Source organism: Hydra viridissima, unplaced genomic scaffold, assembly GCF_058129835.1.
Source record: "Hydra viridissima isolate aposymbiotic clone 2 unplaced genomic scaffold, HvirCarnegie_v1 scaffold_12, whole genome shotgun sequence".
In the NCBI taxonomy this organism is placed as follows: Eukaryota; Metazoa; Cnidaria; class Hydrozoa; order Anthoathecata; family Hydridae; genus Hydra; species Hydra viridissima.
Window position 1 is genome coordinate 2,347,152 of NW_028324311.1, and position 72,089 is coordinate 2,419,240.

The window sequence follows — 72,089 nt, forward strand, 5'->3', positions numbered from 1 at the left end:
TTATTGCAAAAAGATATTTACATCAAACTTCGCAAACTAATCAATAATGGTGCAATCCAAGTTTTGAACTAAAAAAATGTTAATAAGTCCAAAGTAAAACTTTATTTTGCTTAATTACAATAGTTCGGGTAATTTTACCCAAAACGAAATACAAAAAGGCATATAAAAATAAAAAATAAAAAAAATAATAATATTTTTATAGTTTAAAACATAGACTTCTATGTAAAGAATGAAACCTGAAAATTTCAATAAATTTGACAAAACAGGTTTTACGTTATTTAGGATCAACGTTAAAAAAAATGGGAATCTGAGAAAAACTAATTAAAAGAATATAAACTAATCTAAATAATTACTATAAAATCCAAATAGTTCTAGAAACATACATTTCACCTTCTGTAGCAATATTTTTATTATCAAAACTCTTTTTTATTGCGCCGAACTTTTTTCTTCGTTTTTTTAACAATATTACTTGATTTTTTTAGGACTTTTTATACGTCCTATATCATATTATGTAAGCCGTATATACAAAATTGACCAGATTGTAAACCAATGCTATTATAAGCACTTAACAAACCATAACCACCTTCATTGAAATATAGCACTGTTGATGCTATCGCTATATCAATTAATAACTTTTCTACAAAAACCTCTTTGGGGGCACCATTTCCATTTTAAACTATGCATTAACGCTTTGTGTTAACTATGCATTAAAGCTTCATTAACGTTTTGTGTTTCACCAGCAAGACAAGCTTCAAGTAGGTATTATAGCCTATATCTTTACAACTAAAAATATTTTTGATTTCATCTGCATGGAATTTGACTTTACTTTTATTTTGATTACCTTTATTTTCAACGTCGTCATATTTTAATTTTTTAGGTGACGCAAATATACTTATTTCGGTTGTTTCTTTTGTTGTAGATTTGGATTAACCAGAATTTAATTGGTTTTGAGTGGGTCTGTTAAAATAAAATTTTATTTTTCTAGCTTTAAAATTGAGTTTTTTGCTGGTTAAGCCCATTATACGTAAAAAAATTTAGTTTTATTCAATAATGAGATCGTAAACTCATTTGCATAATATGCATCCAGTAAATTTATGGAAACACCGTAGTTGTGTTGCATGAAAATATGTCTTTAAGTCAAAACAAAAAGCTCTTTAAGCAATAAAGTTAATTTCCATTCTGAATGAACGCAAATATAGATAAAAAAATCCAGTTATCACCCGGTTGCTAAAACCGTTGCTAAGAAACTAGAAAATTGTAAACATTTAAAATGCTAAATTAGACTAATTTCGATGCTGTTTAATCTAATTTTGATCATATTTTATGAATCAGCAATCTCATTTTACCAGAAAAACTGTTAATTTATATTTTGAAAATTTTGAATTTTTTGAGGTATGTACCACCTTAAAGTAGTATTAGTTATGGTTACTTCTTTTTTAAAAAAGATTTTGAACTATCTAGGTAAAACCATCCCAGCTGGTTTTTTTTTCTAATAATAAATTTGAATTTTATTTTCTCTCAATAACTTCAAAACATTTTTCTTTTTTGGAGTTTTGACTACAAGTGGCATCATCTTTTATCATAAGTTACATACGTGACGAAGCTGTTGCCCGATCAACCAACACTTCTCCTAAAGCGAAGCGTCCGTTAGGGGCTTGTAAATGGCCAATCCATTTACAAGCATTTAATAGCTGATGGTTTTTATCTTTTTTACCCCAATTTCCCCAATGTAAAGAAAGTGATTTCTGCATTAAGTTAAAACAAAAATATTTTGGAAACGAAGACTTTTAAATGTTAAAAATTGTAAAAAAGGAAAATGTTGATATTTAAATTAAACGGATTCCTTTCATCAGGAGTTCCAAGATTTGAATTTTGCTGTATTTTGTACTTAATTCAACTCAAAACGGCAATTAATCACATCAATTGAGAGCATAAAATCAACTACTTTCTACTTCTTTGGAAACGAAGTGACCTTCTAACAATTGTTCTCAAAATTATATTGCGTATAATATTAGCAACTTTTATCTAAAAAAGAAGGGCGAAGTTATATAAAACAACACTATTTTTAAAACAAGAAACTCTTTGAAAATAGTTTTGATTTGTTAAACAGTAAAAGAAGGATTTAATTTTGTTGATACCAAATGCCTTCTGTAAAAAGTGTACTTTTTGCTTAATTTTGAATTTTTATTTCTATTTCATTTATTTTTAAAAATATTTCCGTCATTGCTAGCGTTTCAAACTCAAAATGAAAGAGGAAGTAATAAAACATGGTACTGTTTTCCACCGCCATTTTTTGGTGTGGAACACATTTTAGAATGTTGCTAGAAAATCAAATAAACCTAATTTTCCTTTAAAGTGTTATGGTAGTAGTCAATAAGATTAGTTTAAATATCATGTAACAATGTCAGGATTATACGACAGATTAAAAAAAGGAACTTGCTGTTTTTTTTGCGAGCGTACAAATTTGTGAGTTAATATCCTATTCTCTAGAAACTCTAAGTAATAAAACATATAGACACTTCATGTAAAAAAAAATATTTTGTTGATAAAGTTACCAAAAAATTTGACTGGTTATATTCTTAAAATGTACTTCCTTTGTCTGCTTTTTAGAGTTCAAAGTATCAAAACCTTAAGTCAGATAGAAAAAGCAAAAACTAAAATTAACATTCTACGATGAAAAAACAAATTAACATTATACGATGAAAAAACAAATTAACATTATACGATGAAAAAACAAATTAACATTCTACGATGTTTTTCAAAGTTTCATATAATTAGAAAACTTAGTAAGTTGTCAGGTTTTCTAAGGTACTATTAATGACCACCATTTCTTTACAAATTTCTGTCAATAGATAAAACACTTATTGAGGAAATATTTCAAAAATGACATATTTTGAAAGTTTACAATGCAATATCTTCTGAAGGGGAGTTTGTTTGATTCAACTTCTTATTTCATCTTATTTGCAATCTCTAAACGTAATACTATTGTTGTACTCTTGTAAGAAATATCTGATTTTAAATTAACATTTGATGTAGTTATTCTCCTCATGGGTGCTTGTAACGAGTTTAAAAATACAAATCCGTTGAGCGTTGTTGCAAATTTTTCTGAATATAGTGTTGAAACTAAGAAGATAACCCTTCGTAAAATAAAGATTTAACCCACAACTGTGTGAAAATCTCCCACAAAATCCACGAAATGCTATTTATTTGCCATGAAGTTTTTTATAACTTTTTCAAAACAGGCGCCAATAGTAAAAGAAGTAAAATGTTGCTTTTTTCACATTTTTCCAAGTAAGCTGTACAAAATAAATGTACAAGAGGCGTTTACAAAAAATGAGGACAAAATGAGAATTAAAAACGAATAGTAACAAAAAATATATCAAGTTTTCTGATATTTTCCTTAAAATAGAACTTTTTGTCTATAAATAAGCTGTTATCATTATTGTTTTAAATATATAAATTATCTTATACTAATTTGTGCAAACGACTAATGAAGAAGTTAAAACATTTTTACGCTCATTTTGTAGATAGCCGTGGTGCTGAAATTTTAAAAGGTAATATATGTGATGTTGGTGATCATTTTGACAAAGAATGAAGAAAATCTGAGATGGTGGGTTACATGACTTGAATATTTCTCCCACTTTCTCATGGAATACCCCTTATTAACTAGAAAGAGTAATGCCGTTGCTTAATTTACAAATAGTCATAAAATGGAAGTTAGTCTTTACAAAAGGTATAGTTGGGGAAACATTTTACGTCAACCCTTTGATTTTCTTTAATACTTCGGTTAACGCAAAAATTATTGCCAAAGTTGTTTTTTTAAAAGTAGTTTATTTGTAGAATATTAATTGTTTACAACTTACAAATTTGTTTAGCAGAAACGTATGTTAAAAATTTATTTTCTTTTTGTTAATTTTGCAGTTGCCCTTGCAAATATTTGTTTTTTAAGCAATACAAAGCAAAAAATGGAATTTCCAAAATCATTGAAACAAAAACTCATAAAAATGATTATTGCTAAAAGAGGTGCCATTGAAACAACCAAAATCCGTCTTCAATGAAACAACCAAAATATATCCGTCTTTAATAAAACAACCAAAATCCGTCTTCAATGAAACAACCAAAATCCGTCTTTAATGTAAAAGTTGTCTTGAGAAAACTTTGTTGGTGTTGTTAAAAAAATCAACAAAAACTTTGATTTTCTTTATTGCCAGGGTTTCAATATTTTACTGTCATTAAAACTCCGAAACAAATTTCCAATGAAAACTTTGAGTGATGAAAGTGATCCTTATTTATCCAGGAGGTTAACGATAAATAATACGGCACTGTTGGGGTTAAAATCTGTTATGAAAAGGACATTTATCATGCAAATACTGTTCAGAGTGTCAACATCTATATAATGTAGTTCAAGCTGTACCATAATATAATTCATAATCAGTTTTGAATTTGGTTTCTTTAACGTCGCTTAAGTGATCAAGTCATCGTTTATATGAAGATTTTGATTTTTTAGTTTTGCAGTGTTTTTCTTTTTCATTCTACTTGCTTTCCTCCCGGACACTTAAAAAAACAGATCAGTTGGAAAACCTCATCATAAAACTGTCTTTCTTCAGCAGACACCTAACTTATCAAAAATAAAAGGACTTTTACTTTTGATAAGTTAGGTGTCTACTGACGAAATACAGTTGTATGAGGTGTTAAATTTAAAACTTTATAATTCCAGACATCTCACCCGCCATAAATTACCAGCTTCCTATTTTTTCAGAAGTATCTAGCTCTTTAGAATCATCTGGTGAAACGGCACTTTGCTTTCCACTCTTTCTAAATGGTCTCATCCTAATACGACAATCGGGAACCTAAACTACCTTGGTAACATTTTTTTTGTTATGACCCCTTGTTTCATTTGTAGAAAAAAAAGGTTTTCTTCCTTGCTGTCTCCCTTTTTTTTATTTAGGGACTTATTTGTTGTCTGGTAAGCTGCAATCCTTTCCTAGCAAGTAAAACGGAATGTTTTCAAAGTTTCTTTTTGCTTAAAAATTTCTCGTCAAAGTTTTGACTTAATCTTGAATGAATAGCATTGACCTTTTTAAATTACACAGCCTGATTGATACACATTTTGCTGGATAAAATAATGGATTACTTAAACCAAAAAGATATTTAGTATGCGCTACATTGAATAAAACGTTCAAACAAAAAACATATTTTGCATTTGAAGGGGATTTGAAAGACATAAATAAAGTTTTTTAACAGAAAAGATTGGAAACGACATCTTAATCAGCTGTTTAAAAAAAAACATTTTTTATTTTGAAAATACTTTTCTAAAAATGTTCACAATAAAATAATGTTAAATTAAGAAACAGAATCTATTTTAAATTAAATTCTGAATAAAGATATAAATAAACAAAAAATTTTTTCTCTGGATGTAGATCAGAAAGTTATGAATAATATTTTTTAATTGAAAGGATTGGAAACTTCATCTTAATAGATTGATTTTAAAAAACGCCTGGATCAAATTTTTCTCTAGAGAAGCGTGTTCAATAAATTAGATTAAGAAGCACAATCAAGCTTAAGAAAGTTATTCTGCATCAACTTCAAGGGCCTACAGTTTATATTTTTGGGGATCTTTTTTTGTCTTTAATGATCATGTTTTTGAGATTAGAATAACCAGCCCAAAAATGTTTTTTTATTTAAATCTCAAAAAAGTTTTGTTTAGCCAAAGCATCTCTCGTTCCCCTTTTTGCATATTTTATCAAGTAGGAATAAGACTTAAACAAATTAAAAAGTTTTTTAACTAAACTTAAATTAGTTAATACATCAAATCTAGCTTTAATCCAGGTTCTCATTATTTTAGACAAAATATATTCACAACAACTACCTGAACATCTAGAAAAAAGTTTTCTATGGGACAAGTAATAATATTTGATATTGTTGCAGATCGACATTGTTGGTTATATATTAAATGTTGAACAATATCCAATCCTGTTGGAAGTTGTATATCTAAATAGAAAAATTTAGGCATTTTTTAATAAATATTCTAGCGACTAATGATTCATTATAACTATAGTATTATTAAAATTGTTTCTACCTGATATAGCTGGATTTGCCTCTTATAACTAAAATTTCCTTTTTCATAGATCTAAGTTGTGTTTCACTCATTTTTAATTTATATTGTATAAACTAATCCGAATTTATTAGAAAAATTTAAAGTTATAAACTATGAGATTTGCACGAAAATGTAAGTTTATAATATAAGGCACACCAGAAAATATATTTAAAAAATACCAACTTTCATGATATTCAATACCACCAAAAATAGATTTTTGAGCGATAGGAAAAAAACCATATACTTTTAAACAAAATTATATGCCAATGTATATGTAGCAGAAAAATAAAATTACATTTCTATCTCAAAAAGTTGGTTAAACTGACATATGCCCTTTCTACCAGGGACTAAAGGTATATACATATGTATATATAGATATATATTGCTTTGTCTTCTTCATTATAACTAATCTCCATTTTTTAGTCCTTTTACATTTTGTTATATATTCTTAAATTTTAATTTCTATGAAAAATTTTTTTCCCCAATATAAGTATAAATTGTGATTATCTACTGAATGATTGAATATAGGGGAACATGGGGTAAGTTGACGAATGGGGCAACATGAAATTATATTGTTATCTTCAAAACTCAACTAAATATGAAATCTGACTGTAGCTAAGAGGGAAGTTGACTACATCTACTAGATTTATTTATACTTTTTTTTACAAATATTATATTTGGAATCAAAGAAAATTATTAAAAAGGTTTTTCCTATATTAAGGAAAAAAAAAATTTATCTACTTGTATTGATTTATTTCATCATTACATCACCAGCCAAAGGTAAGCAAGAATTTCTCATTCAGTTTGTTCAATTCGGAAGCCATAAAAGTAGTATTAAGCTATGATAACTTATTTATGTAGAGTTCTGAGTCATTTTAAAGATTAAGTAGCCTAGGGGCAAGATGAACGGGGCAAGATGATTCGTTTGTCCTTTCGCCAAAGTACATGTTTTACCATAAACCTGTAATGTAATAACTTTTGTGTAGCTTAGTCATTATTACATTGCTTTATTATGCATTAAAATGTTTTGTTTGACATTTGCTTTGTATTGTTGTGTTATTTATTGTTGTGAATTTGCTATGAACTGATTAGTAGACTTTTTTTTTTGCATAGCCCTATATAAATATATAGTTTAATTGTTGAAAAAATTACATAACCGTTTGTATTACATATCTTATTAACAAGAATTTATGATATCGTGTTATTTGAGAAGGTAATGGTATAACGGAATTTACTTTTTTTAAAGCCGCCATCTTGCCCCGCATACGGGGCAAGATGATAATTTGAGGTAACTTTGGTTAATGAGTTTTTTCCGGGCTATTTTTAACCTTTATATGGTTTTTTTTATACATATGTGACGCATAATAATTTGTTTTCCACTTTTTGATAAAGTTTTTTTATTGAAACAGTTATTGAATAAGATATAAGTGCTTTTCAAAACGTTCGTCATCTTGCCCCGTGTTCCCCTATTTCAAATTTTTTTCAACTGTAATTTTTCGGAACATTTAATTCGGAAATTTCACCGTTCTTTCATTTTTCTGTGCTGAATTTTCCTGTTCTGACTACTTCCTGTTCTTACTTCTTTAGTCTCCAATATTTTTTACTGTTCTGATATTTCACCAATCCGTCATTTTAATTTTGTGGTATCTTCCCATTTATAATGTGTTATAAAACTTGATGATTTTGTATATAGGTATAATGTTTCGTTCTGAGAGTCAGCAAGCTCTCAAAGTAACCTAAAGTAAAAAGTATTGTAAAATGTTTCGAAATCATTACTCACCACTTGGATGACGAGCAAATAAAAAGATACCTAGCAATAAAATCGATGATACATAGAAAAGAAACCGCGGCGAAATGTAATAGCTCCCATAGCAGATTAAGTAAAACAAAATTTTGACTGAGCAAACACAAGTCAAATGGTTTTTTCTCATCAAATTCAATTTATTGAAGGCGATAAAATGCATATGATAAAACAGTCTGTGATCAAGTGAAGGAAATTTTTGACCAGTATTAATCTACACTATTTGATCAGTAGATTCTGTAAATGTCAGCAATTTTTCAGAAAGCAAACTGGATAGACGTTTAAAACAAGTTACCTTAATAAATTACTCCTTAAATTCCAATCGATTGGCAAAGTAATCATTCAGTTCTACTGCTACCGCCATAACTGATTAATGACAAGTGATTGTTTAATAATCCCATATACGCTTCCCAGTGGGCAAAATGACGTCCGTGGGACGTCCGAAAGAGGTCCATTTTGGTCCTTGGGACGTCTCACGGGACGACTTAGGGACGTCTTCCAGACGTACCAAATCAAACGCTTTTCGTCCGTCCAACGGGGATTCAAAGAGACGTCCGTAGGACGACCTTGAAGGACGTCTATAGCACGTCCTACGGACGATTTCTACAAGTCCTGGATCCCTATTCAGGCAGTTAGAAATACGTCTTCGGCACGTCCTAAAATCATTTTAAACATTTGTTGATTTCGAACATTTAATTTACTCTTAAGAGTAAGACTTGCAACTATAACCATTATAACCTATGTAAGTGCTACTTTTATAAAAACATACATTATCTAGTACTAAATACTATAATTATATATAACCTTAAAAGACAAAATAATAGTATAATAATGCATTTATACAAAACATTTATTCTTATAAAGAAGAAATGTTTTGAATTCTGTTGGTTGTGTATACATGCGCTAGAATAAGAAAAATTAAAAAACGGTTTATGATTTAAAAAAATGTATTTACAAAATGAAAAAATAAAAGTAATCATAAATAATATTGCTTGTCTGATGTGAAACCACAAAGAAAGAACCAGTTTTATACGAGAAGATCATTTATTAATTATGTAACTACAGGATTTCTCATTGCTTTATTTCGAATCGCTCGTTTTAAAATATCACCAATGTGATAATCTAATCGATCTTTATGATAGTCTTCCTTGCTGCTGTTAAGTAGTGCACCTACAACACAAAACATTAAAAATAAAAAGTCACAAGAAAGCCACTAAATCACAAATTTTAATACTAACATTTATTTGTGTTTTACATAAATAAAAATATAATTGACCTTCAAAATGTGCAAAAAAATGATTTTAAATAGATTTTAAATTGATTAAACACGCCTCCTTTTGATATATCGCTGATATTGCGCTATGATGACTATAACATTTTTTTAAATAGAAGCATAATGGAAAAATTGGCCTTAAATCAAAATGCTTGTAACAGAAGTTATACTCAAAAATAATTTAAACCACTTTCACACAATAAATTTATTACATTCATATATCTGTCAAACACAAATAGTGAAGTGTCTTTGAAAAAGACTGCTTGTTCTTTAAACCATACAGACTAAAGCCATTCTGTATTTTCCGTGACATCATTCCATCAAGAGCAAGCCTTACTGCCGTTCTTGCGTCTTTTCCTCCAATTTCTTTTGTATGTTTTTTCTAAAGGAATTAGCCAAGACAGAAATTTAAAAAACTTGATAGAAAACATTAATTAAGTGTAAAAGTAACCAACAAAGAAATTAAATCAAAAATTTTAAAAAACATTTTTTTGTTTTTAAGCTATTCATGCAAAATAAAAAAATTATTTTTTGAAAATAATTCATTTAATTTTAATACTTTGAAACGAAATTCTTAATTTATTATAATCTTAAACTATTAATTGAACAAATATAAAAATTTATAAATCTGCAAGTGTTTAAAATAATTGTAACTGTTGGTAAGAATGGAAAACAACCTTCTTTTGAAAATATGCATTGTCTTTGAGTTTACTCTCTTATGCCTCAAATTCTGCAATGCTTTAGAGCACTTCTAGACTGCATGAATCATTATTTACTGCCATATCATTATCTCGAAGAAATCCAAGTGTTTCAGAAATGTTTTTTTGATTTTCTTCTAATTTTGCTAGCCGCAGAAGCACAGTGTATTGAAATTCTATAAGGAAATAGCCTTGCATTACCAAAATAATTTAATACTTAAGTTATAAGCCATGAGGCATCATGAAAGGGTAGAAAAAATCCAAAGGGCTATTGAATCTATAATGGGTTTGGGGACCAACTGGATGTGGCTGCAAGACATTGAAATATAAAACAATTGAATTTACTTTCTCAGTAATTATTATATTTTTTAATGTCATCTAAACCCCAACCCCAGACAATATCTTATTCTACATCATGTCTAATATCCACCTGAGGGTATATAAATATTACATAGAACAATAGAAAAAAATACTTTAAAGTGCTTACGTTTGGTAGACATCTCCTTAAAAGAGGTTCCACCATCAGTATATGTTTTAAATTTGCCACATGTATTTTTTGTTGATATTATTGGATTTACTGAAAAAGAAACTCTTGTCGGTGATGGACATATTGCAAAAAACATTTTAGAATCAGTTCCTAAAAAAAATGTTAAAACATGTTTTTATATTGGAACAAGTTAAGGAAATAAAACTTTATATCAAAAACAAAATTTTAAAAAGTTCATCAAAAATAAAGTTAATACTAAGTGACTTTCACCTGAACAAAGAAATCTGGTTGGGTTAGAGAAAAAAAAAATCTAACATAACACGTGCCTCTGTTGGTTAACAAAAAAATTAATTTCTCAAATAGTGGGAGATATCTTTACAAGCAGCTAAAGATAGCAAATAATTTGCTTAAAGTAATTAAGACATACATTAAAATAATTTTTCACCTTTTGAGCTACTTGTTGGTGTATGGAAGTTGGAAGTTTCCAGTTGTGGAAATTGAGATAAGGTATCTTCTTCTGATATTAGGGCCATTGACCGCTTGCGTTTTATAACTGGACTTGCAACACATTTATCTATTTAAAAAAATTGAGTGTTTTTTTTATAAAAAAAAACAAACAAAAAACTCAAAAAAAGCATTATAAAAGTGAACTAAATAAATTCAATAATTTTTTGCATTATATTTTATCATTATAACTAAATTAAAAACAAAACGCTCTGGAAACATAATTAAAAACAAAACGCTCTGGAAACAAAATTAATAACACTTGGTCTTATGCAGCGGCCCAGTTCATTGTGGTTTCGGTTTAAGAGTTAAAAGGTTTAGAAAGGGTTGTAACCACAATTATAAAAAGTATAACAAAATGCCTATTTGACTGCAGTGGCCTCCTCAGCCTTAAGGTTGCAAATTTCATAAAAATAAACAAATAATAATAGTTTCTACATGTCCAATAGAATAGGGCAGTAATTATGTTTTTGCCAACATTTCAGAAAAATTATAATGAAATATGGATCATAATTTATCAGCATATTTGGATAACACAAAAATTATTATTATTATTTAATTAATAAAATAAATTAACAAACCAATTTTTTCTTCCATTTCTGAATCACTTTTTTCAGAGTCAACTTCTGTATCATTCTCTGTAGTTGACAAAAAACTTATCATATCTTGCGCTACTGATTTGAACCCAGATTCCAATAAAACTTTCACTATCACCAAATTTGTCCAGTTGCTCTCAGGCGTAGACCATCGAGAAATATAGAAACTTAACAATTTGTGTTTTGGTGGCCAGTACAGAATCATATTTTCTAAATCCACCCAAGGACATGGCGCAAAAGTTTTCACTTCTTGGTTGTTTTCAATAATAACCAGAGCTGACCATAGTTGACTAAAAGATATTTTGGTAAAAGAATAAAACAAAAATATTCATATTTTGCTAAGAACATGTTTATCATTGTTTCATATAATACACAGAGACACACGTAGTAACTTTCTTAAAACCATCAAAAAGTATTTGATATAAGTTATAAATAATTTAGAGGTATATTTATTTGTCTTATATTATAATAAATATTAAAATTATTTGCTTAAAACTCTAACTTGCAAAGCAGTTCCTGCATGCAATTCATAAGTTTGAATAAAACCAATAGAAAAATAGTCTTATAAATACTAATGTTAGATCTAATTTAAAGATCTTCTAGAAAAGGAATTACAATGTAACCACTCTTGTTTGGTAAACTTACACATTTTCTAATCAAATCTGATTTCTGTTTTCTGCAATAAATAAAGTGAGCATTTTTTTTCACAATATAAATGTTTAATTCTTTTGAATCGATAAAACAATGGAAAAAGGAAAGCAGATGTAAATCATTATAAAACCGGCATCTGTAGCTTCCATCATTTCTTTTTTCAGTAATTTATACAACACCATTGTTAACCAAAAAGCAGGAGTCCTTAATTCCTACATTGATCTTTGATGAAAAATCCTCTTTTAAACAAGATAAATCTTTAAGCTCACTAAGCCCATTTGCAATATGGGAAACTGGGTTATGCTTACCACATACAAGACGCTTCAACTTTTGTAAATAATTTTCAAACTGAAATGCAGAAACATCATGTAGGGCTAAAATGCTCTACATCATCAGTGATGTGAATTAATGAATGTACATTATACACAACAAAAGTATTACGATAATGTTGCTTTGCATTATTTACAAAATAATAAATTAATTCTTTAGCTGAAGACAAATCTTCAAGACACTTGACACTCTTTTCACATAGCATTCTAATGGCCAGAGATAAACTTAAAAAATGCTTATAACATTCTTTGCTGAGAATACCTTTTACAACAACTATGCCAGTGTAAAGAAGAAAACTTCTTAACTCAGTCGCTTTCCATCTGTCCAATTCTGAAAGAGACCTTGGTTGATGAACAAAGTTGGTAGGCAATATGCCATTCAAAGCAACTAAACAATTAGACAAAACATTTTGTTGTACAGAGGGTAGACGCCCTTCAAAAACACCTTTAAATGTTCTTTTATAAAAATATAAAATTCGTCGCATGACTCCAAGACAAACAAGGTGCATGTAATCAAGTAAAAAGTCTTTTATAATATTAAATGGCATTTCAACCAAAAATGACTGATTTAACTGATGACACTTACCATTTTTTTCAGACTCACAATATTTGTTATCCCGAAACAACTCATTGGTACGCAAAACAACATCTTCTTGTTCATTAAGCACAATTCGGTGATCTTTACTTAAACTTTTTATGGTACATTTCTCACATGAGAAATACCCAGTGTTGTACAATACTTTTTAACATAGATCTAGCAGGTGCATCGAATGTAAAACAAAATATAGATACCTCATACTCATTGCCATTTATTTGAACTGGTTTAGCAACTAGTTCTTTTAACTCTTTTATGAAATCAAATAGAAGAATTTTAACATTTGGTTTTTTGTTACCACCAAAAATCCCAACAACAAAAGGATTAAAAACCCCAAATTGGACCAAATTTGGCCAAAGTTGATGGGAGCTTGATTTCCATAATGGGATTCCATCAATATTTATTTTAAGATTTATTTTTTTTGAATTATGATTATGAAGGGTTAAAACTCTCTCTAAATTGCTTTTTATGCCAAAATAAATATATTTTCCATCATTATTTTTCAATTGAATGATATTTGATTGTTTTGTGCCTAATAAGGTATGGGAATCTTTTGGCAAGGAACAACCTTTTTCAACAAAAATTTGGATCAAATCGTTTATACATTGTCTTGTTAAAGAGTGTTTTAAAGCTAAAGATTTTATATCTCCCCAAAGTTATTTGTCAAATGGAAATTCATCATCTAACATGGAACTATTTGAGTTATTTTCACAAACTAAATCTGAACACAAACCACTAACATTTTCAAAATCAACATCATTAACATTATTTGTTTGTGAAGAAACGCCTTCAGACTCAGATAAATTATATTGAAGAGGAAATGTATTATATGAACACGAATCAATAACATTTTCTAATTCAGTATTACTAACTTTTTCCAAAGAAAAACTTTTCGAGTCAGATATGTTACTTGCATCACACAAAATATTATTCTGGTTTACAAAAGATTCTATCACACTGTTATCATTTTTTGATCCAACCTCATTTGACAACATAACTACAGAATTCCTTTGATTACGCCAACGTCTGTACCTTTTCCTTAGAAAAAGCAAAACATATAAGATATATATACATATGCAATTTTAAAATTTATTAGACAAATGCCTCTAGGTAATAAGTGAAAATGAGTTCAACATAAATTGTTATAGCACTTGCCTAAGCAAACCAAAAAGAATTAGCCAAAATAAAACAAAAACAAGATGCAAGCTATCCAGGTAGAAAGAATATACGTTGACTAGGTATAGTTAATTTTTAAATAAGAATAAGTATTTGTAGTCTTTATATTCTTTCTACATGGACTGTAAACTGTAAGCTTAATGTAGTCTACTTAGAATTCTAAGTTTATTAATTATTATTAACTTATTAATAATTAATAAACTTAGATTTATATTAATAATGAATATAAATAATTATTTTTTAAGTAGACTACATATAAGTTATTCTTATTAATAAAAGTATTCTTATTCATAAGAATAACTACATATCTCTTAATTGAATAAGAGAAATCTATATTGGCATTATAGTAAATGTAGCCTTAATAGCATTATTATTTCTATATATTGATATATGTAGCAGCTGCAAATAGCCTTACGTAGCAGTTAAAATATAAACTAACTTTATTTAAAAGAAATAATTAATGAAAGTTACCTCGCTTTTTTCTCTAAATCAATTTTTCTTTGACTTTTTGTCGACATGTTAAATTTACGATGTTACAAAGTTATAAGTTAAGTTAATGAAATTTCATAAAAGAAAAAGGACTGCACATTCAAGTAAAATCCGTTGTTTCGTAAATCCTGGGGACGAATACAATAATTTAAAAAGGGACGTCCTGGGGACGCCTGTTTTTATATTATTTAATTAAGAAATGAAAGGACGTCCTTAGGACGTTATATATACATACCGGGACGGATTGACTTATATGTAACGTGCGTAGGACGTCCTGCGGACGACGCATGCCCACTGGGTTAATAACTGCAGAACAATACACCTTTTGGGATTATCGTTTATAGGTTTATAGGTCAGTCTCTTAAAAACCAGATTTTCAATTCTTCAAAAACCATTTTAGTTTTTGTGCAAAAATCAAAGAAAAAAAGTGGCATTTAAACGAAATTGAGCTTATTTGGGTTTTGGTTAAACGCTATATAGTTCAAAATCATTTACTTCAAAATGGATAACCGAAATGTGAAACAGACTTTAACTTCATAAATTTGTGGTAAAAGTATTTATAAAAAATACTATGTTATTTGTATAATACATGCAATGCTATATTTGGTATTAAATAAAGCACCGTTTTTGTATAAAACAAACACCCCTTAACCTGTGTAAAATTAACACGTTTCAATATTCTGAATGTTAACCGTGGCAAATGATTTGTTTAAAAAATATTAAAAATTGAAAACGCGTTTTTTTTTAATTGACTCCCGAATCAAAAAAGAAACTAGTTACAGCTGTAATTCAAGTTGGTTAATAACTTATTAAGTTACAAGCCTCGGAAATTGGTTTTTCCGATATTAACGGATGAACTGGAAACTTTGTTTTAGTCTTTTAAGTTGAATTTTATGAAGTTCAATCAAAAAGAAATCTTTCTTTGTCCAAATACTTATATTAATTTAAATTGATTTAAGTCGAATGACTGTTGTTTATACTTTATTCGATTTTTTCGTTATAAACTGGAAAGAGTAATGCCGTAGCTTAATTTACAAATAGTCATAAAATGGAAGTTAATCTTTATAAAAGGTATAGTTGGCGAAACGTTTTACCTAAACCCTTTGATTTTCTTTTTAATACTTTGATTAACGCAAAAATTACTGACAAAGTTGTTTTTTTAAGAGCAGTATTTTATTTATAGAATACTAAATGTTTACAACTTATAAGTTTGTTTAGCAGAGAAGCATGTAAGAAATTTATTTTGTTTTTGTTAATTTTGTAGTTGCTATTGGAAATATTTATTCTTTAGGCGATACGAGGCAAAAAATAGGATTCTGAAATCATTAAAACAAAGGCTCATAAAAATGATCATTCAATGAAACAACCAAAATCCGTCTTTAATGTAACGGTTGAGTTGAGAAAATTTTGTTGAAGTGGTTTAAAAATCAACAATTGTTTAATTTTTTTATCGCCAGGGTTTCAATCTTTCCCTGCTAGCATCCTCAGTAGTAAATATATCATATTCATAAAACTCCGGAACAAATTTCCATCGTAAACCTCGAGTAATGCGTATTTATCAAGGAGTTTAACGATAAATAAGACAGCTCTGTTGGGGTAAAAATCTGTTATGAAAAGGACATTTATCATGCAAATACTGTTCAGAATGTCAATATCTATATAAATTAGTTCAAGCTGTACCATAATATAATTCATAATCAGTTTTGAGTTCGGTTACTTTAACATCGCTTAAGTGATCAAGTCATCGTTTATATGAAGATTTTGATTTTTTAATTTTGCAGTGTTCTATTTCATTCTACTTGCTTTTCTCTCGGACACTTATAAAAAACCGATCATTTGTAAAAGCTCCTCTAAAAGGACTTTTACTTTTGATAAGTTAGGTGTTTACTAAAGAAAGGCAGTTAAATGAGGTGTTTTAATTTTGAACTTAATAATTCCAGTCATCTCACCCTTCATAAATCAACAGTTTCCTAACTTTTCAGAAGTTTCTTTCTCTTTAAAATCATCTGGTGAAAATTTGCTTTCCACTCTTTAAAAATCCTTCTACGTCAATCTGGAACCTAAATTAGCAAGGGTAACAATGGTTTTGCTACGACCCCTTGTTTCATTTGAAGATAAGAAAGGTTTTCTTCCTTGCTGTCTCCCTTTTTTTTTTACTTAGGCACTTATTTATTGTCTACCAAGGTAAGCTGCATTTCTTTTCCAGCAAATAAAACGGAATGTTTTCAAGGTTTCTTTTTGCTTGAAAATTTTTAGTCAAAATTTTGACTAATTTCTTGAATGTATAGCATTGACCATCTTAAAATACACAGCCTGATTGATAAAATAATGGATTCCTTAAACCAAAAAGATATTTGGTATGCGCTACATTGAATTAAATATTCAAACAAAAAACATATTTTGCATTTGAAGGGGATTTGAAAGACATAAATAAAGTTTGTTAACAGAAAAGATTGGAAACGACATCTTAATCAGCTGTTTTTAAAAAACATTTTTTATTTTGAAAATACTTTTTTAAAAATGTTCAAAATAAAATAATGATAAATTAAGAAACAGAATCTATTTTAAATTAAATTCTGAATAAAAATATAAATAAACAAACAAACTTTTCTTTGGATGTAGATCAGAAAGTTATGAATAATATTTTTTAATTGAAAGGATTGGAAACTTCATCTTAATAGGTTGTTTTTAAAAAATGCCTGGATCAAATTTTTGTACTTCTTGATTGCCTTGTTTTTGAAAGGGGAATAAAGTTTTGGAAAATAAGGCAAAGTGAAGGAAAATGAAAACTTATAAATTCTGTTTTTATTTTGAGTTAGCTGGGAATTCATTAGAAGATTCTACAGATTTTTTGACAAGAGTCTACTGATAGTTCATGTTTACTCGCACTTTGCGTTCTCACAAAAAATATTGGTCTGAAACACAAAAGCGTCGAAAGGTACAATTTGTACCAACCATAATTTACCCCCGCAAGACAGTGGGAAAACAAGAAACAAAAAAAATGGGTAAAAATGATACTTTAATAAAAATATAAAAATTCCATTCATCGTAAAAGCATATCTGATTTTCTGAAAGTTTATTCTCACAATAAATGAATGAATTATTTCAAATAGTATGCTAACTTCTACAAAGATTTTTTTTCCTTTTTCTTTGCCAGTCTTAGTATAGCTTATCTGAAAATCTCTCCAGTTATTGTAGGTCTTTGCAAAAAACAATAAAGAATTTCTTGAATTACAGTCGAAGTCTCCTTTATTTGAAGATTAGTAACTTGCGCATTGTAGAAAATAAGTTTAAAACATGCTGGATTAAGGATGATTTAGCTCTGACAATCTGATCGGAAGAGTTGCCAACATGAAAAACAAAAAAAAAAAACAAAAAATTCTAAACTTCTGCTTTTTTAATATCAGTTCACAAATGCTGGAAAAACGCTTCCCGAAAGTCAATTTTTCACCTCCTTACAAACGGTTCTAAACCAAATAATTTTGGAAAATATAACTGATTAGGTATTATAAAATTATTTTGATTTGGATGCCTTCTCTTGACAGTAGATTTGGTGTTTGAAAGGCAAAAGAAAATTTACAAGCTTTGATTCCTTTTTTCTTACAGTTATATTTAAACGCGCTTAATGGCTTACGGATCAGAACTAATATAGCTGTAGAGCTTCTCAGAGGCAGAAAAAATTTGCAAATCAACAACTTTTTGTTTAATTTGGCTATACAAATAATTGACGCTGACACTCATCCTAAAGTCACTCCTTCAGTCAAAGATTTGAGTAATCTTATAACAAGCATTAAACGCTGTTTATACTTTATTCAAAACACATACCCATGAGATAGACTAACCACAGAGCGTTGGTCTTTTAATGGGCGTGTATTTTTGGATGCATAATCAAAAGCAAAAACGTTTTGTTTAATAAAAATTTTTTTACTTGTTTATTTTTTTCAATGTGTAGCGTGAAAATATTTTAGCATGTCTGAGGCTCCTAACAAAGATTCTGATAAAAACTCCGGGTTACAGTTTGATATGAAACCTAACTTTGGATTTGTTCGTTCTCCTGCTGGAACTTTAATGATTGTGAACATGGTAAGTTCAATAATTATCAAAAATCTGCACATTTTTAAAAATTAGCTTATAGATTGGTGATTGGTTATTATTTGTAATACTTTCTAATACTTAATTAATACTTGATGTGAATATTTAACAATCCTTAAAAGATTTTCTTTTTTAGATCCTACTTTTTATTGCTTGGGTAATAATGGCTGGCTGGATAAATGGATATCAGTGGGGACCAAGTTCTTTCTTTTTATTCACCACAGTTACTCCTTGGTTAATACTCATTATTCTGTTTCTAGTTTTTCTTTTAAAGCTGCAGACTAAATTACCCATCAACTGGCCACTTACGGCACGGACTCCTAACTATTCTACTTACTTTAAAACTTTTACTGAAGACCAAAATTTTTTATCATTGCTTTTTGAAAATTGTCTGAGTTTTCACTTAAAATCTTCGTTTAATAAGAAATCTTTTTTTTCTCTCCATTTTTCAGCTTTTCATGAACTGCTTAGTGTGGGCCATTCTGCTAATTATATCTTCAAGTGTTATCGCAAGCAAAGCAAGTCAATATAATAAATCTGCACTCTCTGCAGCTTCGGTAAAAAATAATGTTAAAAAAAAAACTTTTTTTTCTTGTTATTATATCACAACTTCTTTTTTTAATGGTCAATATAAATTATTAAATTTATAACACATCCTTACTTTACAATTTTTTTTTCCTTGGAGCTAATAGTATTAAAACTTTTTTTTAGTAATTTGAGAACTCTGAATCCGAAATTGACATCTACTTTTATTACCATTAGCTTTAGTTTTCACTCTACAGAATACCTTTATTTTGGTGATAAGTGGCATTACGACTAAAATATTACTATCAACACTGCTGAAAAACTTTTCAAAATTATCTGAAATTGTTTTTTTAATATAATAGCATAAATAGGCATGCAGCCAAGGTGAAAAAAAAAAAGTATAATGTAAAAAACGGTGGCTAAAACCTTTGTTTTTTTGATTTTCTAAAATGTTTGGAAACAGGTAGCAGTTTAAAATTATTTTGACATTCCTCCATCTCTTCTAAAATGTTGGGAAACAATTGCAATATGAAATCATTTTGATTTTCCATGCATTTCCATCATACCTTAAGACAAGTTTAGGATTTGCTGTCAACAGAGAAAAGAAAGAGTTTAGCTTAGTTGAGGCATATTGTGCAGCAAAAAAAAAATAAAGGTAATCAAAGAAATTATATATCATTTTTTGATTCAGCGTCACAAAGTTACCCCGAAGCAGTTTTAACATTTCCAGCACCAAATTACCTTTTGTCCAGTGAAGGAGTTATATTATTATTTTGTAATTCTTCCAACATTTGAAATGTAAAAACTAAGGGTCTGCGTATCGTTATCGGTATACCGGTATGAACCGATAATTTGAAACGATAACTATATGAAACGATAGCGGCATCAAACGATATGAGTTTGGCTATGAAACAATAACTTATTGTTTAAAACGATAACTGACTGGAAATGTAATGGTTGAAATGATAATATCGGCTTTTTTTTATCGGTTTATCGGAATACATAAAAATAACGAAAGATACTGATATTTAACGGTATAATAACGATATTTTTTACAATACTACAATTTTTTTTTTTTTTAATGCCAGATTTTAGTTCAAATAAATCACTTGAAGATAAATATGCAGAACAAGTAGCATCTGGTTTGTTAAAGCATAAAATGGAACGTGAAAGGATTGTAAGTGCAGAGTAGTTCAAGATGTCTACATCTTCCTCTGTAACAGTTGGAGTGAATGAAATTAAGTCGAAAAGAAAGAAAATCATATCTCATTCCAGAACTATCAAATGTTTTACAACTTTCTAAAAATAAAACCGAAATCATGTTCTTCTTTACGCAGGAATCTAACAAGTGCTGTAGAATCGAGCATTAATGTTAAAATGAATAAATTTCTGGAAACTCTGATTATCTTTAGATGGGTGCTCAGAACTTCTTAAAAGTTATTGTCAATGTTTTCGAAAATTATCGGCACCTCTTCAACTTGAAGAAGTTAATTTCAGTATGGGATTTGATCTAATGTGTGCAAGCAGTGTTTTCGGACTTTCAAGTCACTCTCGCAAATATGCCTGTCTGCATTGTGAAGGAGAGTACTCCCTTGAAGCAAGGAAACTAAGAACATTGAGCTCCATAGACTTATGTTATAATCAGTATAAGGTGGAAAAAAAAATTAAAAATGCAGGAATACAAAAATGTAATAAATCCTCGTTCAACTTACTTAAAAGAAGATCAAGAAACTTTTCTTGAACACATTGTTCCTCCACCTGAGCTTCACATTACGATGAGAGTTGGGGATAAACTCTGTATTTTGCTTTAACAAGTTTGGCCAGCTTTTTAAAGCTGGTTGAAAACACATTACACCAATTAAAAAAGCCGATATTATCATTTCAACCAATACATTTCCAGTCAGTTATCGTTTAAAACGATAAGTTATCGTTTTATTGACAAACTGTTATCATTTGATATCGTTATCGTTTCATATTGTTTTCGTTTCAAAATAAAAATGATACGCAGACCCATACTAAAAACACCTACAAAATGTAACAAATAAATAATTAATTAATAATATTTTAAATAAATAATAACTTTTTTTTTTTTTTTTTTTTTTTAGGCTTTTGGATTCTTTTCAGCTTTTGGATTGGCAATCCAAAGTTTTTTTCATTTCAAAGAGTTTAGAAATCCCGTCTAAAATAAAATGGTCTAAAATAAAGCATCATATTTAAAAACTTTGTTTACTATAATTTCCACTGATGGCAATAGCAAGCCTTAATAATTATTGATTTAACACAATTTTTGATGTGACGTAATCTGTTATGTTATATTTTTGGTGAAATAAATAATTGAAGTCTTTTTTTTTTCTGTTCCGTTTCGTTCTTCTGTAGTCGGTTTGGCTCTTGTTTTCGTAGTTCTGGTTCTGAAATATATAGCTAATTTTTAATAATTAAATATTTCAGAACCGTTTTTACGGTGGCGAATAAAGACTTTCGTAAAAAGGTTCTTTTGCATGTTAACTGGCACCCACGTCACACAAATTGAGAAAAGACAATTAAATATATTCTTTGTTGGCACGTTTTAAGTTTTTTTCTACATTATACAAACTGCAAATCTTCCGACCAAGGAACGCGCACTGGTTGTGATCCAACGGAGGAAAGTGCACTTGTTCCGATTCAACAAAGGAAAGTACACTGGTTACGATCCAATGAAAGAACGTGAAGTGAAGAGCTTTCTCATCAATTCGTCAAAAATCGTCAACAATTTTCAAAGAAAGATTGGATAAAAGTTTAGAATATTGTCAAACAGACAGTTTTTTTGTCTGCTTGATAGTTTTCTAACTCATTTCTAATCTTTCTGTGCTTTTATTGAATAATATTCCAAAAATTTGTCTCAAGCTTTTAAGTTAATTATGCTAACTAAAACGTAGTAACTAGGTTTTATACATGATCCAAAGTTAATCATGGAAGCTTAAGTATAGTCAATATGCTTTATACATATCTGATTTAATTATGCAAACTAAAATGGAATCACTATGCTTCACTCATAATCTTGAGTTAATTTTGCAAGCTTTACTGTAATTACTTCTCAAAAATGATTTGCTTAGCTCAGCATTGGATGTAATGGCTTAGAAGACCAACAACGCTCTTTAAGACAACAAGAAGCTCAAAGTTAAGACTTTTAAGAGTTACTTGATGAATATCAACGTCAAGCAACGGTAGAATTTGCTCAAAAGCTTTTAGTTTATCAATGAATTAGAATTTTCTCAAAAGCTTTTAGCTTATCAATGAGCCATAGTTTGTCGTTTGCATGAATTTGAAAAAATTTAATATAATTGAAAAAAAGTGGGTTTAATATGAGTTTAACAAAAGTAATGATTCAACGATTGAACAATTACATTTCTCATTTAGCAAAGTTTAAAAAAAAAGATTTTTTTTATGTAAAAAATAGTTTATAAAAAAAATAGTTACTAAAAATATGGATCTACTTTGATAACTCCAATAATAAAATAAAGTGGTTAAGTCGTGATCAAAAAGCAGTTAAACTCCAAAAGAAGACTCTTCATCAGTAATAAAGAGATATTATGTGTTTGGTGGTATATGAAATGTATATTATACTTTGAATTATTAGAACTTAAGCAAACTATGAATGCTAAATGCTATTCTCATCAATTAGGGTTTCGAATGAAGTAATCTTAGAAAAAATATCCAGAGTAGATCATGGGAAACGAAAGTCATATGGCTACAGGACAACGCACATGCACACGTTGCTATCGTAACACAAAATTCTGCTTATTCAAGACACCATTAGATTACAATTTGTGTTGCTCACTTGAGCATTCTTGCTGTTTATACTTGTTTACAAGCTGGAAAGACGTTTAAAATCTCTGCGTACTTTTTTTTTTAGTACATAACAAAATCATTCTACAGGGATAGTATCCAAAACTTACCATTTCTCTATAGAAAAAGAACAAATATTAGTTTTATTTTTGTTCCATTATTTGTTGAAAGTAAATTACATGAAGAAAATTTGATGAATTTTATATTGGCGCCAAATCTGTATACAAAGCTTTTGGAAACTAAAGAAAACCTAACTATTAAAATGTTTATCAAGCAGCTTGGTAACTACAAACCTTAAAAATATTTTGGTTTATTTGGTTGTCAAAGAAACGCAATTTACCGAGGTAGACACTTCATAGTGATCTTAATGAAAAAGTAGGACAGCCAAGAAAGAAAATTTTTCTTCTCTGCTAATTAATGAACGGATCTTACTAAAACAGTTGTTACCTTCGCTGATTTAGGTTTTTGCGCACAAAGATGAGGATAAAACCTTTTATGAAGATTGGAAAGCAAAAATTAGTTTTACAAGATGCTTTATAAGAGTTTATAAATTATTGTGAGGAGGGAAAAATGAGAATATTATAAATATCATCTTAAAAATAAAATCTTAAAAGTATAAAAAAATCTGCCCAAATTTTTTCGATTGTTTCTTTTCTATCTATCCGCGGATGTCCTTTCGAATTATCTTACAAAAAAAGGATCTCTTTTTCTTCAAGTTTTGTACTTAAGTTTTATTTCCTGAGTCATGGTATTCTAAAACAGGTTTTACTAGTTTTTTTTTTAGTGTTTACGTCAGAATGGCTGCAGAACATTCAAGAATTTTACTAATTAAAATCATATTGTGTTTCTAGTCGTGTTTGCAAAAACAGTTTTAAACATTAATGGTGGGAATTATTCATTTTTCATGTTATTATATATGTGTGGCCACCTGGTATTTTAGTTAACTCACTCTTTTCTTCGTTCGAATGTAGTATGTTTGAGTCAGGTAAAACTTAAAGACGATGTTTACAATATTCTCAAATTTCCCTCATGTTATATTAAAAATATGGCGCAACTTGAACAGCCTTTTATTTTGATAATCTTAACTGGACTTTTAAAATAATTTTCCTTTTTCAACTACCCACTAATTTATATTTTTAATTTTCACTTTTTCTTATATAAGAAAATTTAAAAGTTGAAAAACGAGTGTTTCTGTTGGTCAAAACTAGTTATAATGACAATATTTCATCACAAACGAATAAAATCCGCGTTCTTCAATTAAAGTAGAGGGGCGCTAAAGTAAAAAGGTACCTTTTTCACATAAAATCATTTTGATGAATCTTAGTAATGATGTGTTCAAAAACCTTATTTAAGGACTCTTATTGGTTTAAAAAATATATAGTTAAAAAGATGAATTGAAAGTAATATACTCTCATTTGGAGGATTGAAAAGAAAGTTTTTTTATGTTTCTTTTGGGGTAGAGCGGAAAAGTTGGTTTTATAAATAAGGAACTTCCTTTCATTATTTTACCACCCCAGAATAAGGTTCTGGCAAGGGACGTGAAAGTTCAAAAATTTAGTAAAATAGTTAATTTTTTTTGTATTTATTTTTCAATTGAACAGCACTTTACGGTGGTATGCAAAAGATGCACCTATGCATGGTTAATTACGGAGCAAAACTTGATGCCCATTTCACATGAACTGTTCTGGCAAGAAACTTTTAATAATCCGAATTCGACAAATGTACATTTTTTTTCTTTAAACTTCTAGATATTGGAGAAAGAACGGTTGTTAATATTATCTTTTCAAAATATTTTATTCTAATTTTTAATCATTTGAAACAAAATCTTTTTGACTTATACGCGAGTATATACGGTATTTTAACGTTGAAAAAAAACTTTAAAAAATAATTTTTTAAGACCCGCGTATAAGTAGAAGTGGCTATTTGGAATTGAAAACTCTACGGCTATATATAAAATGAAAACTCTACGGCTATATATAAAATGAAAACTCTACGGCTATATATAAAATGAAAACTCTACGGCTATATATAAAATGAAAACTCTACGGCTATATATAAAATGAAAACTCTACGGCTATATATAAAATGAAAACTCTACGGCTATATATAAAATGAAAACTCTACGGCTATATATAAAATGAAAACTCTACGGCTATATATAAAATGAAAACTCTACGGCTATATATAAAATGAAAACTCTACGGCTATATATAAAATGAAAACTCTACGGCTATATATAAAATAAAAACTCTCACGGTCATTCAAACTTTACCAAAAAGCGACAAGTTATTATACGCAAGCTCAGTAGTAACTTTAAAAAAAGTCAAATTTTAATAATGGCTACGGTCCGTAGCAACGAATTTTTTTTATTTAGTTGACTGATTATTTATACATGTTTTTACATTAATCAAAATTTTAAACTCTTTCTAAAACTGAAATCATAATAAGCATATCTCAGTTGCATAACAAAATGAGTCAAATAAGATTAAGATTATATCAAAAAGTTTAAAGTTGCGCTTTTCTAAGTAAATTAACATTCTTGAATATGCTGATTTGTTTACACTCTTAAAAACACATAATCTAATTTTCTGAGCGTAGAAATTTAATAACTTTTTCGTTTTAAGTTAGATAAATTGTGCCTAGATTTGAAACTGTATTCATATCTGAGAATACAATTTTTTTTTTGTTAAAATATATAGTTCTTCTTACTTATAAATTTTACTATCTATGACAGAGTGTATTTTACTATCTATGACAGAGTGTATTTACTATCTATGACAGAGTGTATTTACTATCTATGACAGAGTGTATTTACTATCTATGACAGAGTGTATTTACTATCTATGACAGAGTGTATTTTACTATCTATGACAGATAGATACCCAGTATCCCAATGACATAGTCTATGTTCAATTCTTAATTTATAATTAAGTAGAGCTATATTAAAAATAATAATAATACAGGGTTCATGGCACTCAGGGAAAACCTGGAAAACCAGGGAAAAGTTTTTAAAATTTAAAAAATCAGGGAATAACTAGAAAAGTCAGGGAATTTTTCTTGAAAGTCTTTAAAATCAGGGAAAACTCAAGGAATATTTTTTATTTTAATATTTAGATTGAAGTAACTTTACAGTATCCAGTTTTTAAATCTTTTTTAATATTGAAAGTTGCTCACTACAGTGGCTTTATAACATTTTTAATAAATAGTAGCTATATTAGATAAATGAATTACTATAGTAACTATATGTTTTGGGAACAAGGATTCAGTTGCAAAAGTAATATATTCTTCGACATAAACAGGGAAAAATATATACTTTCCACCGCACAAACTCAGGGAAAAAATTTTTTAAAATATAGGAAAATCAGGGAATTATTAGGGAAAACTCGGGGAAAATGGATTTTCAAAACTGCCATGAACCCTGTAATAATAATTGTAATATTATTATATTGTGGTTTTGTCTTAGTGAAGTTACTGCAATGTTTGCACTAGCTCCACTATGACAAAACCACACATATTATATGGTAGTAATACTAGTCTAATAATACTACCATATAATATCTTTGTGTTTATATACATATATATATATTCTAATAAATAAGAGAATTTTTTTAATTTTTGTTAAAATCATTTATTTTATAAATACATGTTTCGAATGTGTGTGTGTGTGTGCGTGTGTGTGTGTGTGTGCGTGTGTGTGTGTGTGTAGAGGGTAGAATGGTGAACCTCAGAGGTATTTTTCAAACTTTAACAACAAAATGTTTACGATTAGTTCTGTAACAATATATTTCCTTTGTTTCTGACACATCAGCCTAATTATATCAAATATTATTTTAATTAAATAAATTTGTAACCACATATATCAAAATATATATAGCTTTCAATAACTTAAGTTTAGAGGTATTAAAAACAAACCTCATAAATAAACTTTGTTATGAAAAAAAGAATAATGATCAATGGCTACAGTTTAGTAGCTTTAAAGCCCACCTTTGATTTGCGTCGCTCATACACATTTTTTATTATTCATCTCAAATAAATTTACTTATTACTTTTATTTAAACCTCAAATTTATAAATAAAATTTTAAAATAAAATTGGCTTTGTTAATGTTATTGATTAACAATTACTATTCAACTATATATATATATATATATATATATATATATATATATATATATATATATATATATATATATATATATATATATATATATATATATATAGTAGAAAAGAAAGGAAAGAAAAGAAAAGAAAAGAAAAGAAAAGGAAAGAAAGAAAAGAACGAAAAGAAAGAAAGAAAAGAAAGGAAAGAAAGAAAGAAAGAAAGAAAGAAAGAAAGAAAGAAAAGAAAAGAAAGAAATAATATAGGCCTAGTCATCAGTATCAAATTTCGAAAGAAGAAATTTATTTCTATCCTGCATTTTGAAACCAATTCGTTCTTCTTATTCAATAAGGTACCTTCATTAAACATAATAATCATGTACTTCTCATGCAGGCATAGCATGCAACATTTTGTGGCCGGGTTGTACGATTTGCAATGTTTGATTATCTTCCACTTAACGATAGGTGTGAAATTTTCTTCTTTCATTTTCCATTTCTTTCGATAGTTCTGTGTCGTTCTTATATTTTTGTATGTATGTATCCCAGCAAACCACGACACTCGGGTCCCGCGCCGTATTTGTCTGGGCTGATGTGGGTTGCCCAGCCTGGGTTCAGTGAGGTTTTTATGTGCGTTTCAATGCGGGTCCCGTGTTGATATCCCAAACGATAATGCATTATGACGCAAATAAACAACTTCATTTCATTTTTCTTAAACAATTATTAGCGACTGAAAGCAATTTTAAATGTTGTGAATTTAGTTTGTGTACTCATTTATAGATTTATTTATATAGGAAATTTTTTATAATACTTACTATTTTTGTATAAATTATGTACTCACTATAATAATCATTGTATACGAATTAAATTCTTTTTAGAATCTGTCAGCTAATCTGATAAAAGATGTTTACAATTTGTAATCGAACATTCATGTTTCACCAAATATATCTGATTATAATCTGTTGTATGTGTCATCAGATAACCATAATCATCTAATGAAACATGCAACAGATTATCTGATGCAACACAAATGAATAATGTTTGATCAATTCAGGTATGAAACAGAAATTTATATATCATTTCTCTCTCTCTCTCTCTCTCTCTCTCTCTCTCTCTCTATATATATATATATATATATATATATATATATATATATATATATATATATATATATATATTTATATATATATATTTTTATATATATATATATATATTTATATATATAAATAGTAGTTAAGACATGTCATTAATGTCTCAATTACTGTAATTTGTCAAACATTTGGAATATGTTGACACTATTGTAAGCCATTACATAATAAATTCTTTAGAAGTGTTAGTTTCTGTATTTTTATATTTTTAATGGGACTGTTATTATTTTATAGGTTTTTTTGTTTTTATTGTTTTTCAAAAAAAACTTAATTTTTTTGTCTATAATTAGATATTAATTCCAATTTTTTATTTAATAAACATTCTTGGATTTGATTGTGTCAATATTTTCTTTCAGGCATAGTATACATCTTTTGGAAATATCATTATATGCAGGTGCTGTTTTAAGAATAGACCAGTTCAATATAAAATCATTAATTTCTTAATCTTTCAATTCCTGTATGTATTTTGATAGCATAGTGTGTTTTAAATACTTTTGTTTTTAAAAGAATTGTGGGGTGTTCTTTTGTTTTTTATTTATGCTATATTTTTTTAAACAGCAGTTCTAATCAGAAAATATTAGGTTAAGTTAAACTTCTATATTAAGTTAAGTGGCAACATCTAATGATGATTTCAAGTTGTGTTCAGATAGAACAAAACGAAGTAGAATTAATTCAAAGGTTTCAATAATACTTACAGAGCTATGTATGAAAAATGAGAATTGTGCTAGTATTTCCATGTTAGATAGAACTGTGGATGATATAAGTTTTAGTAAATCAAGAAAAAAATTTGATCAGAATGCAAATGTTCATGAAAAGCAAAATGAATCTATAACTATTTTTGATAGGTTAAATTCTCAAAGCGAGTTTTCAGAAAAGTTTTCTGATAGTATTGATAATAAATCTGATGTTGATTTTGATTATAGTAGGGACGATTCGAAAACTGATGAAATTGATGAAAATAAAAAAAGTGATGATGTCAACGATAATTATAACTGCAATGACTGTACACTAAAAAATAAGTTGCGAGATTGGGCAATAACTTACAGTGTATCACACTCAGCTTTAAAAAGTTTATTGCACATATTGAGTCCATTACACTCCAATCTTTCTAATGACTCAAGAACTCTTTTAAGCACTCAGCGAACTGTAGATATTAAGTATATTGCTGGTGGAGAATATTATTACTTTGGGGTGCAGTATTGGTTGCTTAATATTTTAAAATTAAATCAGCCTGATTCTATAGTTGACCTTTTGCATATTCATATTAATATTGATGGTATACCACTGTTTAATAGCAATTCAGTTTCACTTTGGCCCTTTTCCCATTGCAATTTACAGTAGTACGAAAAAACCTACACCTCTTGATGAATATCTGAATGATTTTGTTTCAGAAATGAAGAGTTTAAAGCAACATGGTTTTCTATTTAATGGTAAAACTTACATAGTGAAGATTGATACTGTAATATGTGATGCACCAGCAAGGGCTTTTATTAAATGTATTAGGCCTCACTCTGCTTATAACTCATGTGAGAGATGCATGCAGCGTGGCAAATGGTGTAACAAAGTAACACTGCCCAATTTAGAAGCACCACCAATTACAGACCTAACCTTTACTGAGCGTCATTATTCTGACCATCATGTAGGTTCTTCACCATTGGAGCAGTTAGGTTGTGGTATGGTTACAGAATTTCCTTTGGAATATATGCATCTTGTGTGTTTAGGTGTGATGCGCAGGCTTTTATTTCAATGGATTCATGGACCACGTGGGGATTGTAAGCTATCTCAGTTACAATTATCTATGATATCTAACAACTTAGCAATTATACGTAAACACATCCCCAGAGAGTTTTCAAGAAAACCACGATCTCTTTTAGAATATAAAAAATGGAAAGCTACTGAATTAAGACAATTTTTATTGTACACTGGGCCTGTTGTCTTAAAAACTATTTTAAAGGACACAATATATTCAAACTTCCTTGATTTGTCTGTTGCCATACGGATATTGCTGAGCCCAAATTTATTGTCAAAAAATATTGCCTATGCTGAACAACTCTTAAAATACTTTGTGTTTTCATTTTCTAAGTTGTATGGTGAAAATCAACTTGTGTATAATATTCACTCTTTAATACATTTGCCCAGTGATGCTAAACATTATGGTGTTCTTGATAATGTATCTGCGTTTCAATATGAGAGTTACCTTGGGAGATTAAAAAAATTAGTTCATAGCCTCAAAATCCAACTGGTCAAATAGTACGCCGAATTATTGAAGGGCACTGCAACATCAATGACAACACTTCCAATAAGAAAGAGCCAATGTTGAAGAGAATTCATTTAGATGGTCCTATACCTGTTGATTATCGTTCTTATTTTCAGTTCAAACAATACCATTGACCTAGGTATTTTATCCCACATCCATTGGAGACAATTGCTTTCAGATTGAAAGTAAGTTAGGAATTGTAAAGAATATTTTGCACAATTCTACCTTTGCTGAACCCAATAATGCTTTAGTTGTGTTTGAAGAATTTGAAGATGCTGAACTATTTTTTTCAGATCCAGTTCAATTTCACTTTCAATATATTTTGTGACCAAGCTGGAATTAGACAAACTTTTCCTGTTGCTAGTTTGCTGACAAAGTATCTTCTACTTCCATTTAAACAAGGATTTGTGGCTTTACCATAGTTGCATTTATCTTAACTTTTAAAATATTTTTTTCAAGTCAATTTAAAATTTCTATAGTTTAAAAAAGAAAATAATTTATTACTTATACAACTTTAATATTACACTTTCTTTTGGTAATGCTTTGAGTGATTTTTTTTTGTTTAGAATTTGTGAATGTACAAGTTGTTACTCCATAGATAAATAAATATTAAAAAAATTTTACTTTGATAAGTTTAGTTGCAATATTAATTTGTAATATTTTTATTTGATTGAAAATATTTAAAGAATGGTGAGTATTATGACACATGACTATTAATATTGATTACTAAATTTCAGCTGATGCAGTTTTGATTTTACTATACTAAAATGTATGCAATTGTTGAATATGTTGAGACTAAAGAGATTGATTTTTTGCCAATGAAGTGGATGGTTGATGGAAATAAACAGAATGTTAAAAGTTTAATTAAAGATAAAACTGCATTAAACTTTTACTATCCGCCAGTAAAAGCAGCAAGTAAAGTGTCAAATGCCAAAAAAATATGCAGTAACCCAGAAGAACACTGGCTTTTATACAAAGTGCAAATTCTTGGAACTGCAAGTTAGTACTATTGTTGTTTTTAGAGATCCTTCTATGAAGGATCTGGCTTTCTCTCTTAATAAGATTTTTAGAGCTCCTTAAGGGACTCTGATTTAGTCATTAATAAAATGGTTTTGCAATGGTAGAAAGGAGAGCACTCTTTTCTCCCATTTCTAAAACATTTAGAGCACTCATGTTTGCAAAGAAAAAATAATTGTTTAGAGCATAATACTTAGCTATTGATGTGTAAAATTTTTCACGGACATTGCATGTAATCAATGAAATGTACACAAAATATAATTTGTTCTAGACACTCTTAAAAGCGCAAATGAAAAAACAAAACAGGCTGAAAACACATCTAATGTTGACTATGACACAGATGATTATAATAACTGTAGAAATTTGAAAACACAAAAAATTAGGTTAGAGAATTCCAGTATAATTTGTTTCACTCATGTTCAGAGTTAAAATAAATGTAAATATATATTAATTTTTTTAATTTAATTTTAACTGTAGAATAATTGTTTTCTGATTTACAGATCATTTTAGAATTTTTCATTCAAATTATTTTTAGCTTGCTGTCTATTGTTTCAATAATAAAATCAATTAATAAAATTTTTTAGTTTAATTTATAATATTTAAAAATAATAATTGTCACTTTTGTTTAGAAAAAGAAAACATTCTTTTGACTATGAAAATGATGTTGCTGATGATGAAATTGAAGACTCTTATCAAGAAAACAGATTGATTACGTAAAAAAATTAAATCTATAAAGTTCTAAATTGTTTATCTAAGATCATGAGACAACAAAAAATTATAAATAAATAAAATAGTATTAATAGAATGGTTTTTGTTATTTTTATCACTTCAAATTTTCAGATATGAAGGTTTTTTAATAGATGGCAGGTGTGGTTCTTGGTTCTTTAATAGATGGATTGCCGTAGTAATAGTTTTAAATGTGAATATAGTTGGTAAATCTAGTACATTTATACCTATTTTGTTATCTTGTTGTTTCAGAAATACAAGCATCTCTATGGTTACAAAACCAACACCACCTCAACACTTAAGGGCAATACAATCAAGCTCACACTCATCTTTGTCTCAAAATGTGCCTGTATTAAAACACCTACCACAATCCAGTACCTCTGATCACCAGCCTAATGTAATACAACCTGATATGTTACCCAATCATTCAAAAAATATAATGGAAACATCAGCTCAGGTGTTAAATTCAATAAACTCAAGTAAGCTTGTTTTTGAAAGTTGCTGAGTTCCATGATTATTAGTTTTAAAAAAAAAATTGAAGTAATTCAAATTATTGAAATAGTGAGAGTATAACTTAGATTTTGAAATTGAGTTTTTGACTGTATTGTATAGCATATTGTAGAGTATAAAACCAAATTTTTAAATATGATTTAGCTGTTCTTATGCAGAAGTTATTAACAACTCTTGAAGAAATAAAAGAAACTCATAAGACTCATTCTGTAATGTTACAATCTATTATGTGAAAATTAAATACACCTCAGTTGGAAAATGATAATGAGTTGCCAAATGACATTCACTTTCCCCTTTCTAATATCAAAGATATTAATGATTTGGAGGAGCATCTAAAAGATCAATCAATAAAGAGAACACTGGTGAGTATTTTATTTTCCATGTCTAACAATATTATTTTTCATAACTTCATGGTTTATTTTATGTTTTATGAAATAAATAAGTGATGTGTAAACTAAATGTTTTATAATTACAACCTAACCCATGGCCTGGGCATGGTGTTAAACTGATCCTATATTGGCCCAGGTGAGGTTCTTTAGCTGTGGTAAGGTACTTAGTTAATTTAGCTGTGGTAAGGTATCAAAGTTTTCCATCTCCTAGGAGATGGAAAGCTTTGAGGTTAAACCCCCAATTTTAATGAGGAGTTTGTAAATCTAGGCTGAAGGGCCACTGTAGTTATGGGGGCCACTCATTTTTTATTAACAGTCTCTCAACTCTTAATTTTGACACACAAGCCTTGTCACAAAATTGCTGCATGGAGAAACAAAATGAGTGTGGTTCTTCCTGAGGTGGAGAGTGGTGGGATTGAACCACAAACCTTGTATTTACAAGGTGGATGCTCTACCACTACTTCATCTATACTTAAAAGCCTAATCATATGTGTTATCTCAAAGTCTTCGAAAAATGTTACATTAGCAAATGTAATTGGCTGTAAAAGAGTACATACATAATTCAATCATTTACTAATTTAATTCAACTTGATACTTTTTTCAGACTTGTATTGTATCCAATATTGGTGGAAGCTCACTAAATGATGCCATTAAAAGAATGATGAAATTCATTCTATCTAATAACCTTGGAAGACTGTGTAATCTTTCTGGGCAATCTGGAAAAGTTTGTTTTTCGAAACTGGAAATATTTGAAGTTGTCTGTGGTATGTTATTCTATTCATATAATAATCTTGAGACGTGTAATTTAAAAAATGTTTTTTCTGTTTTTTTTTGTCTTGTGAAATTTTTTTAATAAAGTTTGTGTATTAATACACAAACTTTATTAAAAAAATTTCATACCAGCAACTGCGGTATGGAAATTTTCAGCACTTAATTTAAACGGTCAAATCAAAACGTGTGTGTGCGTGTGTGTGTGTGTGTATATATATATATATATATATATATATATATATATATATATATATATATATATATATATATATATATATATATATGTAATTCTTCTTTTGTGCGTTTAGGTGCAGTTAAAAGAAATGCATTAACGACTAATGCAACCCAAAAGGAGATCGAAGGCGAATTGCGCAGGTGGTTCGCTAACGCCCGAGACCGGGGCGAAGACAGCCGAAAAAAAAAAGTATCTGTAACATCTTCAGATTCTTTATTATCAGAAATATAGTTAGAATTCAATATATATTCGACTATTAATTAAAGTATAAAGCATGCGAGGTTTACTAAGTTTCAAATACATTTGAGGATTGTCATGCGGTGATACTCATGCGTGTGCCATGCGGTGATACTCATGAGATTGCCATGCGGTGATACTCATGCGTGTGGTCATACAGGTCGTAGATTGGTCCCAAGATGCACAAGTTAAGCTTAACAAACGGTCTCTGTGGGTCACATCCCAAGCAGTTCCCATGCGGGCCCCTTCCAAAAATAATGCCCTGCGGTTCCCGTGCGGGCCCCCTGGACAAAACCTTGTGGGTCCCGACTGGGATTCCCGTGCGGGACCCATACTTTAACTAACGTGGGACCCGTGCGGGTCCCGACTTGTTTGGCTGGCTGGGATGTATGTATGCATGTATGTATGTATGTATGTATGTATGTATGTATGTATGTATGTATGTATGTATGTATGTATGTATATATACATGTCTGTGTATATATATATATTTATATGTTTATATATATATATGTATTTATATATGTATATATATATATATATATATATATATATATATATATTTATATTTATATATATATATAATGTAAAAAAGCTGTTTATTTAAAGACTTGATTATCTTTTAGTTATTGCGATAAAAACTTTTTGTCTTCTGACCTTTAAATAGTATTTTTTTTTTACCATTTCTGTTTAATTGTTATATCAGCATCTTGCATGAATGTTGTTCTAACTGTTTAATGTCTAAACAAAGTTGATCTAAATACAAAATTACTGTAGCTATGTGTGTTAACATAATTGATATTTACATTATTTTTATCATAGTACATGTAAACTTCTTACAGAAGTGTTTACTTCTGTAAGATTTAGGATGTAACAAAAGCATATCTATTTATAACATATTTGTTAATGCTTTTGCAAAACATCAGCATTTTGTTGTAATAACAAACGCGGGTTTGCTATTACAACTAAATGATGTAATAGTAGCACAAGAAAAATCAAAAGCAAATGCAAGAAGTTAGAGAAATTTTTCTAGTAAACATTTGGTTTCATTTCAACAATATCATCATGAATAACGCAGAAAACATTCAAAATAATGGCGATTATTACAAAATGACATTCAGCCAAAATACTGTAGCCACCGCAATCGGGCTGGTGTTGGTCTAGTAACAAATGCTATTGCAATGGCATACGACTACTTGCTAGAAACTTGCCAGACTCGCGTGAGTAGGAGCCGTATTTAATTTAATAATGCCACTATTTAATCAATGAATATCACTGATGGAACCATCCGAAGCCAAACTTTTCTTTATTACTATTGTTTTAAATAATTGTAAGCCAACTAGCACATATCATCAGCAGTTTTTTAGGTTACTTATGCTGGTGTGTTGGTTGATTCAACCTGTATATATTGCTTTAGGACATTGAATCCGCCATAATCACATTTTTCGTATTGAGCTAGCGAACATGTCAGTGACAAAAAATTTTAAAAGAATATTTCTGTCATACAAAAATATCTGCATCATAAACAATTGCCATTTATGTAATGTTTTTTAAAAAAATTGCAAAAAAATTTCATTAAACATTTTTTTAAAACACTTGCAATGCTCAATCACATTCCTTTGTTTCAGTATTTAAAAGTTCTTAGTATTTTTGAACTACCAAATGCAACAGCAATCAAATGCGATAGTGGAAACACAAATTTAGAAAAACAAAAAAATAGAGTGAATGTCAACGATCAATATCACATATTTGCTGTGTATGATGACAATATAAATTAACAACATTTTTATTTTAAAAACATTCAGTGAAACTAAGAACATGGTATTAATTGGAAAATAGGTTATATAAAAGGCAATTACAGGGGATATTACACATATTCCCTATGTGTAATAATTTACATATAAGGTATGTGTGAATATTTTCATTCAGCCTGATTATATATTGTAAATACAGAAAGTAGTAAATATTCAAACTACTTCATCGCATAGTTTGAGTTTCTTTTTCTACATACTTGAAATTAACTTTTTCGCTGGTTAAAAAAACAATTAAAAAAAGCTCCCCACTCCACCCCCCGAAAACAAGGTTTTAAATCCAAATTTTGAAATCGTCTCGAATTTTTTTCGCAGATTTTTTGCAAAATGAAAGCGCGTACTACGTTTTTATAAGCTTTTGTATAAACGTATTGGATAAAAAATCTTTTTGGTTATAAATCTAATCATTAAAAATTAACTAAGTTTATGGAACTGCAATAATTAAGCTTTCCTTTGCCTGACTTTTTTAATAATTACGTTTTACGACTAAATTGTTTTTTTTTAGAAATCAGGCCACACTTTTTTGCTTGTTTGAATATGAATGACACGGAACAAAGGTAGTAATTCTTATTTGTATGCTAAATATCTGCAAGTAGTCGCATAAGTGTGAAGTTTCGTTGGTTAAATTAAGACTTTTAATTGTTCTCAACTAAATTGTTTTTAAATTTTTGGAATCAAAATTATCACTTTAAAGAGAAACTTGAAAAATCAAATGTGTTTATCACATCTTCCTCTAAGTGCAGCTTTTTTTGTTAGAAACTTTGCTAATACTTATCCAGTCCTTTGCCTCATCAGTTTCAACATAAAACCTTAGATAAACTTTGTTTCATTTTTTAAAACCCATTTTATTCAAATAAGAACAATCAAGCTTAAGAACTCTTAGAGAACAAATCAATATCTCAAAAAAAAAACTGTCTAAAGTTAAGATTCAAAAAATCACTGTTTTACATGAGTTAAATCGAACAAGATCCAAATAAAAACATGATATAGACTTTATATAGACATCAAAACACATGATATAGACATCAAAAGACAAGATATAGACATCAAAACATGATATAGATTTTTATGACTTCTTGTTTTTTTTAGGGGAAAAATAGTAACTGTGAAGCTTTAAGTAACAAGCAACTTATAATTTCCATTTTATACCATCAATAATATTTTGTTTCTTTCTCTCTGGATTTGTATTATAAGAACAATAGCAATATTGTCATGCATTGCGCATTTATGTAAGCTGTAAATGAAATAAAATTTTATCAAAAAAGGTGTTTTGATTTAAAAATTCAACCATTGCGTAAAAATGGAAAATCATGAACGCTTTTAAAACACATAGACATTTTTTGACAATCAAAGCATATTTATTGTTCAAATGTTGTAGTCTGAAATTCAGCTTTAAAAACTTTATAATCATTATCCAACTTTAGGATGCTTTTAGGCAATCCGCATTTAAAATTACTTCCCAGTTTCAATCAAACAGCAAACCAAAATAACTACGAATTGGTGTTGCGTTTTAAACAAACAGGAGAAAATCTTGTATTAAACGAAGAAAAGTTGTACGGAAAACAATTTTTTTCATAAAAAGAAAAATATTAACTTTAAAGCACAAAAACTTCAGCGACATAATGTAAATATCAGGGGAAGATATTTTGTCAAACTACTCGACAAAATATTTAGCTGCGTTCATCAAATTCTCTTCATTTGCTGTATTTATCATTTGTTTCGAAATAAACTTCTTAGCCTTCAAAACCACCAACTCCCACAAATCTTTACGATTGACCAACTTTTCAAGAAGAACTATGGCTAGAGCAGTGATCCAGAGCTTTTTATTAGCATAATTTGGACATGCTGACTCAATGTCAGACTGACTTTTTCCTAAGCTACTTAAAAAGACATCTCCCCAATGGAAATGTCCGTCAGCGGATTGTAAACCAATTATGGAGGATAGTTGGTCTTCTACTTTAGCTGTTATTGCTTCAAAGTCTAAGAGTTTTTTATTTTCATGAGATAAACCCATGCTATTTTTAGGAGCTTTAACCAATTTATTGGAATCAATTGCCAATAGTGGTTTGGACTTAGATTTCAATTTTGAGGAAGAAAATGCATTCCTTAGACTAGCTGTCAATATACATCCAAAAGATTTGGTTTTTTTTTTTCCCAAAGCACCTTGGACTGTTGTTTTAACAGCACAACAAGACGGTGGTAAACAAGCTCCATAGTTTAAATCTCCATAACCACTTAACGTATTAGCACCGGAAACAAAATTTGATTTAAAATAAGATCCAAAGGGAATTTCATTGTTGATTTCTCTGGTTATCATTTCTAGTTCAAAGCAAGCATTAGGCTCTTTCTTATCCACACCAACAAAACTCGTGTAGTTGGATGCCAGCTTATACTTTATGCCGAGTTTAATTATGGCATTTTTGATTTCCTCGTTTGTGACTGCGTCATCTCTAAATAACGATTCTGTAATATCTTGGATTCTCTTTCTTGCTGCCAGTTGGTGAACAAAATTGCCTCCGATTAAACAAGATTTTCCTATTGGCAGTTCAACACTCAATGGACCGTCGGGAGTTTTTGCATTAATTGTCACACTTTTTGGAGTGTTTGTCTCATTTTCAGAGAAAAGGTGATACGCCAACAATCTTGAACCGTCATAGATGGGAGGGATTTTAAGCGGAGATTGACCATCTAGGTGAGGCAGTTTTTTTGCACACAAACTTCTCTTTGGCTTCATGTAACCGAGCAGCGTTTTTTGTGTTTCTATCTCCGGTTGTTCAGCTTCTTTTACTTTATTAACGAAAATTCCATTCCAAATTATTTCCACTTCAGAAACTGAAGGCTGTAGAGCTCTTTTTAACTGGGTCATCACCTTTGGTCGCAGATCTTCACCGAGAGCAGCGAAAACAGCTGTTCCTCCTGCAGCTCTCGCTATTCCTTTCACCAGATACCTTGATGTGCTCGTCCCGAGTCCAAGTGCGAACACCCTTCCGTACTCACTATTTCTTTTTACAAGATCAATAACATTTTCAGCGTTGCTCACTTCTCCATCGGTTAGCATAAAAATCTGCCTCAAGTGTCTTGGTATGGGCGACTCAGCAAAGATTGCTTGGAATGGTTCATATATCTCTGTTCCGCCGTAATTTGCTGACATTTCTGAGACATACTTCTTTGCGGCAAAAAGTGTGTGGTCATCATACTTTTCACTTTTCTTGAACAGAGAGTCAAATGCTGATCCAAAGCTAAATATATTAAAGTAGCAATCAGTTGGTAATGAGTGTAAAAACAGCTCCAATGCCTTCTTAGCTTGCTCAATGCTCGTGCCGCGCATTGATCCAGATCTGTCGACAAGGAAGATTAGTTCAACCGATTGTTCTTTCAGTTTGAAGCTTGGAACCAGCGATACCATTCCTGCTAACATTGGATCCTCAGACTTTTCAATGAAAACCATCGGCTCATGCGGGCTAGAGTTTTCAATAAGAACAACAATGTCTCGATTAAGATCTGATGTTTTTCCTGCAATCGAAGCTTTTGCATAAAACTGACCATTCTCGTTTTCACCTGAACAAGTTTCAGTTTTCAAGTAATGGCTTGGACTCTTAATGGATATAATTTTATGTTGAGATAATACTTCAAGATCAAATGACAGCGGCGCAGGGCTGTTCATGCTATAAGGAATAGCAGATAAAAATTTTGCTGCTTCACTATTGTCTGTTGGCGGGACGTATCTTGGAGATACTGTTGTTGGTATGGTCAAACGAGCTGCCGTTTCTTCAGCTGGCAATTCTGAGATATAAACAACGGTCAGTTTTGCTTCTGCTCCTGGTTTCAATTGTCCGAGCTTGATCCTGAAAATTTCTGGAGTTGTCTCCTCCATAACAACAGCGGTTTTCCTCATGGCAACGGCCTCGTAGTACGTCTGCCGCGCTTCTTCTTTATTGCGGACTTCAGTTTCAATTATCCGTCCATCGATCTCTGCCGTAAAGTTGATCACGGTTGCTTCCTCCTCGACAGGGAACATGTAAACGGTTTCAATTGGGTTTGACTCGCGGTTGACATACTTTTGCTCGATAGTGACTTCGGCAACAAACTCAACAACTCTAAGCAAAAAAGAGTTTGGTTTTTATTACGATCAACCATAAGTCACGCTTACCTATATCTCTAACTAGCTTCAAATAAAAGGACCTATCAGATATGCTCTGATGCTGCAACTGCTTGATGGTTTAGGTAAACTCAGGATTAAATTATTGCTATTAGATATATTTTTTACAGTGGCTGGTTACTAATCAGGATTACAAGTTTCTTAAGGTAAAGCTTTTTTAATATTTACTTGTTACAATTAATAAAAATTCGTGTTTTAACAGTTTTTTTTTTGTTTTAGTTTAATTTTTACAAATCTAATTTTAATTTCCTCCCTTTCTTTGGCTATACATTACTGAAGAACAAAAATAATCATTTGTTCGATGATTGTTAAGTTTGAATTAACGATCTTGGTTTTTTTAAACATGCAATAATTTCTTTCATTTACACCTTTTTCAAATCTAGTTTAAAAAAATGATTTTTAAAGTGTTTGTAATGAACCATTAGCAACTGTTAATTGTTTAGATCATGTGTGACAAATTGTAAAACCGTGGGTTAATATTAGCATGTAAAAGTCTTCAAACTTTTGAAAAAAGTTGTTCAAAAAAAACATAGAACACTTTAAAAAACATTCATGTGCAAATGCATAAATTGTTTTAAGAAGAAAAATGAAAATTGCTTATGAGGGGATACTTAGTTTTAAAACATTTTTTCGACAGGGTAACTCCTTTTAACCCAAAAAGTAATAAGAGCTTTCAAAACTTTTCACAGTTGTGCTTTTTTATAAGTTATTAACAAAGAAAAAAACAAAACAAACACGTCCCGACTGATGCTATGTGGGCCAAGATTATGAAGATAGTTTTGGTGTTTTGGAATCTTGGTATTGTATAGATTTAAATCAGCGTTCTTTGTATACGTGGTTAACTTGCAGGTTTTATTATCGTGGTTACTTTTAATTTCAATAAGAAGAAGATTAAAACTTTTGAATAACCTTTCTTTTGACATTTTAAACATTGTTTCGCTGGCTTTTTCAGTGAGGTGCTGAATTTTGTGAAGCTTATTTCATCAATAGTAACTTTAAAAATAACTGTTTAAAAAAGTAACTATTTAAAAAGATATATTGACGAAATGAAATTACAAATTAGAACTCAAACTCAACGGCATCAAAGAAGTTTAAACGAGGGAAAACATCATCAGTCTGCAATAGCTACCCAAAGTAAATCATGAAGAGAAGAAATTAACTGGGAGAAAACTAAAAACTTTAATGTAGATACAAAAACTTTTGATCGGGAGGTTCGTGAGGCTGTTAAGATTCATAGGCACCAATGATCCCCGGTAAATAGCGGTATTAATCTCGATAATGGCCAATTTGTTAAAAATAAATTTTTGACACCATTTTTCACTTTTTTACGTAAAGGTAAAATAGAAAAAGGCATTCAACTGCTAATGTCAGTTAATGTTAAACTGTTTTTAACATAAAATAACTTTACAGGCGAAAACTTCTCATAATAAATTATTTGTATTCAGAGAATACGTATTACTTGATTTTTTCCTTTATATATATATATATATATATATATATATATATATATATATATATATATATTTATATATATATTATAATTATTAAAACATCATATACGGTATCATACTATTATTTCTTGTTTATGTAATATTTCGGCTCATATGGTGAGAGCCATTATCAAACTAATAAAACCGTTAAAAAATTCTAATAAACGTAATCAAATTATGTCATTGCAACATCATATATTCAAGATTTCTTTAGTTTTACAAAAAACGGTTTCCAATAGTGAGTCATCACCAAAGTGCCATTGCCGCGATTTAAAATGTTTTCTTTTGGTTTTGTGTTTTGTATACGTTGTATTTCAATGGCCTCACGAACTTTCCTTGTGTAGTTGTTGGAAATTATATAAAGTGTTTTAGGTTTCTCCCAGTTTATTTTACCATTACAATGTTGTGAATGTTCGACTATTCCAGTTTCCCAGTTGGCTTTATATATATATATATATATATATATATATATATATATATATTGATTGGTTATGTTGATTGGTTATGTTTTATATCAAAATAATATAAAGCTCTTGTACGTAAAAGAGTGCTCAATATTTTAATAATAGAGCAATATAATTGATGATTGGCGCAAGGCACGATACTTTAAGTACTATTAAAATGTTTTTCTCCATTTAAATAACAGATATACATATATTTTGCTCCTATTAGTTAAGCACTCTACTAAAGCTCGTCAAGTAATGGAAAAATTTAATTTAAGATACTCCATCAAAAACATACCTATACAATCAGAAAAAGAATACAAACTAAAGCTAATCGAGAAAAACGAATCATTTCTGAAGAAGTTGAGATGGAAGGCGTTATTTTTCATTAACAGCAAACTTACTCTCAAACACGATCATAATTATTCAAACTACGGAATTAGTTCCGTAAAATGTCCATCTGAAATAAAAGAAATGGCTTCTTTCGAAAAGGATATAATACGTCTTATTAGGACAAAAAATTAAAAAAATGCAAAAACAAGTTCTAAAATAAAATGAAAAAGGACATAAAAACCATACAAATGTTTTCTAAACGCTAATAAAAGCTGAAAAAACGTCAAACATGTACAAGTTATATCAAGAAGAGTATAACCACCTTTTGATTAATACTATCACCACCACCTACAAAAAATCTGACACAAAAGTAAAAGACAAAATAAATAATGAAGGGAATAATGATTTGCAAAACCACGATGTTAATAATAAAATTAAAATAAACGGTTCTTCTGGATGTTTTATCTCATTGAAAGATCACAAAGAAAACTTTAGCAAAAATACCACTGTTCGGTTCTTAAATCCAGCAAAAAACGAGGTAGAAAAAATAAGCAAAATTATTTAATCTCAAATCAACAATGAACTCAAAAGTAAGATTCTTGCGTTTTTTAAAAGCAATCATTACTTGATAAAATTATTAACTTATTTTCTCCCAACTTTTAAAATAGGAGACAGAACAAAATAATTCTAACCTCGCGATATATACATACATACATACATACATACATACATACATACATACATACATACATACATACATACATACATACATACATACATACATACATACATACATAAATATATATACATATATAGATATATACATATATATATATAAACATATATATATATATATATATATATATATATATATATATATATATATATATATATATATATATATATATATATATATATATATATATATATATAAATATAGCATTTTGAGAAGCCTGCTGGGGGAGATTGGGCTCTGAGTCTTGGAATGGACGCTTTTGTTTTCGCTTGAGCTTGGCAATTTGGCGGAATAAACACTCACAAACTTTAGAAAAACGAGTTTTAGGTTTGATTAAAAAGTTAAATTTGTCTCAAAGTGGTAATGTTTTGGTACAACGGTTGTTTTCCCATCACAAAACTTCCCAATCTGATATTGGCAAGAGATACAAGTTGTCAAGGTACTCTCTTATTATTGAAATCAAGATCTTTCTGTATTTGTTGAAGGATTTTTGATATGTTGTTTTTGGTCAGCACTTGGTAAACCTTTTTCATGCAAAGGGCACAAACAAATTTTCTGCATTCTTTATGGGTCTTTGCAAACGTTGGTATCTTCAAACTTTACAATTATATTTACAATAACCTTGTTTACAATTTACTTTGTTTTGTACAACTCACGGTCGTTCAGAAGTTATTATACGCAAACGCAGTAGTAACTTAAAAAAATTCAAATTTTATTAACAGCTACGGCCCGTAGCAAACAACTTTTTTATTTAGTTAACTGATTATTTATATATGTTTCCATATAAATCAACATTTTAAACTCTTTCTAAAACTGAAGTCATAGTAAGCATATCTCAGATGCATAAGAAAATGATTCAAATGAGATAAAGATTATATCAAATAGTTTAAAGTCGCGCTTTTCTAAGTAAATTCAAATTCTTGAATAGGCTAATTTGTTTACACTTTTAAAAACACCTTATCTAATATTTTGAGCGTAGAAATTAAATAATTTTATTTTAAATTTAGATGAGTTTTTATGGTATTTAACACTTTTATCAGATCTTAGAACTCAATTTTTTTTTCTTGTAAATAAACATACAAACACACACACAGATATATTTATATATATATATATATATATATATATATATATATATATATATATATATTATTATTATTATTATACAAACTAAATAATTAGCTTAGTTGATATAACATTACTTTAAGTTTCACGCAATAGCAATCATCAGATTTTATAAACCGTAAATAGACGTAACGACAAAATATACGAAAATAGTGCTATGGAGTGTCTGCTAAGTCAAAAAATGTGTGGTAATGAAGCTCTTTGCACAGCGATCTTTTTATAATCACGATGGAAAAAAGATTGCTTCGAAAATGTACTAGCTCCCATTGTGTATTAAGCGAGTGGATAATAATACGGCGTTTAAAAAATTATAAGAAACTTTTTATGATTATTTAATCTTTAATAAACATTTCCTGTAGCCTTACTAATCAAATAGCTATCAATTTTTCTTTATTTTCAAGATATTGCAGCATCTAGCTATGTTCATAATAAAACCACTTAAAAATGAATAAACTTTTTTTTTTGTTTTTATTAGTATTTTAACGCAAAAGCGTGGTCCTCCAAAACATTAGTTTATAACATCTGATGATCGCTATTGTGTGAAACTTTAAGGAATTTAATATAAACTAAGCTAATTATTTAGTTTGTATAATAATAATAATATATTTGCTCTACTTATTCTACGCTGTAGTAAGCACTCTTACTGGAAGTATTAAAATAGTTTCTGCAATACTATATACACATATATATATATATATATATATATATATATATATATATATATATATATATATATACTGTCGTCCGAAATATTAGCAACCAAATAAAAAAATGCTTTTTTCCTTCTTTGAATACTAATTACAGCAATTTAATTTTTTAAATTATGCTTTGAATGCAAAATGCTTAATGTTACATATAAGAAAAAAGATTTGTACATAATAAGACTACTTGAAAATTATTAAAACTCACGGAAAATCAGCAGCATAAGTGTGGAAATAATGTACAAAGGAGTTGCTGTGTTTTAATTATTAGTACTTAACCAATGAGAATTAAACTAATTGTTAATTTTTGTCCAGAGCTGAATATGGAGTGCATTTTTTTTATGATTAATTTAAGATCGCATATATATGCTGTTTTGGATTATAATGGCAGGAAACAAGTAAAATTTTGCTTTTCGAGAACGAATTGTAAAAGATTTCAAGAAAGGAGTCAAACAAAAGGAAATCCCAACGAAATACTTCATTAACAAGTCAATTGTATGTCGAATAATCAAACAATTTATTAAGGTAGTCCTTTAGAAACAGAACATAAGGGCGGAAGACCACTCAAAACATGTCGTTTCACCAATCCAAAAATTATTCGTCATGTTAAAAAAAATCCTTATTCTCATAGAGACTGGACTATAAATGATTGAAATAGAGTTCTCTGGAGCGATATTTCAAAGTACAAATTTAAAGGTACTTTGACCTAAAGGTAAACACTTAGTTCTTAAATATACAAAAAGAACAATCAAGCATGGTGGTGGAAAAAGTGCTTGGTTTGGGGTTGTTTTTTCTGGTTTTAGTGGAGTTAAACCTATTTACCGAATAAATGGCATTATGAATCAGTATGTTTATAGGTATATTTTCAAGGAAAAAGTGTTTCCTCATACTGATATTAATATGGCTCTTTTATGGACATTTCAATAAGACAACGACCCCAAACACACCTCTAAACTCGCTAAAGAATGGTTTGAAACAAATCAAATTAAAGTAATGAATTGGCCAGCTCAATCACCTGATCTCAACCCGATTGAAAATTTATGGTACCAAGTTGAACTCTCCCTAAAACACAAAGGACCCTTAAAACCGCCGATGAGCTATATAAAGCTATTGAAACCACATGGAATGAGATTACACAAGAAAAAGTTAATAAACTTGTAGAGTCTATACCGAGAAGATGTTCCTTGATCCTAAAAAGTAAACGATATGCCATTAACTAATGTTTTGGAGGACCACGTTTTTGCAAACAAACATTCACGTTTATTTTTTTTCAAGTAGTCTTATTATGTTAAAACCTATTTTCTTATATGTAACATTAACCATTTTTTTCATTTAAAGTGTAATTAAAAAAACAAAATTGCTGCAATAAGTAGTCAAAGTACAAAATTTTTTTAGTTTTATTTGGTTGCTAATGTTTGGGAGTACTGTGCATATATATATATATATATATATATATATATATATATATATATATATATATATGAATTAGACAATGAATTAGACAGTAAATACAATACATTTTAGGATGATTTTAAATATATAAAATCAAGAAAATGTTAATATACAAAGTTGTAAATGTTAAATTTTATTTTCATCAATATGAGACCCCTTGGAGCGTATAACAGCAGCACATAATCTTGGCATTCGGGCTAATAATTTATTCATGGTTTCCGCTGTTATCTCATTCCAGGCTTTTTGTAAACGTTCCCATAGCATTTGCTGATTAATAAAAGATGTTTCACCTGCTTCTCTGATCTTCCGATCCAGTTCATCCCACAACTTTTCGATGGGTGATAGATCTGGTGATTGAGGAGGCCAAGTCATAATTTTGCAAACTTTTCCCCTTTCTTTTAGTTTCAAATAATTTTTGCATAATCCAGATGCATGTTTTGGATCGTTGTCCTGCTGCATGATGAATCCTTTCCCAATTATACGAATACCAGATGGAATCGCGTGCTTAACCAAAATATTATGGTACATGTGTTTATCCATGGTAGATGTGATTTTAACTAAATCTCCAGTTAACCCATTGCCAAAACATCCCCAAAGCATAATATTACCACCTCCATGTTTTACAGTACTTTGTATACATTGAGGAAGCACTCTTTCATTAGGTAAACGCCTAACATGCACGCGACGTCGGGTACCAAAAAGTTCGAACCTACTCTCGTCTGACCATAGAACTTTCTTCCAATCTTCTAATCCCCAATTTTTATGCATTTTTGCCCATTCCAATCTTTTCTTCTTATTTACTGCCCTCAACAAAGGTTTACGTGCAGCAATGCGTCCAATTAAGTTGACTGATCTTAGTCTTCTTTTTACAGTATCAGTTGATACTGGCTTTACCCTTGTTTTGTTGAGTTCTGCTGTTAAAGTTGTGGCTGGAATTTTTCTATTTCTTTTGCTGGACACAACAATAAACGTATTTTCATGCCGTGAAGTAACTCTTGGTCTTCCAGAACGTGATCTGTCACTGTTGGAACCAATATCATGCAATCGTTGTAGAGCATATCTCACACCTGATTCGGATATTTTTAACCTGGAAGCAATTTTTCTATATGAATAACCTTCTTCACGTAAAATACATATTTTGCCACGAAGTTCTTCACAATATTCTTTCTTTACTTTCACCATTTCTCAAATTCTTTATTAAATTCAAGACATTAAATGCGCACACTAATGCCATTTTCAAGTATAAATATAAACATAAGTCTATTAAAAGCAACCAATTAAAATTACTGAAAACATCCTTACCATGCCGGAAAGTATCATGCTACTGTCAAACCTAAGCTTACAAAAAATATTTTGGTTAAAACTTTTGTGCAGTTTTAAATTTAATAAAGAATACTGAAGAACTTTATATGTATTTTACGTGAAAAAGGTTATTCATATAGAAAAATTTCTGCCATGTTTTTAGCAGCAGAACTCAACAAAACAAAGGTAAACAAAATTATTTGAAACAAAAAGAAAAGGAAAAAGTATGCAAAATTATGATTTGGCCTCATCAACTTTTTATATTTACATTTTTTTCTTTTTATATATTTAAAATCATCCTAAAATGTATTGCATTTACTGTTCCTTGCAAATATTACACATGAGCGGAGACTTTTGCACGGTAGTATATATATATATATATACATATATATATATATATATATATATATATATATATATATATATATATATATATATATATATATATACAGGCGCCTTTGAATCTGCGGCGCCTGTGTGCAATGCACACAGGCGCCGCAGATTCAAAGGCGCCTAGAAGATTATATGAAATATAACTTTTATTCAATATGAAATGATATTTTTTTAGTTTTTAATTTTTGTAAAGTAGTTTTTTTCTTTTTTTATAAATAAAAAGGCGCCTCCAAATGAATTTTTATCACCAAAGGAATCTTAGTTTCTGTTTTTTTTAAATTTAGATAAGTAAGTATTGTATTGTCAGCGCCACATAAAAATGTTGTCAGTTAATTTTCATTTTCACACTTTGAAAAGGAATTTAAATTTTATAAGCAAGTGAATTTGAATCATAAACTCACTGTAAGTGAATTTGAATTATAATACTGAGAAATTAAATATCAAAAATTATATGCTGTAACATGGATTGGAAACGGAAATTATCTGGTTGGCAAAACAAACAAAATAGGGGAAACAGGCCCTCTGCAAGTTAGGCAAAATGAAGACATTTCTGATAAGAAAATAGTTGAAAAAATCGATACACATGAGCGTGAGTATGATGAATATATTGTAATTGGTGAGAAGTCTGTATCTGAAACTGACGAAACTAACGTTAATGTTGAATCAAATGCTAGCACTAGTACAGCTAATAAAGTTGAATGAAAAAATTGCGACAAAAAAATTTTTTTTTCATGAATTGGTTTTGACAAAGGTATGTGGGTGTGTTTCCTTTGTCTTAGCTATTACTTTGTCACAGCAATCTTGGTTTCTAGTTAGGTAAAGTAGAGACAGTTATTAAGAATATAACTATGTTTAATAAGATCATACAGTCATTATATTGACAATAAATGCTTATTTAAAGCCTTAATTAAAATAAAAATGTTGTTGTTAAATAAATGATGATGCTGATGATGAAGATGAGGTGACGTAGATGATGATTATGATGATGCATTACGCAGTGTTTATATTCATGAAGTAAATTAAGCTAATAAATCAATAAAAAACTGCATATAAAGTAAAAGATTTTATCTAAAATTATTAGAAACATTTTGTGAAACTTTTTACATAACGACAATTTTTATTTCACAAACGATATAAATAAAATGTTATCAGTTTAGGACAATGGTTAGATGTAAATTTTGAACAGGAGTGCTAAGATTTTTTATAAGTAATAAAAAGTTAAAAGATTTATATAAGTAAAAGTAGAAAAACTTTTATGTTTTACCGCTCAAAAAATATGTAACAGACTTTTAAATTTGTAAACAAATCAGAGAAAAAGTTTTTTTTTTAAGTAGGTCCTGTTCAATCATAAAATATTATTCCTCTTTCATTTTACTTACTTCTTAATAAAATTAAGTTACCGATACACTACTAACAGCCAAAAAGCTGGTGAAAAAGTAATGAAAAACTGGTCTCTAAGTAAAAATTCATTCTGTAACGAAGCCATTTTGAAAGTTCAAAAATTTTCATTATCCAACTTCGCTTGCGCACAAAAACCTGTCGCTTATGGACAGAGTTTGAACGACCGTAAACTGCCTCTTCCGGAAAAAACTCTGAATACGTATACAAAGTTCAAGCTTTCAAAAATGCTCTTAAATCAACGTAATAAATCAAGTTTTGAAAAAAGTTATAAAAATATGATAACCTAAATATTTGATTAGTAACATTTCTTATTTTATTAATTTTTTTCCTACAGCATGTTTACTGTATAAAATCAGCACTGACAAAATCCGAATATAGATCGTTTAGTTTATAAATTCTTAGAGACACAAACCTCCATTAAGATGTAAATGATATATTTCAAAACACCTCAATATGGACTCCCATAGACATGTACTATTACCAACTAAAAGGATTTTCATAGTGTATTTCATTATATAAAGACCTTAAATCTACACCCCGTGATCTCTTGGAAACGAAAACAAAGCTACTCAGCGATCCGTCAAGCTCCAAAAGTATACTATCACAAAATTTAGTGGCAACTTTAAAGACTGCTCACGATTTTGGAATCAATTAACGATAGAAGTCAACAACTCAAACATATCAAACATCAGCAAATTCAACTATTTACTGGAACTCATCGAAGGAAAGCCCAGAGAGGACATACTTGGTTTACCGCATTCATTTGACGGATGTGACGAAGCTAAACGCATACTACAAGAAACTTACGGAAAAGATATTTGGGTTCACAAGGCATTAATTAAAGATTTGGAAGGATTACACAACACAACACATACAAGATCAAAAAAGTTTACGACTTTTACAATAAACTTGCAAGAACTGTACGAACATTGAAAACTATGCAGAAACTGCAAACGGCTCAATCATTCATGTATTCATTGATGGATATAGTTGGACCAGTTCATGAAATACTCACACAAAACGATGATGGATGGGAAGAATGGGGTCTGGAGCAACTTGTCAAAAAGTTGCAAAAAACATTGAAAGGAATCCGTTGAACTCAACTTTTAACCCAAGCGACGAAAAAACAAAGGGCGACAAAAAGCACGCAAACGTAAAGTCAAGGTTCCATGAACACCGAAGCACTGCATTTAAACAATACAATGGCGGTCTTTATGACAAAGAAATCATGGCAAATAGTGGTATGAGTGTTACAAAATTACAAAGCGAAGATTGTACCAAAGTATTAACTGTTGCAAGACGCATGGAAATTTTAACTAGCAAAAGATTATATTTTAACTGAATTGGTTACGAACACTCGCCGGAAAATTGTAAATGAAGAGGATACAGAGAGTGAAATAAAAAACATCACACATCCATATAGGAGCAGTACTTGATGCGAGTACAACTATTCAGCCGACTGAGATTGGAAAAATAAACGGCGAAAAAGCAAGAACAATGTTAGATACGGCTGCTGGAAGTTCCTATATATGTACAAACTTGATAACAAAACTTAAGCTGAAATCTACAAGAAAGGAATATAAAAGTATTGAACAGCTCTATGGAACAGTGGACAAGCGTGTGAAAATATATAAGTTACGCTAGGATCAACAAAGACACCTTGATCATGTGATTGATTGATTAATATCCTTGATCATGTGATTGTGTAAAAAGATGAGTGTTTTTTTTTCTTTTCTGCGTTGGTGGAATACATCAACGCAGAAAAGAAAAAAAAAAACACTCAACTTTTTACACAATCACATGATCAAAGATATTAAGAAGTATTTTGCAAAGCTGAGGAGACTGTAAGTTAGAAATAATGAAGGGAATTACAAACTTCAACCTCTTCAAATAATACTCGGTCCCCCTGATAATCAACAAATAAAAACCATGGAGCCGGTAGTTCTCTGAAAAAATCCTGATAAAGAATCAGGAGCCGAAATCCGTGGAAAAAGGTGTTGTTAAACTGCCAAATAACAGAAATCTGGCTCCTTCAAGATTAGGAAGTGTAACGACTCGATTGAAAAAATTAAAAAACTAGAACAGTATAATGACATAATGATGGTTCAAATTAAAGAGGCAATATTGGAAATGGCACCAGAAAAACCTAAGGGAGAAATTATTCACTACGTTCCTTATCAGCGGTAACCGAAGAATGCCAAGTCAACAAAAACGATGACTATTTATGATTGTTCAGTTAGGAAAGACACTTAATCACCTTCATTAAACGAGTGTCTAAAAGTGGGACCAGCGCTGCAACCATTAATATTCGACATACTCATACGAAATCTGATGAACAAACTCTGCGTTTCAGTTGATGTGAAGAAGGTATTTCTACAAATTCAAATACACGAAATGGATAAAGACGCACAAGGCTTTTTTTCGTAAAAGGACTTAAAGAAAATCGACATAATGGAGTTACAGTTTACGAGGATGATTTTTGGAACAAGTTCAAGTCCTTACTTTCTTGGCGCTATTAAAAAGCATATATCAAAATACAAAAACATTTATCCGAAAAAGTTGCTTGCGTTGGATAAAAATACTTTTGTCGATGATAAACAAGCAGGTGGAGAAACGGAAGAAGAACTTATTAGGTTTAAAAATAAATCAATTCAAATCTTATTGGAGCTGGTTTCCAGCTGCACAAATGGTATAGCAACGTAAGCAAATTGGAAAGCCTAGCTGACTCTAAATCAACAAAAATACTTGTGATTCCTTGGAACGAGGAATCAGATCAACAATTGATTGACTTAACTGCTTGAATCAATGTCGGAAATAAAGAAGTGATAACAAAAAGGATGTTGCTCTCCGCTATCAACAGTGTCTTTGACATATTGGGATTTAGTGCACCTGTTTTAATCACTGGAAAAATACTTCACAGCCAATTATGCTCGTTAAAACTCGGATGGGATCAACAAATTCTAAATGAAATTTCAAGAATGGAAGTCCTGTCAAGCCAATAAGCATTAAAAGAACTATTTTAATTCTGCGGAGCGTTCTGTCTGAAGGTATCATTGAATTGGATCTCCATGGATTTTCAGATGCAAGGTAATCAGCAGTGTGTGCATGGGTCTATATAGCAGTGAGCCATCAATATTCAAAAACGACCAACCTACTTGTAGCAAAAGCACTGATTACTTCAAGGGATCTTAGTATTCCTAGACTGAAGCTGGTAGCAGCGCACACCTTGAGCAAGTTAATGAATCATTTTAGGAAGACATTCAACAAGTATGTTATTGAAGTATATCATTTGGTTGACAGCACTCCGGTACTTTTCTGGTTAAAAGAAAGGGGCAGTTGGTCACAGTGTGCCAAAAACCGAGTTCAGCAGATCTATTAAATGGAAATTATTTGGATGATTTTTGAATGGAGAAGTAAAATGGCTTTATGCCCCAACAAATGAAAACTCAATTGATTTTAGAACAAGAGAAATTATTAAGCTTCAATGGACCGATATGGTTAAAATACAAAGAAAATTGGTCAATCCAACCAGAAATAATTGAAGCGCCGTACACATCATATAAAGATATCAGTGTGAAAGAGAGCGTCAGTGAGTTAACAGAAGAAATAAAGGGGCATCATATAGGGGAGAGTATGCACCCATGATCCTAAAGATTTATCCGGCCATATTACTGAATACATGTTTTCACTTTGCCCTCTAAAGTAAAAGTAAATGATAGCAAACTTTAAATTTTATTGTTATTTAATGATTTTACGGACCAAAATACTTAATATAAAATAAAAGTAAAAAAAATAAATAAAACTCAAATTGGGATCAAGGGTGCATACCAGTATGCTACTTTGATCCTACATATATGCATCCTTGATCCTGTTTTTGTATACATGATCCAAATCCATATTTATACCGTGACTGTGTAAAAATTGTTTTTAAGTCATTTAAACAATGCCTATATTGAAAACCATTTCATTTTTTATAAATTTTATTACAACATTACTCCTCTTATAAGAAGAGAGAAAAGCAAAATTAATGAAAAAAAAAATGAATGCAACAAAAAAACAAAAATCAATGGTAAAAAGATGTTATCTTTTTACTTAGGAGATACCGTGGTGCGACCAAACAAAGTCCTATGCTTTAAGAAAGTCCTAATTAAAGAAATGATAAATTTTGTATATATAAAATAAACATTTAGAGAAGAAAATTTAGTTATTTTATCTAACTAGATATCTAGTTAAAACAACAAAGTTATTTTCCGCAAATGTTTCTTTTATATATACAAAATTTGTCATTTCTTAAATTAGGACTTTCTTAAAGCATAGGACTTTGTTAGGTCACACCACTGTACCATGAGTAGCATACGAGAAAGATTTTGGATTCCAAAATTGAAAGTTGCTGTAAAAAAGTTCATTCGTGAATGCAATTTATAAAAGCGATATATAGTGAAACCGCTGTTACCACTAACGAGAGCAATCTTACCACACTTTTGAACTGAAGGTACCGAACCGTTTTTGGTTACAGGTGTTAATTTTGCCGGTCCGCTTAAGTATAGAGCGCCAGAAAAGTTGGTTGAAAAATCTTATTATGCACTGTTACATGCCCTTGTACAAGTGCCGCCTACCTTGGACTTTATTAAGATCTATCGGCAGGTTAATTTTAGAGAATTTTAAAGGAGTTTGTTGCAAAAAAGGGACCACCACAAATGATGATTAGTGTAAGGCAAAGACGTTTGTGGCAACAGGGAAGTGGTTACTTATACTTAGGAAGGATGAAAATCTAGCTACTCTGGCCATAAAATGGAGGTTTAATTTATTAAGAGCGCCGTGGTGGAAACCAGAGCTGAAGAGAATATCTTGAAAAGAGAAACAAGACTGGCGAAAATGGATGCAAGATAAAAGATCAATTGCATTATGGAAAACGAGATGAAAAATAGTTGATTAAAGTCAAAGTCTCAGCTTTAATTAGGGGAGGGTGTCGTTAATAACGTCTTCAAGATGCAGTTAGCGTTTGTGTAGGTGTTAATATATGTAGGTCGTAATGCAATTAATGTGTCAAAATGACGCGCTTGTAAAACTGCATAAAAGGGAGAGTAGTTTGTAAATTGTATGAATCGCAGTCAGATGGAAAAAAATAATCAAATTCTTAAAGAAAACAGTGACTATTAAGTGTCTCAGGGAAAGTCTAAATAATTCCCAGCTGTAAGCTTTGAAGTGTCAGAGCCATTTTAGTTTGTTAACTCAGATTTTTTTTGCATAATTAAAAGTAGGATACGGACCTACTCATCTCAGACAATATAAAGCTTATCCCAAGTTCTTAGGGATAGTGATAACAGTAAAATCGGTCCCACTTCCCGTCATGGTCGATTTATATCTTCATTAAAGGTCTCGGATATCATTACAATATTTATTGAAACAAGCTCTCTATACTTTGTTTCAAATATGACATTAAAATAAGTATTCAAATTAATCTAGCAGACAATGAATTGACGATAGTTCACCAAGTTGATATCTATACAATTGTGAATAAAGTTCTATTTTCATAATTGCTTATAAAAATCTAAATCTGGTCTGTTCAGTTTGTAAGTTGTTGAAAACTAGAACAATTTTTTTTCAATATAAATTTTTTTTGCAAGTCTAAAATGCTAGATGAATATTTTGATTGCTCCGTCAAACTAGCATTGTCGTAACCTTACTATTACAAGTTCACATAAAAAGCTGTTCACAGTGCAGTAAATAAAAATCAAAAGTAAGTTATTATTTTTTCTTTTTTTTAAAAAACATTTACTTGCAATATATATTTTGGCTCTCAAACCTTTTAATTTTTTATTATTGGATCTTCTTCATTTTGAGTCTAACTACCCTGTTATAGATAGTGATTACTATAATAGCAACATTTATGAGACATACTTTTGCATTTAATTTTGTCAATTTATCAAATGTGATATAAAGAAACTTTCTCACTTACTTGGTCTTGATGCTGACAGCTCTTAGAGGAACTGGAACTCTTATTTCATTGAGGTGAAAAGTTAGTCCACAAGATATTGATTGAAAATAGTCGTTATTATCGTTAAACATTTTCGTTATTTTGTTTTTTCTAGGTTTGAAAGTCTTCAAAAATGGCTTTCCGATAGTGAAACTGCTATTGTCATCTTACTTAAATGAGTCAACTATACAAATATTTTCTCAACAAAGATTATTATTAAAGTACCGCACTGTTTCTTTGTTTGACGAGAATCATGCTTTAACTAAGTTTTTTAAAAGTGCATAAGTGTTTTTTTATCCAATTTAATTATTCATTTCACTTTTCTAATGTTCATTTAATTTATTTGATATTTATTTGAATTAATTTTTTTTTTTTCAGGTATTGATTCTGGAGTCAAGGTTGAAATTAAAGAACACTTTAATTGAAAAAAAAAATTTGTATTAACTTTTCATGCAAAATAAGTTATGTAAATTTTATTAATAATATCTCTTTTATTTATGCAAAACTTAAAATTTTTAAACATATACTGAAGTAAAAACTAAATTTTTATTAGATTTTGTTAATTGAATTTCATTTAGCTCTTTTAATCGCTTTTAGAAGCTAATAAATAAGGAGAGCCTACCAGAAGTACGTTTGGGGTGCTGTCAAAAGTTTATAAAATATTATCTTATATTAACATTTTAATATAAGAACAATGGAGCTTTTATTTGGCGTGCTTCCCAAATGTAATGTAAGAATTAATTTTTATTTGCAGGTAATGAAAGAGTATTTGTAAACAAAGCTGTGAGAGAGCTACATTTTTTAAATTTTTTTTTGTACTAATTCAATTACTTAAAGGAAGTTACGATAGTTCTACCTTCTAACAGTTTTCTAACACCAACACGTAAAAGTATTTAAAATCAACTAAGCGAAACAAAAATCAAACACAGAAACAATGCAATTCTATCAAAAAATGTTTGTTTACCAAGTAACTGTTAAGTTGACATCTGCAAGTTGGATAATAAATTCTGTTTCACTACCGGAGTATCAAAACTGAAAGTGTAAAATAAATTGGATGTTTTATAGCAATAACGAGTATTATCAACCAAAAATTATTGTTAACCAAAATATATACAGCAAGTAAAATTGAAATAGAATGAAAAAAACAAATGTTTACTTTTGTTTTTGTGGACAAATTTAATCTACTGCAAGGACACCTTTTTTTTTAAACTATTATTATTGCAACAACTTTCTCTATTTTACTCCTTTTTGGCTCGTATAAAAAGAAAATTCATTTAAAATTTTCCATTTGTCTGTGTAAAAATTTATATTAGTATTTAAACATTTTGGCTATTTCAAGAGAAAGTCTATGCATCTGACTTCCCTATTTTTGATTGGTATAAATTAAAAATGTTCTTCTTTTTGATTGGTATAAATTAAATCATTTCCTTAATTTTGACTTGAACAAGTTAAATGTAAAAAGATTTATAAAAGAGCAATTTTTTTTTTACTTTTTGAAATAGAGAAGAAAAGACTTAAATTAAAATAAATTTTGAATGTTCTATTTACAATTTTGTTGCTGGTAATTCTGTTGAGATATAATTTTCATATTTCTTTTTCGATAAAATAAAAAAGTTTAATAGAGTTATGGTGAAAAGTCTCTTTCAAAATAAATACTTTTTATATAGGTTACACCGTGTGTATCCTGTCAGATCGCACGGCGGCTCGTGGAAGTATTGTTGGCTCATCAGCCAGTGCACTGAAAGCTTACATATTTGTCCAGCTGACTTCGGTGGCAACTTTGCGCGCTATCAGACTATATTATCGAACGCATACAGTGCTCTAAATTTCACCCCTTGCCCCTGTCTATATCTAATTCCGACCCAATGCGAGAGTACAACAATGAGTTACTCATAGGACCACCGTTTGCTTTCTGTCTTATGATATGTATCATCGGGGGTAAAGAAAGTTTATCAAGGATTAAACCCTCAAAATAGAACACTTGATTGAAATCGGGTTTTTTAAAGGGCAGACAGGAATGTCAAACAGGCAATTTCTACAGTTTGGGGTTTTATTAGGTAAGAAAGCTGAGGTGCGCGCTCAGATAGGTTTTGACTGATCTTAACAAGTTGTTGGGTTCCAATAGCTGTTGTAATATATTTGTTAAAACAGCAAAGTCATTGCTAGCAAGAAGTCTACACTCGCACCTGACAATAAGAAAGAAGTCCCTTTCATTGTGTATCACAGCGCTGTGGTTTGCATCAGAGTCCTGGCAAACATTTTTGGCTTAGAGAAACTGAAGCCAGTATTGAGGATAGAGGTGCGGTTTAATAAGCGAGACGATGAGAAATTGATCTGCCTCTTCATATTAGGTTAGTGGGCTAAGCAGGTGACGGTGAATTAGTAATGTATCCCTACCAGCTTCGCTTCTAGCAATTAAAAATTCAATGCAAAACACATAGCATGCTTAATGGGATGCTATTGGGGTGGGATATTTTCAGCACCATCACGAGCGCGGAAGCTTTCACAGGTAGCCAACTTGTAACACAAAAGCTTTTAGGGAACAACACCAAAGATGAGATCGACGCAACAAAGCTACGGAGGTTATCACTAAGGCGCAGCAAGACTTCTCAAAGAAAAATGCCGAGAACCACGATAAAATCACAGATGCATTCAAGATACGACTCAACGAGTATATATTGGCAAGCCGTCTCTATTGCGAGATGATGAGCCCGACGAAGAAATTCTTAGTATTTTGAAAATACTTGATTCTCAGATTATTATACGATTAACAATGATTAGAGGATGCGAGTCTACGGTTATGTTGCTTCAGCGACTGTTGCCGAGGTATTCTTTGGATGGCTTTTCACGTCAGGCGCAAAACAAAAAAAATTAAAAAATAAAAAGAAAAAAAAAAAACAAAGACTGGCATCTCAAAATATTTTCCAGACAGACTTGTAGAGGTTTAAAATAATTTTTCAAGCCCCTGTTACTGGTCTGTTTACCCCCATTTTTGAGTTTTATTCTATCCTTCTAAACCAGCCAAACATTAGATCATGGAAGCCGATTGTTCACAAATTTCTAAAGATAATGAGAGCAGCACATATTTGCGGATCAGGATGATCTTGTCTGAATTGACATGAACACGAGGTCGGGTTATGGTGATGTTAGGTTTGCATCAGCACTGGGACCTAGAGCGTTTCAGTAAACCTGGATTCGATAACTAAGTCTTTTCGGGCTGTCTTACTGATACGAGGACTGACCTGTTGTCCTATTGATACGAGGACTGACCTGTTGACCTGCCATTGGCGCGTGGTTACGAGTGACTCCGCTTGCGCATGGGATTGATCGTAGTAGCTGCTTTGAGATTGTTGTAGCGCTGAAACTCAACCTTTACAATGTTCAAGAGGTGGTTTTGAATATTTATCACAGCTTTTCCCATTATTTTTCCTTGCTGAGAATTTTCTTGAGTTTGTATAGAGACTTCACAGATTTTCTTATAGAATGTCAAGTCCAGAAGTGCGCCTAATACATCCCTTGTCGAACATAGAATCACCATTGGATAAGACGTTACCCCTTCAGGGCTAACAAATGATGATCCAGCAATTTTCAATTAACAAATGATGATCCAGCAAATGATGATCCAGCATTTTCTAGCAACGGAAAAATTCCCTAATAAGATCTGAAGATGTTTACAGTTCAGCAAATAGTCACCTCAACAGCAGACACTATATAAAGAGTTATCAGGAGTATCCCATAAATCAGAAGTCTCCCCATGAACTCCCCATGGACGTCTGCAAGACAATTGCCCTAGAACACCAAGATTCCCGCGGACCTCGGATCAATTTTATTTAGAGAAGGAATTTTTCCCATAGTATATGGTGAGGCATCTTGCAGTGTACATGAAAATGTATTTCAGAGAAAAGCTCAAAAAATCCCCGCCAGGTGCACTGTTTTACCTAATCCATAGGAGTAGGAAAAAGTTTGACCTATATGTTGTAGGATTACGGTGTTTGAAGCGTGGCCTATTGAAAAAACATCTGAGTAGAGTCGTTCAAGCTAATGACATACAAAGTACGTGCTTTCCCTTCGCAAAGGAAAGCATCAATCCCTTTAAGAACAGTCACTCAAATAAAGAACAGCTCAGGCATAGACTTTAATGTTGATAAAGAATGGGATACCGATAAAGCCAGTGCTGTTAGCGAGGCGATCGTTGCTCGTTATGAGAACATGCATAGCTGAATTAAGATGTAGAGTCAGTCTCGCAGATACCTAGCTGAACTGGATTTTAGCCTGGAAACTATTGATGTTAGCATGAGGTGCGACATGGTGACGACAGCCTTGCTAATCCGCTTAAGTCTTCGCTAATTATCTTCTTTTCCGTTTATGCTCTTTTAAAAAACCGAATATATCTTGGGTCTCAGTCCAGCAAACTCATGGATGAGACGTCTGTTACACTCGTTTTTGAACTTACCCACAACCTCCTTGACAAGACGAGCACAAATGCTCAACATATAACGGTCTGTTTAGCTTTAGATTATTTTTTTTGCTGTGATTGGCTACCAGATCACCCCCGAGTATCCAATGCAATAGTCGCGCAAGGTTGATGATAAGCTTTTTAAGTAGATCCTCTCTCCAGGTTCTCCATTGTCTTTCCGAATTCAATATTATTCATCAGTTTCAAGAATTCTATTTAAAGTGTATGAGTGGATTTCTTCCTTAGGTCAGTGTTCATCTGTATGTAAAACGCCGTCTTGGGTTCCTGGTTGAATTTTACAGCCCTATAGACTTTTGTCACTACTACATCCCGAACGATTGGTAGAGCACCGTCCCGAGCGACTGGTATATTTTTCAGATAATTACTAAGTCATTCCTTGGGGACTATCAGGGTTTCGGATGCTGGAGGATAGTCATCGTGTATGTCGTGGATGCTTATAGATACGGGCGTTCCCAGGACATAGGCTAGCTCCGGCTGGATCCACTAGAATCCGCCGATTGGCAGTGGTTGCATTGTTGCTCAACAATATTAGTTGTTGGCGTCCAGGTAAGATATATAGCAGGTAGGTATATAGCTTCACACCTCGCATGTCTATGACAAACCTTTCCGTTACCATAGAGATGCGAGATGTGAAGGTGCAGCTGTGGTCTATCCCTGCTAGTATACTTGCTCGCTTCCCACTCGATAGTTCGCTCGCCGCCCACTATCTCATAGGCTACCTCAGAGACAAAGTCTGAGACCTCAGAGGCTCGCCCCAGAGGATACCAACAGAGACTACCTCAAAGGTTTCAAAAGAGTCCCTCTGAGGATACATTTGAGGTACTTTATAGGGTAGCACAGCTACCTATGAGAAGCTAAGAGGGTTTCTAACAACTTACATAGGCATAAGTAATATCATAAATAATATCATAAGTATAATATATCTATCATAAGTAATAAATAATATCTCTATCATAAGTAATAAAAGATAGTTTTGCTTTTCTTTTAAGAACAGAAAAAATCGAAAACTAGTTTTTTTTTAAGAACTCAATCTAGAAAATTAAAAATGAAACAAATCAAATGTTTGTAAAATGTGCTTACAAAATATAAATTCTCAACCACTTCTAATGATAAAAAAAATTATCTGGAATGGTTAATCAAAAAACAATCTTTAGGATGCAAAAGAGGTTCATTACTGCAGCCAAAACATTTAAAATTTGTGCGCTTTCTATTGATAGGAGTACTACAGACTACACAATTTCTATCGCTTTCAACATATTTGATCAAATGTCTTGTATTGTTGAATTTTTCTAAGACTGGATTTAAAACTTGTCGAACTCTTTTTAAAAGTGTAGAATCATCAGGTATCATGGTAATACAAGATTTAACTAGTTCTTCGATAAGATTCTACTACTAGAAAAGGGGAGTTCTGGGACAAAAACATTTTGCATCCCGTTTTGATATTTTTTTGATAATTGCGGGACAAAAACATTTTGCATCCTGTTTTGATATTTTTTTGATAATTGCGAGCCAAAACGATTTTTGAATTTTTGCAGCCCGTTTTGAGTTTTTTTTTTTTCATGACGTGATAAAACGCGTCATGAAAAAAGTTTAATGGTTGCAAAGGTGTTGAAATCTTTCGCGTAAAATTTCTTTTTTTCTTTGTTCATCCTCTTGTTCATGTTTTTGTTCGAGAATTGATTTGCAAATTTCAATTTCGCGCCATCCAAATCCTTTGTTCCTTAAGTATTGAATGGGGTCGAGTGTTTTTATGCTTTTAATTTTTCCGTCCTCATTTCTCAAGATCCTTGTTTTTGCGTTCATTTTGTTAAGCCAAGAAAAAATTTTTTTGAAGGATGTGTCTGAGAAGCAATCAAGATAAGATGGGAACATATTTTCTGTTTTTCTTGAAGTACAATCCATCGTTGATTGAGCTTCCAGTGACTCAAGGTGTCAAAAAGAGTCCGTCACCTTTGTATGTGGCAATTTTCATTCTTTTTCCATTGCTTTTGAGGTAAGCAATGCCATTTCCAACAATTTTTTTGATCAAAGTGGGTGCAAGAGCTCCCAATAAAGGTAAAAGAAAAGGAAGAAACCCTCCTTCTGATTTTATTCCATTTCCCAAAATTTTTTCGATCATATTGGAACAAAGAGAAGAGGCGACACCGCCCAAAGCGGCCTTTCCAAAAGCTGGGACGGCTTTGGCTGCAACCCTTCCCAATAAAGGCAAAAGAGCACCAAGAAATCCTCCTTCAACTTTTGCGTTGTGTTCCAATTGAGTTTTGCTCATTTTTATGGTGACTCCAACTCCTCGATTTAGAGCGTCCACAATTTTTCGATGTTGGCTTTCTGTTAAAAGCAAAATGTCGTTTCCGTGCAGATTTTCATTTGAAATGCGGATGCTGGCGGGTTTTCCTTCAATGATTGATTTTTTTATTTTGTCGATCTGTCCCTGAGACACATTTAATTTGACACGAATGTAATTGCTCATTTTTGAAATGTCGGAAAAAAAATATTTATTTCACTTCTCGAATGTGGTAACGGATCGTGATGTCCTCGCCGCGAAAATCGATTAGATTACCGTTTTGATCGACAACGCGTCTGATCATCGTTGAGATCTCAGGGACTTTGACAGGGAGGTAAACCAAATGGGTGGGTCTTTCGATGATTTTAAAGCCAGGACCAACAGAGGGGTAAAAGGAGTAAATGCAATTTAATTGTGATCCGTTGATGTATGCTGATCCGATGACGCTGTTGACGATTCTGATCGTGTTGACGTTCGTGATTCTGACAATGTCGTCGGACTCGTATTCGGAATTGGAGTCCAATTGTCTTTTTGTAAAACCTAAAAGGGATGCGATGCTGTTTTCAACGTTCAAGTCCATCATATAGTTCAATCCAAGTTTGATAGTTGATTTTAAAGTGTTTGAATTGGATCCAATCTTGATGTTTTCTGGTGAGTAACTGATTTTATTTGTGGTGACGTAACTTGCGCTTTGAGACGCGTAATTTTTGATTGTGTTTGAGACGGTTTTTTGCAAAAAATTGTTGATGTCGATGATGTCGTAGCTTCCTTCTGGAATAATGACGTTTTCCCAATTGGCACCGTTGTTCATGCTGTACCGGAAAGAATTGTTTTTGCTGGTGATGTTTGGAAAGCTGTTGTATGTCTCAAGACCGAGAATAGCCATCTCATATTTTTTTTCTTTTTCAAAAACGATTTTGTCCAAAAATTCTGTGATTATTATGTTGGATGTTCCATCCACATCGATGATGATGCCTGACATTTTTTTTAATGGGTGAAAAAATTTTTAAATGGCTTCTTTTGGAAAATAAAAATTGTCAAATCCGCTTCGATATTTTCCATTGTACTTTTTTGACGACAAATCAATCACCGCAAATCCGTGAGGTTCAGACCAGCAATGTCTGCAAAACTTTTTAAACTCATCTTTTTTCATGTCGCTCGAGACGTGGTCTCGATAAATGTGATCAACGTTTTTTGAGTCTTGAGGAAAGAGGCAAATAAAGTTGGTGTTTTCTCTGATCGTTTGCCTTGGAAGCATGAAATAATTTTGGGCGAGGTAAAAGCATTCGACGTTGGAGTGTCTTCCTCGTATGTAATATTTTTCGCACTTGTTTTGTTTGGTCAATTGCAAGTCGTCAAAGATCATCAAATTGTTTTTGGACGAATCAAGATCTTCAGGTTCAGGCACATCGTCAGCCGTTTCAAAAAATTGGCACTCCGTGTCATCGGTTTCGGAAAAATTATTTAAAAGGTCTTCGATGACGCATTCAGGGTTTAAATTCAATATTTCCATTTCGTTTTGTACCTTGAACAAATCAAGGATGATTTTTTTTGGCAAATTTTTCTCGAACGAATTTTTCAGTATTTTGTACTCGGGTTGGAAAAGAGATTTTCCAAAGACTTGCAAGTGGTCATAATCAAGCCGTCCAGGTCTGAGCAATAAATTGAGAAGCAAAGTTGTTTTTCCGCAACCGGACTTTCCGACGATGATTCCTCTAATGCTTCTCGGTAAAAGTTCGTTGTTGTTCCTTTTGCTTTTTCCAATATTCCATGACAAATCGGTCACTTACATTTTTTTGAAATAAAAATTTTTTTTTTTGAAACAAAAATGTACTGTGTCAAATGCAAAAGAGAAACCGAAACCATTCATTTGAGAAACGAGAGGACAAAAAACAACAGAAACATGATCAAAGGAACTTGCGATTCTTGTGAAACAACCAAATGCCAGTTTGTTTCTTTGCATGGATCATCTTCTGAGGCAAAAGGTGGAGACTTGGTCGAATTGATCAACAAGCTGTCGAGTAAAATAAAGCTTCCGTGGGCAAAATTTCCAGGAGAAATGCACATTCCAGGAATGAACTTTGCAGGGCCTGGCACAAACCTGGACAAAAGGCTCACGTTCACCGACATGTATCAGGAGTGGAGCAAACCGGTGGACCGAGTGGACAATGCAGCGTACCATCACGATTTGGCATATAAATATTTAAACGACGTTCAAACCAGAAAGTTGGCAGATCAAATGATGCTTGAAGAAATGAACTCCATTCCAAACCCCACTCAAAAAGAAATCAACGAGAGAAAGCTCATCACGCCAATCATCAAAGCCAAATTCGGACAGGGTGTGGGATCTAAAAAAAAAAAAATTTTTTTCAAGTTTAAAATGGTCTGATCAGCTTGCAGAGGAGCTTCACAAACCGGTGATTCATCATTTTAAAAGAAGAAAAGTGTTTGTGAACGACATTGATGAAATATGGGCTGTCGATTTGGTTGACATGCAATCGTTTTCAAAGTTCAACAAGGGCGTAAAATATTTGCTCATGGTGATCGACGTGTTTTCAAAGTATGGATGGATCGTTCCGTTGAAAAGCAAAACGGGACTTGAAGTTGCTGAAGCGTTGAAAAAGATTTTTGGTGAAAGAAAATGCGACAAAATGTGGGTGGACAAAGGAAAAGAGTTTTACAACAAGCAAGTGAAAGCGCTTGGAGTGCAGTTGTATTCCACTGAAAACGAGGAAAAAAGTGTCGTTGAGCGATGGAACAGAACGATGAAAGAGAGAATGTTTAAATATTTTTCAGCCAACAGCACCAATAAATACATTGACGTCTTGGATGAGATGGTGAAAAATTACAACAGCACAAAGCACTCTTCCATCAAAATGACTCCAGTTGAAGCCAGCGATGAAAAAAACAAAAATGATGTCTGGATGAACCTGAATGGAAAGGTGCAAAAAGAAAGGACGGAACCGAAATTTTCAATGGACGACAAAGTGAGGATCACAAAAAAGAAGACCAATTTTGAAAAAGGGTACACGCCGAGATGGGCCGAGGAGGTTTTCACAGTGTCAAAAATTCAGCGAACGGATCCACCCACGTATAAAATCGCTGACGCCAACGGTGAAGACATTCAAGGCACTTTTTACGAGCAGGAGATGCAAAAGACGGATCAGAGCATATTCAGAATTGAAAAAATTGTTCGCAAAACCAAGAGCAGATTATTGGTCAAATGGAAGGGATATCCAGACTCGTTCAACTCATGGATGGGCAATAAAGAATTGATCCGTTTGAAAAAAATGAGTTAAAATTTTCTTTTGATATTAAAAAGATGAACTTCGTGACGATTGAAAATTTCGATGAGAGCAAATTGTCGGTTGGAGAGATTTATTCCGCAACCAAACCCATTCAGTACCAAAAGATTCCTCTTTTTTATGAGTACCACTCTGGAAAAGGTCCTTTTGCTTTAAGAACCCCCGTTTTGTTTTCTCTGGGTGTGTTTGAGAACTGCAGTTTTGGAACGAACAAGCTGGAGGGATATTCGATGTCCTTTCTCGGTTTCAACGAAAAAAACGGAATGAGTGAAACCGAGAAAAAGTTTATCGAGACGACAGAAAAAATATCAAAATTTCTTCGCGAAAAAGTCAAGGAAATGATTCCAGCTTTGAATAAAGGAGGAAGAACGAAAAAAATAGCGACAGAGGATTTGTCCATTTTTAAAAAGAAATCTGAGATGCCACATGCAGCGCCCATTTTTTTCGGAAAATTGTTCACAAAGAAAACCGAAAAAAACATTGAGGTTTCTTCTTTGTTTTTCAAAAAGGAGAACAAAAAGCTGGTGAAAACAAATCCATTGACATATGTACGTCAAAGGTGTTCTGCTGTTGCATCTTTGAGAATTGAAGGTGTTTTTATTAGTTCTCAGATCCAGTCCATTCAGGTTAGGATTCCGGAAGTGGTCATTGCAAAAAATGAGACTTCATTCCAAAGCATCATGGGTGCTGATTTGGATTTGGGAGAGATTGAATCAGGCGATGAGATGGAACCAGGCGAAGAGATGTGAAAAACACGAAGAAAAACACGAAGAAAAAACACGAAAAAAAACACGAAGAAAAAACACGAAGAAAAAAAACGAAGAAAAAAATGAAAACAAAATGAGTTAAAACATTTTCTTTTCATATTAAAAATGCATGCCCCTCACAAGTTTTTCAAAAACGTCTCCTCGGCAGAGGATTCCAGTTTGGAGATCTCGAAAATGTATTTAGGACACATGGATGAGAGGATCAAAGTGTTGGAGAAATTCAAAGAGTCGGATCGAACCAAAAATTTGGAAAACATGGTGGAAAGGATCAAAGAGCTGGAAAATTTGGTTGAGACAATAAAAAACCTGCAAAAAAAGACATCGCAAAATATTGTCGTGGCAAAAAAAGAGTTGGATCATCCAAATTGTTATGACATAAAAGGTCACCATGAGATTTTTGCTCAGAAAGACATCAAATTTGCTGCTCTTTCTCTCACGACAATATCGTTGTCCGTTGGACTGAGTTTTGACAAAGGAATTGCTGTTGTCACTTTGATGAACAAAATAAGTGACAAGTTAAACTTTTTCAAAAACGATGTGATTTTTTCAGATTCTGTTGATGACGTCATTTGGGATGTGAGCAACAACAGCACCAATGACGTCATTGTCAAAAAAGGTGAAAAGCTTTGCAAAATAAATCACATCGATTCGAATTTAAAAAAAAAATCTGTCTTTGTTAAAAAGATGGAGATAATCAAAAACACTGAAAAAATTTACCCGGTTCTTCCAACAGCACCATCCGATGACTCTTTTCGTCTTCAAAAAATAGGTGAGATCCAAAAAGAAATGGAGGATGAAAAAGTGAAAAGAATGGCTTTGAGCAAAAAGTACCATCGAGTGGCAAAAATTATTCGTTTCGCAGACGACGGGTTGCAAACGGTGTGCATTGGTTTGGGGATTACAGGCATTGCACTTTTGTCAACCGTCGTTGCCACTCCAGTTTCGATTGCGTGCGAGGGGGTTGCTATTGGATTGGGTGCTTTGTCCATTTTCGGAAACCATCAAAACAAGAAAATGTTGTTGAAAGTTGAAAAGCACGAAAAAATAAAGGTTCTTTCCGAGTCAAAATTGAATACGATTAGTGATCACATTTCAAAATCGCTCATGGACGGTTTTGTGAGCGATTCCGAATACGAACTCATCCTCGGCGAGCTTCAAAAATTTAAAACCATGACCGAAGAAATCCGATCAAAAACAAAAAGCAGCATTGAGGAATTGACCAAAGAGTCGTTGATCCAAAAAGGAAGAGAAGAAGCCATTCAAGTATTTAACAACCTTTACAAAAAGGGAAGATGAACGCAAACGCAAACGAGTTTTCGTTTTTGTTTAAGTTTTTTTCTCCGTTTTTTAAAAAATGTCATTCTTTAAAATACACGACCCGGAAAAGAGACATGAGATTGTGAAAAAAAACATGGGCAACAGGGAGAAGCTTTACAATGAGAGTCTCAACCGGAACGTTTCAGATGCAAATTACCAGACTGATCTGTCCAAGTTTTTTCAACCGTTGATCGAGAGCAACGAAAAAGTGAAAAACGAGATGAAGAGAATCGCATACAAAGAAGTTGACAGCAGTCCACTGTCTTTGACTTATCCAGAAAGCGAGACGTCTTTTGAAAGTTCAAAAAATGCTGAAAAAACGTTTGGAAAAATGAATATTGGAAATACAGCATTGGAATATTTGTCAAAATATGCTGCCAAAAAATTTTCTGCAGACAGAGTTTTTGGAATTCACTCAAAAGAACGTGGAAAAATGTTTATTGAAGACAAAGAAATTTTTATCGACAAAAACGACGTCATTATTGATGGTGAAAAGTTCGAGGGGACTTTAGGTTTTTGGGAGTTGATCACAAGATCAAAACCTGATATGACAAAGGTGACAGACGGTGACTTGAAAAAATATGAAAAAATACTAGTCGAAACGCATGCAATGGAGAGAGAAGGGAAACCAACAATGCCAAAATCTTCGAGAAACGAAAAGTGGGAAACAATTGTTTCAAAAATTTGGGAAAAAAATTACACAAAAACGAGGGTAAAAAAAGGTCTCGGAGTGATCATTCTTCTGAGCGATCCTAATGCTCTTGTGCAACGACTCAGTTTGAGCATCGCAGCTGGTCATGCTGGAAATATCAGATCGAGAAACGAAGCTGTTGCCATTTGTGACGAGCTTTTGAGGCAAGGGGAAATCAACAAAGAGGAATACCGATCGATTCAAAAATACATCGAGTCGTGAAACAAAAAAAATTTTTCTCATTTTTAAAAAATGCTCATTGTGAACAAGCGAAATTGGAAGAGCCGCCAGATCTGCCGGAAAAGAATTGGCCTCTTCAGCCATATCAACTGCCAGAGACGTTGCCATCGACAAAGGAAAAAAAGCGATTGAAAAAATTTACGCCAAGACGGGGACGCCAAACCCCAGCACGATTTTGAACGCAAAGCAATATGAATCTGTCAATCCGATGGAAGAGCTGCATAAAAAAATGTTTGGTTCGTCTATTCAAGCAAAAAAGAAAATGACAAAAAAGAACGCTTCCAGAATCCAAGATCTAGTCAAAATGGGGAGTGGGCTTTTGATTGCGTGATTTTTTTTTTGACGAATCAAAAATGGCAGAAAATTTTTTTTTCTCATTTAAAAAAAATGATCAACACCGACAGAATAATAAATGACGAAAAGCCTGTCTACAACACAGGAATTGAAAAAGTTGATTTTTTCGAGTACCTTCCAACGAATCTCGATTTAAATTCTTCAGGATCAATCGTTTTTGAGATTGATTGCCAGTCTGTGCAGACACTTCCGTTTTAGGCTTACATCCTCGTCGAAGGGGTTCTGAAAAAAGCAACGGAACCGCTTACGCAGCAGCAGACAACATTGCTCTGGTGAACAACGCAATCATGTATTTGTTCAGTGACGTCACTTACGACTTATCAGGACAGCAAGTGGAAAGAGTCATGTATCCAGGTCAGGGAACAACCATGCTTGGATTGTTGAAATATCCTTTCGGTTTTCAGCTTGCCGATGGTTTGAAGCAAATGTGGTACAAAGACACATCAAACGCAACTGGAACCACTGGGTTCAACGTCAGGAGAGACCACTTGTTTGCAGACACCACATCCATTGGTGCATTTTCTTTTAGGATCCCTTTAAAACACATTTTTGGTTTTTGCGAAACTTACGACAATGTCGTTTACGGATTCAGACACACGATCACCTTTAAAAAAAAGAATACGATGACGCCATTTACAGAGCCGGAACTGTTACTGCAGGAATGATCGACATCAAAAAGTTCCGACTCTTTATGCCAAGGATTGAACTGGATGTTTTGAAAAAATCCGAATTTTTGAACCTGATGGCAAAGAAAATCAACGTTCCAGTGGGTTACAAAGCAAACAAAGTCGAAAGGCAAGCCATTCCAGCGGGTCTCACAGAATTCACTTGGACACTTGGAAGGATCACGGACAAAAGCGTTCCGAGATATATCGTGTTAGGTCTTCAGACAAACAGAAGTTCCAGTCAAACCGCAAATCCAGCCGTATTCGATCATTGTGACATCAACAATTTTTTCGTGACCGTCAATGGGATCAAATATCCAAATTACAATTACGACTTGAATTTTGGAGAAAAGAAAATGGTCATGGCTCATTCCGATGCGTTCACTTTTGACGAAAAATATTATGGCACAAACGAACTTGTTTGTCAATCCGGTTTGACACTGCTTGAATATAAAAATTTGTTTCCGTTTTTTTTGTCGACATCAGCAAGCAAAAGGAAAGAGTTGTTTCTGAAACGGCTGAATTGGTTGTCAACCTGAAATTCAGAACGGCTGTGCCAGACAGCACCGTTATTTTCGCAGTGATCATTTCCGACAAATTTATCCAATTTGTTTCAGACGGAACCAACATGAACGCTGTTTATTAAGCGTCATGAGATTCTTGTCAATAAAAAATTGATTTAAAAAATTTTTTTCTTTTAAAAAAAAAACATGAGACTAACAAAAAATCATCTGAAAAAATTGCTGAGAGAAAATGGGGTCACAAAAACCTCAAACAATTTGTTGACTTTGATGATGATTGCGGTTGAGAGCAATCTCGTGAGCAAAGATTCTCTTTTGGAAGATGCAAAAGAATGTAGACAGGTGGGTCGACCAAAAAAAGAAATAAAAACGGAAAATGTGAAAAAACAGATCGACCCAAAATACGAGAGGCTTGGTTCGATTCGAAAAAAACCTGTGTCTGTGAAAACGACCAACATCGAAACAGGGGAGGTGGTTGAATACAGATCCCTTTACGAAGCAATGAAAAAGACTGGGCATGGCTGGAGATATTTGGAGCGTCGAGATGGAAAAGTGGAGGATGGGATCAAGATTGAGATTTTAAATTCAGAAAAGCTCGAAAACAGAAAAAAAACTCCAAGTCCGACAAAATGAAAAAAAAATTTTTTCAATACTCGGAAAAAAAGAATTGAAAAATTGATTTCGAAAAAAAATTTTCTTGACATAATAAAAATGGAAAGCAAAATGCGAAAAATCAAAGAGTCCGAAAAAATTGAATTTGAGTTAAATAATTTTCTTGGCAATAAAAAAATGGAAATCAAAATCGTCAAAGAGAAAAAAGTCAAAGAAAAAAAGTCAAAGAGAAATCTCTGACAAAATTGCGAAGTGAAGCCAAAGAACGAGCGATAAAAAGTTACACAAAAATGACAAGGGAACAGCTCGTTGAGGCAATAAAAACAACAAGACCTGTCATTGGCCCTCATCCTCGTAGACGGCCGACAAATGCGAGGTCAATTGTTCCTGCTCCGCGTCCTGCGATTTCTCAAATCCAGGTTCCTGCTCCGCGTCCTGAGATTGCTCCGCGTCCTGCGATTGCTCCGCGTCCTGCGATTGCTCCGCGTCAAACTGTTCAAAAGCCTCCCATCGCTCCGAAACCATCAACAATTCCACCAAAACCAGTTCTTACTCAAAAACCAGCTCTTCCTCAAAAACCACAATCACAATATATGCTTGACGCTCCTGTTCCAGATTCGACTCCTGTGATGACTCCTGGAGTTTTTTCAAGGTTTACGACGGCTGTGAAAAATGCGGTTGTCAACAGTTTCAACAGCGTGCTTGAGTTCGTTGATCCGTACGTTCCAGAGCTGGTGAAAAAAAGATTGAAAAATAACAAAAGAGAATTGAAAAAAAGAATCGTGTCGCTTCGATCGCTCGTGTTCGGAAAACCTCAAATTACTTTTCATTTGGCTGATCACGCGCTGAGGCATGTTGCAAAACAATTTTCGCATCAAGTCGAAGGAAACCAAAAGGACGCTTCTGCCTTTTTGGATTTGGCAAAAGAAGGTGCGATAAAAATTCTTCAAGAGAATAAAAACAAAAAAGCGAGCCTTGTTTTGACAGTCGATATGGAGAGCGTCAGCCTTA

General features: G+C 31.3%; 4 protein-coding genes and 2 pseudogenes across 6 annotated transcripts; 4 read left to right on the forward strand and 2 right to left on the reverse strand.

Moving 5' to 3' along the window:
• Nucleotides 1–9,848: 9,848 nt before the first annotated feature.
• On the reverse strand, nt 9,849–14,921 carry LOC145196001 (uncharacterized). The gene is made up of 6 exons (XM_090069262.1): nt 14,679–14,921; nt 13,904–14,069; nt 11,442–11,746; nt 10,802–10,930; nt 10,357–10,506; nt 9,849–10,045 (listed from the first exon to the last, which is right to left on the reverse strand). Exons 2-6 carry the CDS (start codon nt 13,945–13,947, stop codon nt 9,912–9,914), a joined length of 762 nt encoding a protein of 253 aa, XP_089925388.1. The 5' UTR covers nt 13,948–14,069; nt 14,679–14,921; the 3' UTR covers nt 9,849–9,911.
• Nucleotides 14,922–15,830: 909 nt separating this feature from the next.
• LOC149880723 (plasmolipin-like) lies at nt 15,831–21,629 on the forward strand. Of its 2 annotated transcripts, XM_090069203.1 has the most exons (5): nt 15,831–15,925; nt 18,649–18,779; nt 18,925–19,098; nt 19,241–19,345; nt 21,419–21,583. In XM_090069203.1, the coding sequence occupies exons 2-5, from the start codon at nt 18,666–18,668 to the stop codon at nt 21,494–21,496; spliced, it is 471 nt and encodes a 156-aa protein (XP_089925329.1). In that variant the 5' UTR covers nt 15,831–15,925; nt 18,649–18,665; the 3' UTR covers nt 21,497–21,583. The 2 variants fall into 2 exon arrangements, with proteins under 2 accessions (XP_089925329.1, XP_089925328.1); XM_090069202.1 differs by having other exon boundaries at nt 18,925–19,345; nt 21,419–21,629.
• A 5,223-nt stretch (nt 21,630–26,852) lies between these two features.
• LOC149880724 (uncharacterized) lies at nt 26,853–31,130 on the forward strand (annotated as a pseudogene).
• A 263-nt stretch (nt 31,131–31,393) lies between these two features.
• On the forward strand, nt 31,394–34,531 carry LOC149880725 (uncharacterized; annotated as a pseudogene). Its single transcript, XR_016445822.1, has 7 exons — nt 31,394–31,636; nt 31,926–32,037; nt 32,284–32,367; nt 32,633–32,859; nt 33,035–33,252; nt 33,884–34,043; nt 34,359–34,531. The product of XR_016445822.1 is annotated as an uncharacterized LOC149880725 (transcript).
• Nucleotides 34,532–37,889: 3,358 nt separating this feature from the next.
• On the reverse strand, nt 37,890–56,033 carry LOC149880726 (von Willebrand factor A domain-containing protein 5A-like). The gene is made up of 2 exons (XM_090069114.1): nt 55,828–56,033; nt 37,890–40,430 (listed from the first exon to the last, which is right to left on the reverse strand). The coding sequence occupies exons 1-2, from the start codon at nt 55,935–55,937 to the stop codon at nt 37,988–37,990; spliced, it is 2,553 nt and encodes an 850-aa protein (XP_089925240.1). The 5' UTR covers nt 55,938–56,033; the 3' UTR covers nt 37,890–37,987.
• Nucleotides 56,034–68,089: 12,056 nt separating this feature from the next.
• On the forward strand, nt 68,090–68,908 carry LOC149880727 (uncharacterized). Its single transcript, XM_090067869.1, has one exon. The coding sequence runs from the start codon at nt 68,090–68,092 to the stop codon at nt 68,906–68,908; it is 819 nt and encodes a 272-aa protein (XP_089923995.1).
• Nucleotides 68,909–72,089: the final 3,181 nt, after the last annotated feature.

Excerpts from the sequence above, each read along its gene's own strand:
- LOC149880726 (XM_090069114.1), bottom strand. The coding sequence starts at position 55,937 with ATGTTTAACGATAATAACGACTATTTTCAATCAATATCTTGTGGACTA. Across the intron at positions 40,431-55,827 it reads GCTGTCAGCATCAAGACCAA|AGTTGTTGAGTTTGTTGCCG; the intron begins GTAAGTGAGAAA and ends TTTTTTGCTTAG.
- LOC145196001 (XM_090069262.1), bottom strand. The coding sequence starts at position 13,947 with ATGCAAGTAACATATCTGACTCGAAAAGTTTTTCTTTGGAAAAA. Across the intron at positions 11,747-13,903 it reads AAAGTTTTTCTTTGGAAAAA|TCAACTATGGTCAGCTCTGG; the intron begins GTTAGTAATACT and ends AATATCTTTTAG. Across the intron at positions 10,046-10,356 it reads TAAGGAGATGTCTACCAAAC|AATTTCAATACACTGTGCTT; the intron begins GTAAGCACTTTA and ends ATTTCCTTATAG.
- LOC149880723 (XM_090069202.1), top strand. The coding sequence starts at position 18,666 with ATGTCTGAGGCTCCTAACAAAGATTCTGATAAAAACTCCGGGTTACAG. Across the intron at positions 18,780-18,924 it reads CTTTAATGATTGTGAACATG|ATCCTACTTTTTATTGCTTG; the intron begins GTAAGTTCAATA and ends TTTCTTTTTTAG.
- LOC149880727 (XM_090067869.1), top strand. The coding sequence starts at position 68,090 with ATGGGCAACAGGGAGAAGCTTTACAATGAGAGTCTCAACCGGAACGTT.